The sequence below is a fragment of the Folsomia candida genome, unplaced genomic scaffold, assembly GCF_002217175.1.
Source record: "Folsomia candida strain VU population unplaced genomic scaffold, ASM221717v1 Fcan01_Sc032, whole genome shotgun sequence".
NCBI classification, from domain to species: Eukaryota; Metazoa; Arthropoda; class Collembola; order Entomobryomorpha; family Isotomidae; genus Folsomia; species Folsomia candida.
The window spans coordinates 1,108,873-1,178,664 of record NW_019091224.1 but is presented as its reverse complement, the minus strand read 5'-3'; the positions used below and the strand labels follow the sequence as shown (position 1 = coordinate 1,178,664).

Here is a 69,792-nt window from a genome sequence, read left to right as displayed (position 1 = left end):
TCAGACCATGGCAAATCTCATTGCAGAAATCAAAAATGAGGAACTGTCATTTAAGGCCAACGGTGAAGGCGGGGAGGAGCAGCAGCAGTTCAACATCGCCTTCAACGCCCAAAATGGTAACAAAAAATTCAAAAAGGAAAATCCAACCAGCAGCAACAACAGCAGCAACCCCAGAAGAAGAAACGAGAAGGGCGTGCCGGAACTGCGGTATAGAGGGACATTGGGCGAGGGAATGCCGTAAACCCAAAAGGGAAGAGGGTGATGAGGCTAAGTGCAACAACAACAACAATAACAACAACTCCAACCGCAAGCAGAACCGTAAAAAAACAAAAAGCAGAATGAGGGTCCTGGGGATTGCCAAGCGTTCCTGGGGGGCATGAGATGGAAGAGGGGAGCACCCGATGGATTAGTGACAGCGGGGCCTCGTTCCATATCACTGGAAGAAGAGATTGGCTGACGGACTACAAAGAGTTCAAGAATCCCATTCCTGTCAGCATCACGGACAACTCCTCCATCCGGGCACTGGGAAGGGGACCGTACAAGTGGAAGCTTGGGTGCAGGGGAGTGGTATCCCATATCTATCCACAACGCCCACTATATTCCTGGTGCCGTGAACCTCTTTAGCGAGGGGATCATGGACCAGAAGGGGTTCAAAATCGTGAAAGAAAACGGGAAGACCACTTACTATTTCAAGGGGCAACAAGGACCTCAAGCTTGGTGGCTAAATGGAATTATGTAATGGGTTTCCGCGTCCCGAAAACTCTGCATACTCAGCCACCATCAACAAGACGAAATTGTGGCATGAGCGATTGGCCCATGTCAATATGGGCTACATCAAAAATGCAGTGAAAGTTGGGGCAGTTGAGGGGATCAAGATGGAAGATCTTGCGTCGGACTTTCACTGCTCGGATTGTCATCTGGGAAAGAGACACGACAGCCTTTTCCAGAGAGGGAGAAGAATAAGAACCTGCAGCGGGGGATGTTATCCACGCCGATCTGTCGGGCAAGGACTCCACCACGTCTCTACAGGGGTCAAATTACTTTCTTCTCCTCAAGGATGAGAAGACCGGTTTCCGGCAGATGTGTTTCTTGAAAAAGAAGAGTGATGCTGCTGCCAACATCATCAACTTTTTGAAAATGTTCAAAAACCAGACCAGCAAGAACATTAGAGATTTCAAATCCGACATGGGGGAGAATTTATGTGCAGAGAATTGCAAATTATTTCCGTGACCAAGGAATCCTGCATCAAACATCCGCACCTCGCTGTCCCGAGACCAATGGCTAATTGAACGGGACATGAGGACCGTGAAGGAACAAGCAAAACGATGATCATAAAGGCAGGACAGTCTCCGGGCATGTGGGAGGAAGCCGTGGGTTCGCCGTGTACATACTCAACCGTCTCCCAAACCGGAACTCACCCAACTGCACACCCTTTGAGCAAGTTTTTGGGTGGCCTCCAGACCTGAGCCATGTCCGTACATTTGATGCACAGCTTACGCCCAAATTCCGGAGGAGGACAGAGACCCGTCGGATCCGAAGGCAAGAATAGGCAAGCTAGTGGGGTATGGGACCTTCGGACGCAAATTTAAAGTCTACATTCCGGAGAAAAGGAAGTTGTTCCAGCCAGGAATGTATCCTTCGTTGAGGACGGAGGAGTCCGAACCAGTTCGAGGAAGAGGATGATGATGCGAAACATGAAAATGAGCAGCAGCAGCAGCAGGAACAGCAGGAGGAGCAGCAAGAGAAGATTCATGATGCATCATCTCAGTCCACTTCATCTCATACCACAAAACCAGATGAGGAAGAGGTTTTCATGGATGCAGATGATGAGGGGGAGACGACAATTCTGGTCGAAACTCCAGAGGGGAACTATGAGTACGACCCAGACAAGAAGAAGATTGAGATCCCCTCCAGGAAACTGAGGTCAAAGGACATGATCAAACCTCCTAAAAAGTACCAATCGTTCGTGGCTTCATCTCCTACAATTCCAAGGAATTATGAAGATGCTATTTCTCAGCCTGAGGGAGAAAAATGGATGGAAGCGATGAAACGGAGATGCGCAGCCTGGAGGGGAATCGTACTTGGAAATACGTACCGAGACCTCGTCACGCCAAAGTTCTGGAACCAAAGTGGGTCTTCAGTATCAAGAAAATAATGAATGGCGAGATTGAACGATTCAAGGCTCGTCTCGTCGTGCGCGGATACCGACAGCAGTTTGGGGTTGACTACCAGGAAACTTTCTCAACGGTGGCTCGTTTTGAATCCATCCGTTTCATTCTGGCTTTCACAGCAGCAGATGGGTGGAAATACAAACAATTCGACGTGAAGACAGCGTACTTAAATGGCGTCCTTGATGAGAAGATTTTCATGTCGCAGCCAGAGGGATTCGAAATAGACGGGGATGATCTGGTGTGTCTACTTCTCAAGAGCCTGTATGGATTGAAGCAAAGCTCACGATGCTGGAATAGGACCTTCTCAGATTTCCTGAAAAGCATTGGTTGTTTCCTACACACAGCGACCCTTGCGTGTTCATCGGTGTCATTTTTGGATTCATAGTTATCGTCGTTCTGTACGTGGACGATGGAATTGTGACATCAAAGAGCGAGCTAGCAATTGCGTTTGTTGTGGACGCCATGAAAAAGGCGTTCGAGATCACACGAAAGATTTGGAGGTGTTCGTCGGAATTGAAATCACCATTGAGGGTGGGACGATGACACTAGCCCAACACCAGTACACTGAGGCTCTACTGGAAAAGTACGACCTTGCGGCTTCAACGCTGCCCCAGGCCCTTTTAAACGCGTGAAACTTCGACTCGGGAAGAGACGATACAGCCTTGATGACCAATGCTTGTGCAGTCACCGGATTCCCCATCTCTTTAAGAGCTCTCGCCAGCTCCTCCAGTTCACCGCAGGCTTCCACCGCAGACCGATCTTCAGAAATCTTAAAATTGTAGAACCTGGTGAGCGTCCGCTGCACGTTCAGAATGCTTGCATCGGAATTTACTTCCGCAATCTTTTCCCAGGTAGTTTTTGCTGAGTCGCATGCATAGATATGCGCCATCTGACCTTGCTCAAGTAGCTGAACAATGAGCGAGCGAGCTCCCACGTCGTTCTCGTCCCACTTGTCCACGTCTGTTTGGTTGCTCCCATCGGTCTTGAGGGTTGGCTTCTTCTTCGTACCATCTATGTACCCCCAAACGCCCCCAGCCTGCAACGCCAAGGTGACCTGTAGCTTCCAAGGCTGGTAGTTATCCCCGTTCAACTTGGGAATATGAGACGTCTCAACTTTCTTCATGATGATGACTCTCTTCCACGCTATCACTCGAATCTTGATTACGTATCTAGTTACACACCACTGCTGCAACTTCACACTGTGTAAACTACTGTGTACTGTGTAAACTGTGTAGGTATGGAGCTGTGTAATTTGACGATTATTATTTCACTACTCGAAGTAAGAATAAACGCGACGTTTTCGCGAAACTTGACGACTTTATCCTTAAACGCGAGTCTGGACAAACCAGTTTTGACGACAACGAGAAGGAGTCTCAGAAGAGTCTCAACTTTCCCGAAAAGTGAGAAGGATTAGCTAAAAGCTTTTACCTGGCTAATGCCCTCTGTTAGAGCATACCCAACCTCTCACTCTGTCTCAAAACGTAAAACTTGAGATAACTCGAAAATCTCAACTTGCCTCTTGTGCGATCGAAAACCACGATTAAGATACCATGTGGTAAATAATGAACAACGATACAACACGACGGTTGCCAATCGACTGATAATTTATTGTCAACATGCAACATGATTATATAGACATCATGAGTAATAGAATATGTATTAATAAATGTATGAAACTGTTCCTCACGACACTTTCCAAAGTGTCTGACCTAAATAGAAAGGAAGTGCTAAATCCTTCTCCCAAGAATGGGAATGCTAAGAATGAGCTGACACTGTACAAAGGTCCAATAAAGTCGGTGCCATAAACATCCGTTATGAAAGGCTACTTGAAATAGCTAACCTAAATACCTAATATTAGATCATTTTATCCAACATATAGTAACTACGATTATGGAACAATTGGCTGGCTGAGTTCATTCCGGTATGAAGGATTTCACGCGTTATACTGTAATTTCAATGAGTGGTCTGAAAATTCTGATTTGGCTGTGTGGGTGTCACCTTTTGCTCCAGAGGTGTGGCTGTTCTGCACGATAATTCTGGGAGTTTTAGTGGTAGGACAAATTTTAAACGATTTGTTCCCGGTTAAGCTAAGTACAAGTGGGGCCAGTGTGGCAAAAGGTGTGGGTCATGTAGTTTTCACAATTTCTGCAATGTTTGTTCGACAAGCGGCAAGCAGTAAGTATCTCTCGATGTGGACCTTCGTGTCTTTGCTGTTCGCAAGTACTATGCTCCTGTCACAGTACGAATTATACTAATCTGGTAGTGCCGCTAATCTGGTAGTGCCGCCGCGATATGAAAAATTTCACACATTGAGCGAGTTTTTTTCCAACGATTACACACTTGTTTTTAAGTCCGACAAAGGGCACAATTTGCGTTCTGGTATGTCAAGATTGGAGGACGAATTTCGTATGAAGTCCCTTGGCGAGTTCCCGCGTGATAAAACCATCGTTACCAGATATGCGTGGTTCACTGGTTCAATTTTATTTAGCAATACTGACAAAGAAACATTTTTTCAAGCTACACCGTGATTGTCTAGCGAGCTTCTATATTAAAAACTCAAGGGAAAAAATACAAATTACATGACACCTACGTTTCCTGATGTTGCTTAAATAAACAAGGTCCCAAAAAAGGGAAATTTTAGTGAGGCGTAGTGCAGCTACAAGTACTAAATAAATTTTCCGAACAGCATTTGCATCACCACTCTCAACACTATCTATTCACACATTTGGAGATTCAGTTTAATAAAATTAATTAAGAGAATAATTAGAAGGAAGTTACGAATAAGCAGTTGTAGGAACTATATTCTGGTTGATTCCAATGATAATTTTAGTTGCATAATTTGTAAAATAGCCAGTTGATGTTAATATAACTGCTTTTGCGATTATTTTAACCTTAAGTATAATTGCAATAATTTTTAAATAATTAATTCCTCGAGGATAATAATGTGCGAATAGAGTGTTGAGAGTGGTGATGCAAATGCTTTTCCGAAAATTTATTTAGTACTTGTAGCTGCACTAGGCCTCACTAAGATTTCCCTTTTTTGGGACCTTGTTTATTTAATACTTGTTATTTACAGTTATTTACATAACACAACACATTCCTTAACACTACCGTTAACAATTGCATTTTGGACAATTGCTAGGACAATTTAGGACAATCTAGGACAATTTAGGACAATTGCAATTTAGGACAATTGCACCCGTTCCTTAGTGTAAACGATATGAATACTTTGCGTCCCTGAAAAAATTTCAAGGTTTCTAAATTGAGTAATTTGACAATATCGTAACCGATTTTGGCCAGTAGTATCTTTATATTTAAAGATAAAATCACTTTAAAATGTTCGAGATACGAGAGATTGACAACATGTACGAGATGCATGACGAGATGTACACTACAAAATGCGTACCATTTTTGTTGCTAGGTACAATAAAAATCCCTAATTTTTGGATTTCAAATTTGAATAACTTTGTCAGTTCTCAGTTCTCAAAAATTTTAGCTGATTTTGTCAATAACTTTCGCAAAAAAACAAAATTTAAAAAGGCGACTAGCACATCGTCTTCAACTTGTCTAACAATGATCGGTGCAAAATTTCAGCCCAATCGGTTGAGAAATGACTGAGATATCGCCTATGGTCAATTTTTTTGTTAGGGTCAAATGCATACTTAGTAATTTTTCGTTGCGTGGTATTTGCTTCACTAAGAAATAAGTCTCCATTGTTAGTTTACGTATTTCAGTAGTAAGTAATTCAAAAATACGTAAAAAGAAATATTTAATTCCGTATTATTTTAATTACAAGGCCCACCTGGGACAACGAGACTGCCTACATTAGAAAACATAGCCCAAGAAATGTCGCACTGAATGGTCACCGAAGTCGTATACGCTACCTGCTTATTAGATTACAGTATGCAATCTTGTAGGGACACTACGAGTGTTTTGTGATTAATGATATTGCCTTAAACGAAGGAGTATTTGATGCTGCTTACACCATTCTGAGAGCGGAAATTGCCAAGAGTATCCGAGATCTGTATCTGGGAGGATTTTCAAATCTGTGGAAGCGGGAATTAGAAAATTTATACAAGTTAAAAGCGATGCAGTTGTCACCGATGAGACTGGCGTCACCATATATTTCTCCAAATACGCTTTCTCCCTTTTTCTATACTATAGGAATAATACTTGTCCTTCTTGGAGTAATTATTTTGGCAGAAATTTTATCTGACGAAACCATTAGGGGGACATTGTGGGACAAGGGGAGATGTTTCAAACATTTAAAAACACTTTTCGTTTTTTTTTTTAATCTAACAATTTGTAGGTAAGGGTGATTAAGACGGCGTATAATGGTCATGAACATGTTAAGTAATGAATTCGACCAATTGCTGGAAATTATTATATTAATGGTCAACTTAATACTACATAAATAGATAAATTGTAAATTTGTAAACTGAATAAAATTTTGCATTATAAGAGGCTTAAGAATTAAATCTGACCCAATGTTTTTGCTGACAAGAAGCATGTCTCAACCAGACTTAACTATGCAGCATGGGAATAATCGGCATTTCTACACTGGAGTTTAAACTCTCCCAGTGGGGTATGGAACTTACCCTTTACTCGTTTAAGATAGTCTTATGGAATTGACAAAACTGGCAACATGTCAGTCTGTCCGTCTTCTAGCACGATAATTCTTGTTAAACTCAGGCTATCGACTCGAAATTTTGCTCACAATTTATCTTTTAAAAATTCAACCATAGGCTTCTGACGACATCTTTTCAGCTTTGCTAATCCACTGCTGAGGTTGGAGTTTCATCCCCGCAAGAAATGGCAAATAACCGAACGACGCGTCGCGACGCGAGGACAGTACTCCTCACATTGAAATTGATGAGAATTTAGCCTACTCCTGGATGACGGTATTAGGCACAGAAGTAGATCCACGATTTCAAATTTCTTAAGATAATCTTGCCACATCTGAGTTCTCTTTTACAATAATTGTTTTTATTCAATTAACTAACCTCTATATAATACATATACGGGGCAGACTTCCACGCTTCAGTTTAGTTGGACTTTGAATATCTCACTGAGGACTGTTGTGTAGAATCAGTTCCAGATCTGGAAGTTTGCCTCTTTCGGAGAACCACGCCCACAAACCCGTCGCATTTTGACTGTCGCCGAGCTTTTATATTGAATAACTTTGTTGTTTACCAATCGATTTGCATGAAATTTTTACTGCAGTTGTAAAATCGGATGGGCTACAACTTTCGGTGGGGCGATTGACCCTAAATCCTCTAGGAAAAAACCACACCCAAAGTGGGCATGGCTTGACGATTAAAAAAAACATATTTATAACCCCTTCGAGCTCGGAATATACTGAAATACCAAGAAACAAATTCTTGAGGAATTTTAAACGCTAATTTAGGCATATTTCGCACTGTGCGAGGGGCTGAACCTGCAAAAGTTATTCCGCATGGATGCGAAGTCAGTGTGAATGTGTCAATACAATAAAAACCTAAGGCGAAATTTATGTAAAAAAAAAGTATTTATTAGAGATGCGTGAAATAAATTATTAAATTTGCTGAAATTCTGATCATATTTTCTAATTTGAACGCTATCGATGGATGGATTAATTAATTTCAAAATTTTTTGCAAAGTTTACTACAAAATCATTTCTCATCTTATACCTTCGTGAATATGAGGCATTCCTTGTGGTCCAGACATAGGGAATTAAATTCATGCCTTGCCGACCGTACCAAGCCGTTTTTATCTTTTCTACACTCTTAGCAATCCAGTAACGATTATTACCAGAAAGTACAAGTATATGCCTCTACTGACGTGGTTAAAAATTTGTCACCGACTGGTTATGAATTTAGCACCGACTGGCAAAAAATTATAACCAGTCGGTGACAAATTTATAACCACATCGGTAGAGGCATATACTTGTACTTTCTGGTTATAATCGTTACTGAATTGCTAAGAGTGTAGGCTTTAAATTTCATTTCGCTTGAAATTTTTTTGTTACACTAATCTCACGGATCTCATTTGTTATCTTGTATTGTTGTATAATTTTTTGCATGGCTTAATGTTAAGCAGAGCTCAAAGTCTCTGATCGCACGCCGCCGCGCCGCCTGTAGGATTTTACGGGCCACCGCTGCCGACAAATCGTATTTCCTATTCATACAACATTAGGGCGCCGGGCCGCGCCGCCGAAAAAAAATTGGCGCCGCCGAAAAACAATTGGCGCCGCCGAAAAAAAATTGGCGCCGCCGCTAAATTTGTCGGCGTTTACCGCTAATACTAAACTATCATAAAAAAGATATATAAAACAAAGAAGTCAATTGTAAGAATGGGAGGGCCAATTCCAGAGGTCGACGCCGACAAATTTCCGGCGGCGGCGGCGCAAACTTTTGGTATTTTTTCGACGGCCTCCCAATGTTGAATGTATAGGGAATCAAACTTACCGTCGCCGGCGGCGCGTAAAATGCCATCGGCGTGAAATCGGCAGCGTGAAATCGGCGGCGTCGACCTCAGGCCCATTCCATCTACATATACATATAGTGCATTGAACACAATATTCCCAACAGGCCGCATGTAGCACCACATACATATGTAGGTACATCTACGATAAGAAGTTATCATGTCAAAACAAATATTTGTTTCCTTTTGACTCGATTCCCGGTAAACTTATGCATATTATCCTTGTATTACATAAAATGATCGACAGTTTTTGTATGTTTGCTGATTTATGTGTGTTAGCCTGACCCAATTCTAAAATTTCTCAATTCATCCATCTTCCCAAAAGACTGATATTTTATTCATGCAAATATGGCTATGAGTGTGGACTTTATGCGTATATTTATCCATAAATATTACAAATTGAAATATGTTTGAACATTTGGATACGTTGGACGTCCACCCAGTCATACACCCTGCACATCTGGAACTTCCTTCAATCTCTCATGGGACTTCGTGTTGCCCAACAGACACTTTCAATAAAATAATGATAAGTTATCGTTTTGATGTGACAGCATAATACCTCCGACCCAGATTCATATTTAATCCTTCCTCTCTCCAGTCCTTTAAAAGGCTAGACCAAACCATCAAATTCACCACAGATTCTTGATCCACGTTCATTTACGTAACGATCAAACTTAATAAGGGTACGAGATGGCAAATTCACTGGCATTTCAATCAGTCACTCTATTCCTATCAATGGTCTTGCAAAACGCGTTTGGGGCTCCGTCTGACAAGCTAATTTTTAAATAAATCTAAAGTTCGAGCAAGATTACAAATTTTAGAAATCCAAGAACTTAATGTGCATGGTTAAGGTGGCTCTTGATTTTGAAAAAATTTATTATGGTAATAGTTTTAAAAGATGGAAATTAAAAGTTTTTGTAATTTGATTCAACCAGTAATCATTGAAAATGCTCAAAATGTGTCCTTCTGTCAGATAATTGAAGCCCACGTAGTTCAAGTATCTTACAAGTTTACAAAAAATCCTAGAATTAAATAAGCTTTAAATTCCTCCTGTAAAGTTTAGTGTGCTATTCGTTTTAAAAGATAGTATTCATGCTTGACAAGTCGAGTTCATTTTGCTGATCATGCATGTAAATTGTAACAACGTATTTCTCCAATTCAATTAGTTCAGTCTCAGTCTTACCCATTATTGTTATAATATTGTATATTACGGGATTCTTGTTTAAAAAATCAATATCAGGCGGACAGAATACAGAATCTGTGTACTAAATAAGTATGTCCGCAAACTAATTGACACTATCTAACGTCGAGTATGTAACTGGACACTTCTTTAATTTAGTTATTATCACCGAACCAATTGGGTCAAGCTATGGCGTCGCGAAAATGTTCGCTAACATGGCAAACTCGGACAATTGTCAGGGTCGGATTGATGCCGGTGTAAAGGATTGCGGCTGTTGGAAAGGGTACTGCTGGGCCTACTGCAACTTTGGGAGGCAATGGTGTTACACAACTGGGTCATACAGCCAAAGCTATAACTACGTGACCTGCTTCAAGCCCTCAGAATGTCGGGCTAATTGGAAATGTGCGGGTCCATGTTCGGCATAAGTATGTACATATCCATCCACACTCTTAGAAACTGGATGACGATTATCGCCTAAAAGTAAACATGCATGACTCTACCGTCATAGTGATAAATCTACCACCGACTAGTTACAAAATTATTACAGACTGGTTATATAATAAATACCAACTGGTTATAATTATAACCAGCCTGTAGCATATTTATCACCATTGAGGTAGAGTCATATACGTCTACAAATTTTAGCAAAACTTCTGTGAGTGCACATGGTACTTTATAGTAATTACTTTTTCTGAAGTGCAATTTTGTTTTAAATAATTTCAATAAGATGAATTTAACATATTTTTTATTTAATGTAATTGGCAAAGGAATAAAAATTCGTTTTCCAGGTCCGCTAAGTAATAAGGATAAATCCGCAAAATGTTTCATTTGCCAATGCTTTTAACCTAAATTTTTTTTAGCTGAGCCGAGTTTTTGTCAATTTAAGTTAATTTTATATAGTAGATGTGTCGAATTACAGGTTTCGTAAAAAAATCTGGAAGTAGCAAACCTATCGATCATATTGTTAGTAAGTTTGCAAATTATTTTATATAATAAAATCTGATACAAATCAAATTTTTAAATTTACAAATTTTTACAAATTTTCTTAATTAGCGGTCACGCCTAATGTCCAAGTTCGTATTTCAAACCCTGGTAAACTCGGGTGTGCATATATAGCTAATAAATTCATACAACCCAAAAATGAGTACAAATGTCCTAATTGTTACGGGTTGACGTCACATGAGACTATGGTTGAATTTTGTCAAGAAGACGCTAATTTTTGAAAACTTCTTAAACATTATACTTCCTGAGTTAACTCGGAGGGCTCCGATGAGCGTAATATTACGATCAATTTTTCACCTTGCAGGTAGGGTTGATCGGTCTATTAATCGTGAATTTTATGTCACATCATCGCCCCCCGAGGTCACTGCGGAAAGATAATGGTTGACAAGTTTTCAAAAATTAGGTTCTTGCTATAAAAGTTCAACCATTATCACCGAGCCGTACGTTAAGCGCTGTTTTTTTACTAATATTATGTAACTTCGATATCTATGGGCTGGCATAAATAATGTGCATGTCCATAAATAGTTTTCCATATATCTTTAACCGCTTCATCGTCATTCACATTGCCTAACCAACACCAGACGCAGTCAGTCGTTAGTGCTGCGTGCCAGTCATATCTAGTCCGGCCGGTCCCGTAAATCATAGGAATGAAATAAAACTTGTTTTCGGTCAAAATGTCAAAAGTTGTTGACAATTTAGGTGGGCCATATGTGCAATCGGCATACCCTTCTGGTCTTGGGTAACTATATTCAGGGCCTGCGTTTTCTCGGGGAATCTCGTCGTGTGATTTAAAATATGCATCAGTTGCTATTGCAATTATTTTTACGGCTTTGATTGTGTGAGGAGTTGATCTCAGTGTCCATTTTATTTTAGGTTCCGTTGCTGTGTAGAGGAGGGCAGTTAGGCTTGATTCGTCTTTATCATGTCCTCCGAACGTGCTGTCAATGGATTTTATCGCATTCAGGAAATCGTCAACATTCGATGTTGTCATGACGTATTTGTAGCAGAAGGTATCATTGAAGTTGCCATTTTGTTCGGTAGGATAATCGCCGAATGTTGTTAGGTGGAACTTGGAGTCTTGGTTTTCCTTCGACAGCTCTCGAATAAGGGGTTCCACATCACCCACTAAACGGGTTAGGTAGGACCCGTTAATTGGCCGATCCTTAGATTTGAAGCGATCTGTCAATTAAATTAAGGGAGTATGTATGTAAGGGAAATCGTCAAACGACAAAATCTAGTCTACAAAATGCATAGTAGATATGGTGAAAATACTATTTGAAAAGACGAAATATAAAAGGCTTATAGATAATTGAGTTTTGTACATAAGTGTTTTAAACATATTTGAAACGCACGCATTTGTGTTGTATATTTGTATTTTTACAACGATAAATTTATTAAATTTTATATTTTGCAAACCTTTCAAATACAAACTACGATTAGCCCTCAAAATGCTCATTTTCTCCCGAAAAAGGCACTTGAGTGTCAACACTGAGCTCAGGTTTGGCGAAGGTATTTGCTTCCATGGAGGGTAAAAACAACTAAATGTGTTACACATTTAGTCGTTTTACCCTCCAACAAACAAATTTAGACAACGCTCCGTCCATACAAATTGAAAGATGAAAATTGAGTGAAATGTATTAAAATGTGGTGATATCTAAACGGTTACAAATTTAGGTCAGGGGATTCAAATTATTAGATGTTAAGGTCGTTTTAGTCTCGCGGAAAAATTAGTACTGAGCACTATCTAGACTCAAGAAGAAAATTTGGAATAATCAAACTTACCAACAAACGTCATAGTTGTGTCGACCACGAGGGCATACTCATAGACAATTTTGCATGTGCAAAGGTATTGGCGCAAAACGGGAAACAAGATGCTCGGAATACTCTTGGCGGCTTCTCTGTCTGTCCCACTGATCCGCAGCATCTTGTAATTATCTCTGTTTTGTAGCAGATTGTTAAAAAAATTGTTGGCAGCGTCAGAACCACTCGGGGTTAATAATCCAATGATTTTATAATTCTTCGTTAAGTCGAAAAACAGTTCTTTTGAGACGGGTTTGTAATCACAAAATTTATTACGTTTGTCCCCCATCATTGCCTTCTTTATGTTTGGGAGCTTATACTCCTGGCCTTTGTGGTTATTCGAGTCGCCTTCCCATTTCCATCTTTTATTCGATACAAAGATGATAATCTTTTGGGGGCTTTTCCAATTAATATGTCCATCCATTGCGCTGTACAAAACGGCATTCAGTAAGGAATCCCAGCCTTCCGTTCCGTTCTGCGGGAAAACATTGTCCGGAAAAATGGCATCATATAGAGGCTTATCCGGGTTTAATTTTCGATGTTTGAGTTTGTAGCAGTACAACTGGTCTTCATTGCTTGTCTTCCAGTCAGAGTAAGACGTTACACCAATTGAGATATGTTCGAATAGGGCGAAAATAGTTTCTATCGATCCAGATAATTCGTCATAGAACTCATACGGATCCTCATCTGAATCTGTGAACAGTAGGGCAGCTTAAGCAATGTAACATTTTGAAATTTAAATGCACTTCTACATAAGCAGTGGCCGCGGAAGATGACGTCATCGTGGGGACATTATCGTTGTAGGATATAAGTGGGCGGGACTTATTAGCATTGAGGGGATAGCAAATGTCCCCCCGATGACTCATCTTCCGACGCCGCTGTACACATGTAGCTTGTGGTAAACCATGCTAAACCCTGAGTAAACTGAACTCCTTATTAAGTTAACGTTACTCCGGATTTAGTATGAATTTACCTAATGGGAGGTGCATTAAATTTCAAAAGGGTAGCATTATTTCTAATTCTCTACTGAAATGGGTAGCGAACAGATTTATTTATTTAGGATGCCTTCTCTTTATATGAGCGGAATTTTAACTTGGTAAACCAATCAAAAATTTAAGGTGAAGTGTACATCTTCACCCTGTTCCTTACATAAAAGGTCACAAGGCTGTCGTGAACCATAAAATGACCTGAATATTTATCAATAGAGAGCAGCAATTAAAATCTGCCTGATTCGCAGATTACCCAAAAATAATTATTTGGCCCAAGTTTTAAAAATAAAAATTGGGAAAACTTCTTGGTCTCGATAATTAAGCCTAGTACTCAGGGCCGATTTTTCACGCGTAACTTCGTAAGCTTCGTTACTTCTTACTAAATTACTCCTTGATTGCAATTTCACTACAAATTGTACGAAATTGGAGTACTTATCCAAATCAATTGTGAAACGTGAGTTAAGATTCTTTATCCGCTTATGATAAATTTTTCATGTGAAAAAACCCACCCGAGTACTAGGTTTAAATTGACATGTAAATATTAGGTTCCAACTTTAATTTGTCCTGATCCGTGAAAAGCTTGGATTCATTCTAAGGTAGAGTAACAATAATTTAGACCGGAATCTGCGAAGCAAAAAAAATATATTGGATAAGGTCCTAAGGATTTGTAGAGCGGATTCTTCTGAGTCAGACAGCACAAGTCATCCGTCTCAACTCAGCCCCCCTCGCGCATTGTGAGGAGCTCAAAGTTGAAAAAATCAATCCATATGCGTCTCCACTTCCATTTTTTGAAATTCTCAATGGGCTCAATTCTGCTGGGCTTGGACGGGTAACCGCTCTGGTTCGGGGAGTGCTAGCGAATCCTACTCGGCTCGGTGTTAGTACGGGGTAGGTGCTCCTCTCAATGGTTGGGTGAGCACGGCCAGACGGTCTGGCAATGCTAAAGAGGGGAGCCCTCACAGAGTTCGTTCTCTGTGTAGAAGATCCGACTCATCACTAGAGATATATGGTGAGCAGGACGGTCATTGATTAAAAACCAGACTATATTGTCTGATATCAGTTGACGTTAAAGGATTATTTTCATTTTCATTTCATTTCATTTCCATTTCAAAAAGAAATTCCCTCTGTGAGACTAAAGGTAGCGACTAAACGTATCGACTGTGGTGCTGTAAGGTTTCAACGATATTCAATAATCTGATATTCAGGGTGGTATATTTTTTACGTTTGCTTTCATGAAAACAACCTTGTTATTTCTGAACCTCTAACTGCCAATGTATCTGCTCTGCCTGCAAAATTTCGACACATGCTAGGATGCGACCCACATGGAATAAGATATATATGGAAGATGGAATTAATATGAGAGAGTGGGTATAATTATACTACTCACATGACGTGAGCAACAGCGCCTGTATCGTTGGAATTTCTTTTTCTCAACCACTGCGAGAGGGACTTCACACATGTGGCAGTAGCATGCGAACGAAACTCGCCTGTACTTTCCTCCGTGGGACCGGTGCTACCGCACTGGTGAGCGGGCTGTCAGCTGGTGGTTGAGACAAAAATACTTCCAACGATACAAGCGCTGTTGCTAACTCACATGTGATTTATTTTGTATTTTATATGAGCAGGATGCCATTATGCGACGACAAACAGTGTTCATCCGGAAATGCCACGCTTCCACAGAGCTGTAGGTTCGAAGACGGGCATTTTCAGGCAAGATGTATGTAACTGGATGGAGAAAGATGAGGAGGCGATGAACGAGTATTAGATTATTAGATTGAGTATTAGATTAACTATATGGAACAATACTCAAGGCAAAATTAATCAGTATTTTAACTAATAATCCGCTCTAATTACTTTATGATAATGTAATTGTAATAAGCAATTAATAACTTCCCTTCAATTGATACGTAAAGCAATTAATTAGCATTATTTAATTACCTGATGTTAAAATTAGAATGCGTATTACATACAATCTTGATTTGTCAGATACTTTAATTAAAAATATTAAGAAATGCAACAAATTACACTAATTAATTATGCTAAACAGTTGTCAGTTGTGACAACATTTGAATCTACGCATTTCAAGGGAGAATAATTTCGCAAGTCACCACCAGACTACGGAATTATAGTAAATACAGATTATCCGATATCCGATAGGATATCCGAAGTATCCGTCGGATTGATCCGATCGGATAAAAAGTCTTATCCGATCCGATCCGAAAGCTTTCGGATATTTTTATTTACGATCCGATCCGATGATTATCCGATCCGATCCGACGGATCGGATATTCTCGGATCGGATAGACCACCCCTAGTCGGAGCGATTTATTCATCTAGCACAGTAAAGACCGAAGAGGGCCACCATTGGACTCAGAAAATCCGTTATACAGATCCTGAGAATCTTATTCAATCTAAAAAAATTTCTGTCCTAGCAGATTCCGCTTTATACTATTTTTACCCGGTAATAATTTATGTCGGGCGTCTTTAATTATCACCCTTCATCTTTTTTGAAACCAACTTAAATTCACAAATTTCCCCGTCTTACTAATACATGAATATCCGTGCCAGGTAGCAGGCTACCCGGCACGGATTTTATGCCGACTACCAGTAACTGGTGTGTTCTTAAAGATTACCTTCATCATCTTCTTTTCTTAAATAGAATGGGTATTTTCCATCAAGCACAAACACAATTGTTGTGCAGGATTGTTCGTCCCCTAAAAAATCGAGAACATATTAATAGACACCTTTAGCTATAGTCATTTTTACTCTGATTCTGATACTGCTACACTTACACTCATATTCACAGATTGTAGAATGCTTAGGTTTCGCGAGTGTCGGTTGTATTATCAATCAGAAAAAGGCGCGGATTTTGAAAATACAACCTGAACGTGTATTTCTACATTCAACTGCAAGAACGAGACGAGGCTGAAAAATGTGGGTTCAGATTCAAGAAATTTAAATGTGGATCGAGTTTCCGCCTTGATTTTCAGTCTACATTCAGAATCAGAGTAAAAATGACTATTGCGAAACTGTCTAAGGACGTTTTTTGGAACTTTTTAAATAGAGGAAAAGTGTTTGCACCAATTTGTGGCTAAAAGTATGTATATCGGAGTATTTGATTACTCAACCCGAACATGTGTAAAACTCCTCTCATACGAGGGCTCCTCAATAAGTTACACTCCGAATCATGTAAAACCAGCAGGGTCCCGTTCTTGAGTTTTATAGAATTTTGTTCGTCGTAAGTCCACGCAAGTTATACCATTTTTTAAGTTTTTCTAGCATTATAATGTAGGTTTTTCTATCATATAAATTATCTGATATACGAGGGGTCCATTTTAAGTTTCCGTTCTGACCATGATGCCGCAATATATTTGAAATATTTACCTTATCATTTTTCGATATAATACCCTACGAGGTTAACACACTTGGTCCGCTTCAATTTCCTATACTCTTCGCGTCTACATAAATTTTTTGCTCTTGCTGATCAAAAAGCGACTTTTATCTGATAAATCGTCTAAAATCTCCTCCCCCTAAGGACCTTTTTTAAATGTCGAAATATGTAGTAGTTACTATTAGTCAGGTCCGGACTGTAAGGGACATGAAATAATTTTGACATCTTTTGGCTTAAAATGCCACCCTTCGAAACTTGGATGTTTTTTGCCGTAAAAAAGAAGTAAGCGACGCGAATTTCCTCCTGGACTTTTCTGTATAACGGCTTGGCGTAAATTTTCGAAATTGTGGCATGCCAAGCCCCAATTATCGTCGTTCTCAGTGCCATAAAGTCCAAGAGCAGGATTCCGTCTGAGTCCCAAAAAATGGTTGACACCATCTTAATTTCTGATTTTGCACTTTCAGTTTCTTCTGCGGCGGATAATCAGTATGCTTTCACTGCATGATTTTTTGCTTACTTTCATAATATTGTACCCAGGTTTTATCCCCAGTGAATAAACGCAAAAAGAAGTACATATTTCCGTTTTGAAGGTTATTTTTTTGGGGGAAGGGTGGAGTTTGATTTTGCTGAATGCTCAAATTCAATATCGGCCATATTGCACTGACCTAGTTCATGGCAAGACGTTCGTGTAGGATTTTTGGGACACTTGTTTTAGAAATCCACAAGTCCTGAGCTATCTCCCAATTTTTTATTCGACGATCGATCATGGTCAGGTCCTGCAATTTTTGGTTGTTTATTTCGAAAATCATGGAACTTGGTCGTCCTTGTCCATATTTGTTTTCGGCTAATTTTTTGCCAAGACGAAATTGGCTGGCCCATTCTTCAACTCTTTGAAGAGGAAGAGTAAGGGATTAAATCGAGGGGTCGTTGACGAATTTCTGTCGGGGGGATCCCTTGGACCATTAAAAAGTTTATCATGGAATGATACTCAAGTTGAGTGGTTTGGTTTGTTTCACTGTTTTCGGTTGTTGCTCCGCCGACTCGGCCATGACCATAATTTTTTGAAATTACTGTATGTCTATCCATATGAGTTTATCTTCCGAGCAAGCAAGAAAAGTGGGGCAAAATGACTCCCCTTCATGGTCAGAACGGAAACTTCAAATTGACCCCTCGTAATGTAATGTAAATGATCTATATTATAAGAGAGAATGTCTGTTGGTAACGGAAGTGAAAGTAAAATCTTCCGAAACGGAAGTTTGTCCGTACGGAAGTGAAAGCAGGGAAAATGAAGTTTCTAATTGCGCTAAAATTCAAAATAAATTAAGTTCAAAGCATGTTTCAAAAGTTGGAGGAGGAGTGTGTCGTATGGTTTTTAAAGGGTGGTTGTCTGTTGGTGATTATCTAATGGTGGTTATCTGACGGTAGTTGTCTTATGGCAATTGTCAGTGGGTGGTTATCTTGGGGGTTATCTGTGGGTGGTTATCCTGGGGGTTTTCTGTGAGTGGTTATCTTGGGGGTTATCTGTGGGTGGTTATCTTGAGGGTTATCTGTGGGTGGTTATCTTGGGGGTTTTCTGTGAGTGGTTATCTTGGGGGTTATCTGTGGGTGGTTATCTTGAGGGTTATCTGTGGGTGGTTATCTTGGGGGTTATCTCAATGTGTTGTACGAAAGTGGTTATCTGTGGGTGTGCCTTTCGATATATTAAAAATATTGGAATAACACGACTTGCAAGTCATCTTGCAATACGACCGGCAATTCAACATGACAGTAACACGACAAGTCGAAGTGCAAAAATTGAAGTGCAAGATGAGGTGAAATGCAATAGTAATTCGTCTTGCACTTCGACTTGCAATTCAACTTGCAAGTCACTATGCGATTGCTTAACAAGTCGAAATGCAAAAATCCAAATGCAAGATGACTTGAAATGCAATAGTAATTCGTCTTGCACTTCGAGTTGCACTTCGACTTGCAAGTCACTATGCGATGGCTTGACAAGTCGAGGTGCAAGAATCGAGGTGCAAGAATCGAAGTGCAAGATGACTTGAAATGCAATAGCAAGATCTTGGAATAATTCCTAATTCTAGCAACTATGCTTGACAGGCAATTTATGTTGAATCGCCAGTCGTATTGTGTAGATGTCTTGCAATTCAGGATGACTGATAATACGATTCTTGCAATTAGACTTGAGAAGCGATTTATACTCAAATGCAAGTCGAGTCTTGCTCAGTTGGGTGTTCTGAGCAGTTGCTGAAGACTTAAATTGAACTGCCATTCGTCTTCCCATTCGTACTGCTATTGCATTGCAAGACGACTTCCACGATTTCGGCAATACTACTTGACAAGGGTGGGTTTACTAAAAAAACAGTTACTTGCGAGACTGGCCACTTAAACCGGCAACTCGAAATTTATTAAACACTAATCCTAACAACCACCCCGTCCGGCCTGGTAATTTTACTCGTTTGGTGCGTTTCCTGGTTTGGTACATATATGAGTGATCTGGTATATATACATTACTACCCTTTAGATAATCTCACCCATGTTGATCCACCACCACCAGTTTTTCCTCCAATCATGCCTCGCGGTGGTGGCGGTGGTGGTGAACCAAGTGCTTGCATAAAGGAAATTCTAGATATTTTATTTACATCATTACCGACTGAACAAATAATGCTTAGCCAAAACTCTTATATTGTTAAATATATGGGAGAGCTTGACTTATACATACTTTTATTTCCTAAAACTATGTTTGGGAACTTATTTTAGTAGAATGGAACAATAAATATATCTAGAACCTAGATGGTTGGGAAAATCAGACGTCTCTCATCCATGTCCAAAATTAGACTCTCGGGACACACGGTTCAATGAACAGTGTTCATCTCCTCGAAAAGTAAATAAATAATTGAACAGCGTACACTCTTAATAATCTGGTAAAGTCACGCTGGTAATGATTTCTCGGTAATAAATTGGGTAATAATATTTTACCAGGTAGTAAAAATTCGTTATCATGATGGTAAAACTTTATTACCATGATGGTAAAAATTTATTACCACACGGGACAACTCATCATTACCACGCTGGTAGAGTCATATACTTGTGCTTTTCGGTAATGTTTATTACCATATTATTTACAGTGTAGCAAAATATGACCAGCATAACAAATTTATGACAAATGTATGTACGGGTAAGGGATTCGTTGGAGTATAATTACGTATTGAACGAGAAATGTCTCACTTACGTGGCTAGCACTTGAAACTCTGTGGGGACATTTCTCCTATCGACGAGTTCTAACCAACTTGAACCTGCAGGCACCGTGTGGATCAATAATAGCAGAATAAGGGAGCAATTTGTTTGCATCTTAGGTTAGACAAGACACGGCTGCGATGAAGTAATTCCTCCAACAAAGTCCAACCAACTAATGACAATGCGCTTTATTGTTTGTTTAGTTTATTTATCAACGAGAATGTTGAACAATTGTGTAAATGTCACGAGACATTGTCTCGGAGACAGTAATGATTGTTTGTACATTGCTAGAAGCTATATTTATTAGGTGGCTACCGGGTGTAGTTCTGAGATTCGATTAAATTACACTTTGCATAAAATGAACACTGGTTCACCTTTCATAAGGTACAGCTGATACAAGTAAGGTTCTCTAAAAATATATTTTCATTTGTGAAAATTTATGACTTAAGAAGGACAAAGTACAAAATGCAAGATTCTGGGCCATCATTCTGTATTATTTAATTTCGTCTTATTTTCGCGCTGCAACGATTTTGATGCATGATACATTCTTTAAAAAAATTAGCGAATTTTCATCAACTTTGTGTTGGGTTAACACAACTTCGGGGTAAAAAAGTTGACGACACAACTCTCGGTTAACATTTACTCCTCCAGGCTGAGAAAACTTTTTACTCAACTTTTAGTCAAAGCGTGCTCAGCAAGTTGTTGAATTTTTGATACTATAAGAGCTTTAGAGTTACTCCGCCTGACAGTGGAATTTAATACACTAGATGATTACAATTTACTCGTTTTTTGGTCAAATTTTAATCATTTTACGATGAACGCTCACTCAATATACCGAATAAAGTATGCTCATTTCTTTATTAATAAAGTCACTTTGGTTTATTATTATTCATTATTTTGTTTACTAATAACCTATCAGTACAGCTTTGCTTAGCCCGAACCAGGATTTATTAGTACACCCATACATGTCCGTAGGTTTATATAAATTTATATGCTACTATTTGTCACTAATTTCTGCATTAACTACCGGTCAATTCTTCGTATTACTTGCCCCCCAAATTCTAAGCATATTTATTGTTCTTTCACCTGACTACTTCCTATTATGATCAGTGGAGGTCGCCCATATAAAAATTTAGAAATTTATCCCACCTAAATGCTAACCATAGTTATTTTCGGCTTCATACCAAATTTCAACTGAATATCAGAAATCGGTATGGGTTATCCCCTAGTGACTCTCAGGTAACTTTTTGTTCATATTTAACTTCATGTTATTGTATGAAAAAGCACTAGGGATCTCTGTTTCAAATTTTAGCTTTCTAAGTTAATTTCCGAAAATCGGTGGGGGTCTTCCGCTAGGGTCACGTCAGTCAAAAAAATTTCAAATTTAACTTCATAATCTTCCGTATTGAGCTATTAGGAACCTCTGTAACAATTTTCAGCTCGATTGAATGATTTCGAAAAATCGGCATGGGTCAGCCCATAGGGTTCCTTCGGTTGAAAAAAATTCAATTTCACTTTAGATTATTTCATTAGCAGCCATTAGCATCCTCCGTACCAAATTTCAACTTAATTGGATGATTTTGAAAAATCAGTATGGGTCACCCCGTTGGGTCCATCCAGACCAAAATTTTACCACTTTCACTTCACATTCTTCCATTAGGACCCCCTACCTAGCTATGTGCCAAATTTCAGCTTTCTACTACAATTTTGAAATTTTGGTGCATAATACCCCACCCACTTATTTGACCCCCACCGGTCAACCACTTGGCCGATCAAACCCAAAAATTATACAGCACGTCACACTCCATAGATGCACATTTCTTTCAAATTTCATCCAAATCGGCCAAAGCGTTCTTGAGTTATCGCAACACAGACAGACAGACAGACAGACGGACAGAACGGGTACACAAGCCCTGGTTCCGGCTAAAAACGAATTAATTAAAAACAAATTAATTACCTTTAATTGACCACATGCTCTATACTGCGACATGTCTACAACACCGAAAAACATGTTTTGCCCAAATTACATGCCAATCGCCCAAAAATGCCGAAATTAGGGCGTGGCGACGTTTTTCGACATGATGTCGACAAAGTGGCCACACCCCCTTAATAGGGTGTTACGCCATAGCCGTGAAGAGCATGTGTTGAAAATTTCAAGTCGCTGCGACAAACCGTTCTCGAGTTTTAGTGTTGACGGACAGAGGGACGGACGGACAGACTAACTAACCGATCGCATAAAGTAGCTTGCGAAGTACTGACAGAATAATAATAAAATTTTAACGAATCACAATTTTTATATGCATTATTAAAATTAAAATTCATTTTCCACTACCTCCAAATTGATTTGTGATGAAAGCAAAACAACCGAAAATGATGCGGACTTGATTTCATTAGTTTGAAACACGTAATAATTAAAAAATACCCCAAACACTTTTACACTCTTCTGGGGATTGAAGTTGTAGGACGTAGAAGACTTTTATACAAAGATCCGATGTTTTTACCAATGAATCCGCTGCAATGAGGGGCCTTTCCACCATGATGAATGATTGTCTGATGTCCAATAACTTCAAATTTCCTAAACAAACAACAAAAGGCTGCTTGATAACGGATTCGGTCATACGAAATATTTCAAGATCTTCATTTGTCTACAACGCAACCCAAAATCATTAATACAAAATATATAATTTATTTTTTAAAACGTAGAGATTTTAAAGACAACAATGAAACTCACCTCAACCAAAATGAAAAAATTGTAAGATTAGTCGTCAACATCGTTTTCTAAATATGAAATAAAATAATCTTCTATATTATAATTTCGAAAAGTCCGTCCGGTGAAATTTTCCGTGACATTCCTGCGTTCTGATTGGCTGCTGGGTTTCTGTATCCGCCAATCAGACCACCAGTCGATTTTCGATTATGGTTATGGTTATGATTATGGTTATGATTATGGTTATGATTATGTTTATGGTTATGGTTATGATTATGGTTATGGTTATGGTTATGATTATGGTTATGATTATGGTTATGGTTATGGTTATGGTTATGGTTATGATTATGATTATGGTTGTGATTATGGTTATGATTATGGTTATGATTATGGTTATGGTTATGGTTATGATTATGGTTATGGTTATGGTTATGATTATGGTTATGGTTATGATTATGGTTATGGTTATGATTATGGTTATGGTTATGGTTATGGTTATGGTTATGATTATGATTATGGTTGTGATTATGGTTATGATTATGGTTATGATTATGGTTATGGTTATGGTTATGGTTATGGTTATGATTATGGTTATGGTTATGGTTATGATTATGGTTATGATTATGCTTATGGTTGTGATTATGGTTATGATTATGGTTATGATTATGGTTATGGTTATGATTATGATTATGGTTATGGTTATGATTATGGTTAAGATTTTGGTTATGATTATGGTCTTGAGCAACGTTAAAAAAGTTCCTCAGCAACTTTTAAAAAATTCCTTAGAAACGTTAAAAAAATTCCTTAGCAACGTTAAAAAAATTCCTTAGCAACATTATAAAAATTCCTTAGCAACGTTAAAAAAAATCCTTAGAAACGTTAAAAAAATTCCTTAGCAACGTTAAAAAAATTCCTTAGCAACGTTAAAAAATTTCTTAGCACCGTTAAAAAATTCCTCAGCAACGTTAAAAAAATTAGTTAGCAACATATGATTATAGAGCAAAGTTAGGATAGATATACTGAGCTATTATATACTGCAATAATTTCATAATTTTCAGATGGTGGTTGGCAATTTTAAAATCGGCCCGTCTTTAAGACGGGCTTCTGGGCTAGTAAAAAAATAATTCTATAACAAATAAGTAAATCTAAGAAAAAAAATACTCAAGATCGTACCGGTGAATTTATCTGTATATTATGCCAGGCTAGCATCGTGAAGTATCTGCTCCATATTACGACCTTGGAAAAATTGAAGGAAAGAGACATATTTTCCGTTGTTTCTTCTTTTGCTCGCGAACAACAACTGACGCATTTATACCACGCGGACAATGTAGACGCCAAGTGGGAAGAGTTAACTTCATGCAACTCAAGTGTAAATATTACTCTAAAAAGTTGATCTACTTTAACTCAACCAGAAGTGTAACGTTTGCACTATTTTTCGGTAATGTCCCATCAACTTTGGGATAATGTGCAACCAAAGTTGATGAAATTCGATTTTCTCCAACTTCATGTCAAATTTTATCCAATATTAAGTAACATGAGAATTAATCAACTTGGTTGTATTAAATTTGTACTTAGGATATTGCATTTTTAATCAAAGTTGTGGGAAACTTCCACGACATGTTTTTACTCAACCAGTTGAGCTCAACTTTGTTTAAAGTGTAGCTTAAATTTGCATAAGTTTGTGTACACTAAAAATCTGCAATAATATTGTGGTCGGGGGGGGGGGCACCAGCATTTTTCGAGATAAAAGGCAAAGTGTGCGAATTTTTTGACAATTTTGGTATATTTAAGTCTTGGTTAAAAATTGCTCAAATTTGGTCAGATATGAAAATTTCACGGACTTTTCGAAATTTTAATATAGATTGCATGAAGTATGGACCTAGGAGAAATGGTTAGGTCATAAACATCATAATTAGATTGCTTCTGTAGCCCATGATTTCACACCTCTCATGCCGAAATGCGAACATGACATTTATTTATTTGTGCGAATAAATATCACGATTAGGTAAGAATATGGTGACCTTCTATACACATATTTTCTTTAGGTAACATTTTGTTTGGTGCATATTTTTTTTACATATTTTGTGGCTTGCGAGTAAAAAATTAAAAGGTGTTCTCATCAAATGACCAAATTTGTATTTAATTAATCAAACACGAAAATATGTTTAACGTAATATGTTGATTATATTGATGTAACAATGTTCCTAGATTTATTATCATTTTACATATATAATTTTTTAAAAAGAGGTAAACGACCAGCGCCTCACAAAATTGTCCCTATCGGAAATTAAGACTTAACCTGAATATATATAGTTGGCTATGTATCTGTTTTAATAATTAAATGGAGCACAATAATTACAAAAATATGTACATTTGGTATTGTAATTAATGTTTTAGTGAAAATATGTGTCTTAAATTGAAATCAATCGTTGTCTTGCTGCATGTGATACGCAGGGTCAAAACAACATGGCATACTGTGTAGACAAAGGCAATTATCAAGTCAGCTTCCATTTCTCAACTACCTGAGCGACGTCGGTGATACTTTGAACTCGCTCAGCCATATCTCTTTTCGTTAAGCCTATAATTAGCTCACGGACGTCTTCAATTTCGGTATGCAATTTAATCAAGCCGACTTTTTGATCGTTAACAAGCCTATCAAAGAACTTCCTCCTCTTATTGAATTTAATGAGCTGAGCAACTTCCCAAATGACAAGGCCCAGCGAGAAAAGGTCGGATTGATCATAATATGTCTTTGTGCCCAGTGTTTCAGGAGCCATGTATTCTCGTGTGCCAAAGTCACTTGCTGTTGTAGTTACCTCAAAAGAATTAGTAATTCTAGATAGACCGAAATCGCCAATTTTTACCGGGAGGTTGTATTCTTCATTAGTAAATAAAACATTTTCAGGCTTCAAGTCACAATGGCGTATTCTGCGGTCGTGCAAGTACTTAAGCCCAGACACCATATTCCTGATAATTACCAATTGTTGATGACGTATTTGAGGGGCATCTTGGGTCTCGTTAAGCCATTGCCTTAAATTCTCGCCACAGATTTCCATCGTGATGCAAATTGCCGGAATTTTTTCAACTCGATCTACCCGATCCAAGTGGATCGCTCGAAGTCTGCGTGTTTCCTCACTGGTCATAAAATTGGATGGAAATATTGTATTATACTCTTCCACAGATATGCGCCTCATGACTACTCCAAAGCTCCTGACAAGGTTAGGATGTGGTTCAAGTTCTATCGCGATTTTGCACTCTCGCATAATCGACTTCCAATCTGGCCCGTTCGAAACAAATATTTCCGGTGGAAATATAAATTTCATGGCGCAAGAATAATCATCGGATCTGTCGATAGCGTGCACAACAAGGCCAAAACTTCCTCCTCCTAGGCAGCCTTTATAATCTAGGTCGTAAATGTTGGGAAACTTGCGGCCTTCTAAGCTTGGCCAACCTTCCGCCTCCGTATCATTTGATGTACTGTTCCGGGTTGATGCAATCACACTGAAAGGTAGCTTCAGTTTTATTCTATCTACCACCGTACCTGGACCGTCTATAACCATTGCGTGAATGCAATCAGAAATATTTAAATTGTCAAACTTATTTTGTTTGCCAGATACTTTCCATCTCCTAACACGTTTAAGCAACTGTGACTTGAACCCATACCACTCTGATTGACATGCTTGAAATGACGTGATCTTTCCCCTCAATGATGAGACCGGGCGAGTCATTATTATTGTCAATAATGGTCAATTGTCCTTTCCCAGTTACGGTGATGTTGTCACCTTTCACGATAAATGCACCAACGTATTCTCCCTCATCTAAGGTTATAATTGATCCTGAACCAGCGTCTTCCAGGCATGTGTTCAGCTCGATAACATTACTTGCTGTCATGTATTTGTGTAAGATTGAGTCGTATTTGAATTCCCAATTCGCAAGAAATTTTCTGACTTGTTCCATATTTTGAAGCTTGTCCTTAACTGTTTTCCCTATTAAAGCTGTGATCAAATGCCGGAGCACTTTAATATTTGGATGCAGTGTAATTAAGCCTTCATTGCCATTATTTACAAGTTGATTGAAAAACTTCCTGCTGTCGCTGAATTTAAGGAGCTGAGCCACTTCCCAGATTACCAATCCCAACGAGAACGCATATTTTCGCAATTTAATTTTGCTCCATTCCATCCAATTATTGTGGTCGATATTGTTAAACCCTCTGATTTTCACGGGAAGTGCGAATTCAAAGCTGGAAAATATTACATGTTCCGATCTGAAGTATTTATGCATAATTTTGTTCCTATGTAAGTGCTCCAATCCTGCTATGATGTTTTGAATAATAACGATTTGTTGGCGTAGAAGGTTATCGTCAGGGTCGTTTATTTGTTTCGTTATCCACTGTCGCAAATCTTTACCGCAGAGTTCCATTTCGAAACAAACTACCTCAACTATAGGAGATTCCGACAACTGACCGAAATATTTGGATCTTAGCTCGTGTCGCTTTTCACTATTTAACAAATCTGAACAGAGAAGCATTTTGATTTCGTCGAAGCTAAATTGATTCCTAGTCACAGCCAGTGTTTTCACGACATTTTCATGTGGATCGAGATCTTTTGAAGTGTCAAGTTTGTATGTAAAGTATCGCTCTCCTTTTTCTGACCATAAGGTTGGGAGCATGAACTTCACAGCGACAGGAGACTTACTTTTTATATCCCTTGCTTTGAATACGGGCCCAAATGTACCGTCGCCAATGCACGATTCCAAAGTTAGGCGGGATGTGGACACGTCTAGGGGAGGCGACGAAGATAGTTCCGATCCAGTGCCAGCGACTGGGGAAGGTATCGAGAATTCGTGACCCATTTCGTCGTAGGTCTCAATATATGTACGTAACACCTAAAAATAGTTACATATGTAGATATTCGTATATTTTTGTCACCCTAGTAAATACGTAAGACATGATGTACTGTTCACATACAGAAATGTTACTGACAATGGAGGTCTCCCAACGTAGGCACACCGATTTGGACGAAACTGGGGGCAATCGATCACAAATTTAATTAGTATGAAATTTGCAAATGCAACTATCTACAAATACGTAGGTTTGCCCGAGATATTTGCATAAAAAGAAGCGAAAACGGGCCCAAAAGGCGACCAATTTTACACTTTTCGAATTTTGCATTACAAATTTGCGTTTTCGCCTCTTTTTATGCAAATATCTCCGCCAAACCTACGTATTTGCAGATAGTTACATTTGCAAATTTCATACTAATTAAATTTGTGATCGAGTGACACCAGTTTTGTCCAAATTTGTGAGCTTACGTTGGGAGACCTCCATTGTGAATTTAGCCACGGTCGAGTCGGCTGTTTTTATGCGCCCAGGACCTGGATTTTTAGACGATATGTGATTTGACCACGCATCCTACTTACTTATTTACATAAAACCTATCCACACCTAAAATTAGTATTATTCCTACAAGCCCACGAGTACGTGGTTCGTTCCTGTCATCCACACACGAAACCTTGTCGAAATCTAGTGGCAGTTTCATGCCCAGGTTCTTCTAAACAAGATTAAGGGACGATTATAAGTATTATAAATGTCAGATCTAAAGAAATCGGGTTCACATTTAAAACTGGGCCACGGGCGACCCTCCTGCAGGATACTTGTGAGATTTTTTATGAGACTAAATAAGGGCCGTAAACTGGAGGGAATAAATGTGGATTCGGTTGCGAAATAAAGAATGGAATATGGGCCAGTGCATACGGCACTACCTGCATATTCACACGGTAATGGGGGTGGGCGAAGTCCAAAAAATTTAAGCGGCGAGAAGTGTGATTTCTTTATATCTGACATTTAAAATATTTACCTCCAATTATTGGCTCAATCATTAAGATTTTAGCGTATGATTATTTGATTACTGCATTCTCATAAAGTTTACCAAAGGAATTTTTACTCACTTTCACTCGCTGTAATATAAATTTTCTGAAACGAATATTTATTACTTTTTAAGGTGTGGCTTCTGATGGTGCCGAGTTGGTTGTGCAGAAATGTCGGCCGTCGGTCGAGGTACTGATAAGCCGGGTTGATCACGCTCTTCCCAGTTGCGGATGCAGAGGTTATTTGTAATCAGTTGGTACATTTACAATAAAGCATAGCGAGGATGTTGATTATAAATACGTATACGGGACATTGCAGAATATTATCCGTCACGAACGCTGATTTTAACGCGTAACTCATTTATGGTTCTGTTCATCTGTTCATTCGTAAAGGATTCTCACCACAATGAGGGATGAGTAGCTTAATACAGAGCTGGATTGTTCGTCATATACGCAACACATATAAAACTATGACGCCGGCATTTGTTGATTTATATAATGTGCACATTATTTTGATTGACATGAGGTAATCGCCTAATCGGGATGTATGATCATAATGTTTCCATTGAACGAATGGATTGGTGGCTGTTCTGTACTATGCATACTTATCACCTTAGCAGGCCAATATCAAGCGTTGTTTTGGGTATCATTTAAGATTAGTACAGGTTAAAGTTAGGTTAGTTTCAATGGCAATATTTATTACCACCTGTACTAATCAGAGTAAAATATTTATGCGCATTCCGGGTATCACTGCTACCCGGAACATGTACTCACGAATATGAGAAACATTGTTCTAATTTTATTACTGGTTATGTTACCGTCAAGCGTAACAAGATTTTGTATTTAAATCAAGCTTGATGAGAATAAATAAATAAATGAAGCAGAGACACTGATGCAAATTCATACATAACAGATCAAAACTATGATTATTTGTCTCAAACATCAATATTACGCAGGATTTTGGGACAAAAGTCTTACTTTTGTCCAAAATTTTCATTATCTCACAACCATCCATATACATAACCCCACACTTAATATAAAAATAACCCAACACATTGAAATTCGACTCTGCACATGCGCAGGTGCATATATTTTGAACAGGACCTGCTGAGGAGGTCGTCTCCATGATTAAAAAATTCTCACGAATGGATAAAGACATAACAAGTTCATACGCGTATCCCGTCCTCGGTACCATACATATCATCAAACTTCTGCTTTTCGGTTTACTGCGTTTTATAACTTATTTTCCGACTATTTTCCGACTAAGCTAAAATTACAAGTTTTGTTGATATCCCATTAAAATAATGATTAAAAACGAACACGTAATCCGTATCGGCATTGGAATATGGGGAGGCATGTAGGGACATAACCATAATACGATAGGGGCAGAGGTAGATTATCCCGCCACACAAATGTAGGCACTTATTGCCAATCCCGTGATGGCCAAGCCCGTGTTTGCGATAAGAAGGTTTACGTAAATATGCAGACATTCCTAGAATCAGGAATACATATGTAAATAAAGTACGGCAAAGCACGATACATAAGTAGCGAAATGATGCTGAGAATGCTGAGAATTAATTTGCGCTATAAATCTCATTTGCCCCGATCACACGGCGACCACACCCCCTGGCGCCGAGGGGGTGTGGTCCAAAAGTTTACGGGATCCTCCCCCAGAGTTCATATGTATGATGCCGCCAACCGATTTCGATTATCTTGGTGCGTTCTCGAGTTATAGTGTTGACGGACAGACAGACAGACGGACGGACGGACAGACTAACTAACCGATCGCATAAAGTAGCTTGCGCTACTTAATAAATGAGTTATCCATTCATAGTTATTCATTACGAGGCCACCTTAATACATTTCCTTTCTTGGAAGAGCTTAACATATTCTAGGAAATGTGTACCTACACGTGGCGAGTTTGGACATGTCCATATATTACGTCGTTAAAAAAGGTGAGTGGGTGGTGCTAGGTCACAAATCTTATTTGTGTTACATAAGCTTAAAACAAGTAAAATAGGGATGGGGCGAATGGTGGTAACGAAATTTGTGTCGTTTTGACGACGTAATATACCCACGTTCCCATTTTTGTTACATAACTTGTTTTCTATATTCCATTTCTACCAAGAATTCAGAATTCCTGTTGTCCAAAGCTACATAATCGTACCCAGCGCTTCTATGACAATAGTCCTGCTTATTCGTTGCAAAAACGCTGGTACTGATTTGGCAATAAATTCATGAAGAATTGGTCGCGTTTTGTTTTCTGAGTGATACATTTTTCACTACTATAGTATAACTACACCGAAATGCTCGTTATTGCCGATTAATAAAAATCTTTCAACTCTGATAGAGATTGCAATGTTAAAGCTCGAAATCTCAATTTTTCTTCTATTTTTCTTCATACTTTTAATTTCCTCGTTAAAATTACCCACGCTCATAACCCAGCCTCGAGTGGGATGCACCTGGAAATATTCGATTCTGGAGGGAAACGAGAATACCCCCAATCGAATAAACCTGGATGAATTATTTTCTCACAGTGAAACACCCAAATTATTGGAGACTTTTATGGACACGGGGTTAATTCAACTTCACATGTCCTCCTCCATTTCTAGACGATGGAATCAATGCAAAGTTCACGTTGTGATTCTGAAGGATTATTCTTCCTCGCCTTATTTCCCCTTGGTTTCCGGAGGGGACAATGCTAAAACGCTGGTGTACATTTTACCCGATGGTTGGCCAATCCCTGGTCGAGTTATTAATAAGGACTGGCTCTGGCTGATTGACAGTATTCGTGACATTTTTGTTGTAAATGTGAACTATGATATAAATCATATAGCAATGTTGAGAGCGTTTCAACATCGACCCGCAGAAATAGTGGAATATGACTCATCACAAGGTATGAATGTCATGCTTTAGTTACATTATGTAACTTACATATTAGTTAGTCTAAGGTTTTCGCTCAAAAACAGGTACCCAAGAAAATCTAGCCAAATTCTTAACAATTTTACAGGAGTTCCTCTCCCTTCCGGAAATTTTAACCTTGCCAACATCTGGGTTCTTGAACCGACTGAAGCCACTAAGCCGAATATATACCCGTCAAGTATACTCTATCCAGCAGAACTACCCAACCTCACCGAACTCCCGACTTTAATCGCTCCACGATTTATTGTTCTCCACCAACTCCAAAAATATCTCAACTTTACCCCAATATTCGTTCAAGACATCCAGCTCGCTATCGAAGACCATGCGGAGCGAGGTGGTGTCAAGCTTTCCACCATTTTCACCCCGAAAATACTCGCATTCGGGTTCGGACCTAGGACAAAACACAACACTTTAAATCCTTTAATTACCACTTTCTTAAAAATCCGAGAAGAAGCCTTGCACATTTTATACTGCCAAAATGATCCCAGTCCTTACACGCCATCCGCCTTTTCGGAAATGTTGTTCCGCGCGTTTGACTCCTCGACATGGATTTGTCTCCTCGTTACGTACTTTGTTTGCGCCCTCACCGCAAAATTAATTTCTCCCCGGGATGCATACCCATTTTTTGGAATGACGTGCTTATTCTTTCGCCAAGAGTTGAACCACTTTAAACCCCTCCATTTAATCCTTAGCCTCGTCTTTATCCCGGTCTTGTTCCCGTACGAGGCGGACATCACGGCGCGTGTTATTTCGCCGGATGAGCCAAAGATTTACAACAATTTTCAGCAGCTAATTAACAATTCTTTCCATATTTTCGTAAATCAGGTACAGATTTGGAGTGACACCGTCCTTGAGTATGAGAGTGTCACGTATAAAATTGCCAAGGCAAACTTGGCTCAAAGAAATATGATGAATTTCATAGTTGCACTTCGTAAATTGCGTAAATTAGTTGAAGCTATAAATAAAAGGATAAAAGAACGTGGAGAAAAATTCGGACCATCCGAAAAAGACCCGGAGGGAAGTAAACACTTAACGGAGGATGGTAAAGACAAGTGTTCTCAAAATGGAGGTCTGCCCATGTATGCTCACAGATTTTTGAAATTAGGCTCAATTCATCAAAAATTTAATTAGTTAAAAGTTGCACAAGCAATTATGCCAAATGGGCACATTTTTCATATTTGAAGATTTCCATTCAAACACGCTTTGAATTTGACACATTTTCCACTTTTGATATTTTCTGCACATTTTTTATCCAAGTATTTATGTCAAATGTGCCAATTTTGAGATAGTTATTTCGCAAATTTCATATTAGTATTCAACATGTGAGAGCATACTTTGTGAGGCGTCCCTTGATCCTATGTACATCTAAATATTACAGATAATTAGCTAACCGATTTAATTTGGTGTTCAATTTCCAGACGGCTTTCAAATCGTTGATGTCGCCCTCGTTAAGACGAAGCAGAATTGTCTGAAATATGGCATCAGTCGGACATTTTATTATCGGAGGGCAGGACTAGAAAAGAAATGTCACCTTGTGAAGGAGTCAATTGTAACAAACGAACCTAGCATATGGACTTTCAAGCGGGACCGTGGCGGCGGGTTTATGCGCGGGAAGACGAATCAAATGTTTGAACATGGATTGACCGCTTTGTGGTACGAATCCCACGAAAGGGAAACATTGACGAGGCCAAATCTGATAAATTTGGCCTACTTGGATCTTCCCATTGAAGTTTTGAAGATACGAAAAGTAGCGTTTGTATTCGTAACGGCGGGTGCCTTCCTTCTGGTTAGTTTCGTTGTGTGGCTCGTTGAGAAGATTCGGCAGTGCTGGATCACCAGAAAGTTATGCTTGGCTCGGAACTACTACCGGCGTTGCTGTGGAGAAACCCAAGTTTTTGAATTCTTGCCTTAATTATGCTAAATCTAAGCTAATTAATTTAACCGAAATACTGTTATTTTGAAGTTTTATATTAATATTTTCGTGTGGGAGGATGTATGAAAATTTATGGGTTATGTTTATATGACCATAATTTAATACTACGTTCCACCATAATAATTGTATTTTAAAGATATACTTCTTTTATTCATAATAAAGTACTTCATTATTCATACTAATTACTTCATTTTGCCATGCGTAATAATGTACTTTAAAATAACTATAAAATTTTAAAGCTTGAAAAGCTTTATAAATTTTTCGATTTTTAGTCGACTACAAGTGCTTTGGAAACATATGCTGGAAAATGTATTATGTTGTTTTTATTGGTATAGGTTTATTGTTTTACTGTTTTTATATGTTGCTAAACCCTGTTTTCAAAAATGTTTACCCATCTTTTAGATAAAAATCGCAGAAACACTGAGAATTTTATCCTAATCAAAATTTTGTGTGTGAATTGATTCCGGTTTTCAGTATTAGATACGCAATCAAAACAGGGCACTAAAACACCTCGGGTGACGATTTAATGAAATCGTCCAAATCCAAATTATTTAGACTGTACGTGTGCATCCATATGCAAATACATTAACTCGTTATAAAAAAATCTTTTTCGTATCTGCTTTATTAATTTAATCAAGAATATTTAAACATGCCCGTATCGCAATTCGTAGGGGCTACACAAATTTTGACAACTAGAAGAAAAACTAAATATTTAAATTAAACCATGCTCGCCATAATACCTGTTACGATTGCCACAAAGACAAAAAGTGGTCCCGCTTTAACCGCAAAAGCTGCATTACAATCGTCTCCCGTACAGGTGCACAGATCCATCGTGGAATCAGCTGGTGGGTTTTGTGGCAGGAATGTGGGACTGAAAAGGAGGGGTTCAACGGCTTTAATCATTTGCCAAATGACCCCTTGAAGTGATCCTTCAGGTTTCGAACACCCACTGCTTCCCGCCACGCTGAGGAGGACGCATTCTCGCACAATCAGGGAAATGGAGTCGTTCACCTTCATTTCCATCGACACGCAGGCATCCTCTGCTGAGTCACACGGGGCTCGGAATGAGTCGCTCAGACTGCCGGTTTCACAGCCGGCGCCAAAATTAAACCCTGGCGGGAGTCGGTCGGGTGTGACACCTCTCAAATTAAAGCATTGGTAACACGAAAGCCCTGAAAGGGTTTAAGATTTAAAAAATTGGGATAAGTTTTTTTACTTAAGGCGCATTTGTGTCAAGGGTTTTGGATTTGATTTTTTTGTGTCTCAACTTTCCTGTATTCGAATAACCATCTTGAAACCTGGCGGTTTTTTCAAAATTAAAATTTTATTGGTTCAAAACACCGTAATTTTTTAAGGTAGGAAGCTAATATTTGAATGTATTTTATTTTATTCATATCTGTATTTTTTCATGAAGAAACAAATCAAAATACCAACCTATTAAGTTTGTAAAAGCAAAAAGTAACGATTTTTAGACGACATAAAACCGAAGTAGATAAAAATCTGACGGAGATGAGAGGTTTCAAAATCGTCACATGAACGAATACATGGAACAAAGGAAAGTTGAGGCATCAAAACTCAAATTCGAAAACCACATAAAATAAATACCACCTTAAGCTGGAAATTTGCTCTTTTTTACCTTCCCCACTGGAAATGAAGGCCGCCGCAAGTACGACGAATAGTAAGACGCCCCCTCTCATTGTATTTTGTAATTGGTATATGAATCGAGGTGAAGGGGCAATTTGTTAATAAATGCCAAACACGGTACTCAACTCCCTTTTATGTAAGCATAGTTTTTATCAAGAGATTGACGCATCTCAGAGATATGTGTGTATCACGTCAAATTACTTACTTAATTTGAGCGATTACAACAACACATTACTTTAAGCATTATTATGTGAACATTGATCCTTCTCTGAGAGATGTGCTCTACCTGTGTATAATCCCTGATAATGGAAAATCCCTGATAATGAGTCACGCATATGACTCAATCACTTCATTTATCAAAATCTGACGAACTTTTATAAACGATTTCACCTAAAAGTTCCGATTTCTCAGACCCTCCGTCCACCTTGTCATCTCCTTTTTACAAGTGGGGCTGTGGCGCGACAATGTTTACCCTCACACCTCCCTCAGCCGTGACATGATTTATGGACATCCCCTAAACACGCAGCAACAGTGTGGTTGAGATAATAACTATTTAAAAATAACGTCGATCTAGAGTTGAGTAAGTGGAGACCCAAGTTTTGAACAATGGAATTCTTCGTCCATCACGATTAGAAATCTAACCACCCCTCACTTACAAAAGGTTGTTGAATCATGCTTATCGAAACTTGGCTCCTCAGTGCACTCTAAACAAAATTTTAATGAATCATTACTGCGCGGAGTGCATATATGACTCTACCGCGGTAGTAATGATTTGGTATTAAAACAGTACTATATGGTAAAAAAATTAACACAAATTAGTGTCAAAATTATTACCAAAAAGTGATATTTTGTTACTAAATCAATACCAACATGGTGTAAAATTTTAATTCCGTCACGGTAGAGTTACATATATACTCCGCATGTTTTTTTTATTACCAAGTTGCTAAGAGTGTGGTTATCATTCATTCATACATCTGCCTTTGATCGGTACAGACAGTTTATCCTCTCCAGATTTAGTGGTACAATGCAATGTAAATTAATACAATTAAATATTTGTATTATTATTTAAACGTAAGCGTGTATATTTTTTTCACATTATGTAAATCATGCAAAATTCGCACGTTTAATAACGCCGGACGCATTTGTAGATTACCAAATTCAAACTTTAAATGGCAAGGTTTAAAAGCTTGTGGAAAATGTTTCCACTCGTTTCTGTCTTAAAAATTTTCCTTTGTCCGGATCGTAGCTGGCTGACGTCTTATTAACTTCTTTGTTTTTGTGAAACATGTCCCATCTTTACGGCAAAAATTAGCAGCATTGAAGCAATTTCTATTCTTGTTAAAGTTTTGTAAAAAAATGATTAATCTATATATGCTTAGGCTTGCATAATTTTTTTTCGTAGTGATGACGGTGTTATGCAATCTTTACAATAATCTTATCTCCATTATCCTCTTGGCAGGGGTGTACCGCAACTTGTAACTCACTACCACTGTATGGTACCCTAAATCCTAAAATTCCAAACGCATGACCTAGGATCGACCCCTTTGTTAAATTGAAGGTATTATGTAATGGGTAGATCATTTCTACATAAAACATTCCCCACTTTCACACTCGAAATTTTTCAGGAAAAATCAAAATATGCGCAAAAAAAAACATTTTCCAACTTGGAGAAACATCAGTATTAGTATTAGAATTTACAAGTTACCAATATTGTCAATATTTCAAAAGTTATGGAAGGTATCAGTGACTCCGAAATACAAATTGGTCACAGAAGGAAATTACGAAAAGTGAGAAATCCATCTTCTGAAAATCGAATCGTCTGATAGTCTCGCCGAGATTGATTACTTAGCTAGAAAATTTTCTCACATTAAATTCTATAAGAGTAAAGATACTGGCCCCATTTGGATGGAGTTTTGAAGGTCAAGGGGAGTCGCGTATGCCTAGATATTTTCAGTCCCTAGTAGAAGCTGGAATTCAGGGATGGCTCGATTATGAGAGACGGATGAGAAAGATTGACAAACATAATTCCAATTTAGAAGCAAATTTAAAAATTAAAGAAATCCAGCTAAGATTGGGCGGTGCGCTTATAGCATGATTTGTGTTGACTGGTTGTACAATTTCAATAGCAATGTTTGCCAATTGTGGAAAGTGTGGAAGATGCTATTTTTCAGGAATCATATTTGTAACTTGGTTCATCGCGTTAGTACAGGTAGGTTAGGTAAATAACGTCACAATGTAATAAATATTGCGATAGATTTGATTATGATTATGCTTTGCATTTTAATTGTCCAAAAAAGCCAAAATTTGCGTTATGAAGTTTATGAACGTCCCCTGATGGAAAATGTGATCTATAATTTGCACTTTTCTCCTTTGCGAGAAATATTTTACGGTGAAAATGCGAATTCTTGCTAAACATTTTCATCATAATTTGGTTTAAACTGAGCATTATGGAAAATCCTGAAACGCGTGTTTAATTATTTGTCTAAGGCTATACAATTGTCGTGGTTTCGTCAAAATAAGAGCGAGACTGCTGCTGGCGTCATCGCATTATCAGTGATTAAAATTACCTGCTAGCCGAGTAGATTTGCATTGCCGAGATGAATAGCTATTGATTTGAAGGGTTGAAGTGGATAGAAAACAAAGCCTACCTACTTCACTCTAACGGTGAATTTATATCCAGGAAAACACAGCAAAGAAAAGGTTCTTGCTACATATTCGTTTGTTAATGAATATGTATTAATTTATGAATATATATTATGTAAACATAATAAGGCTAAAAATACATATATGGAAATGAAAACCAACCTTTTTCATACCTCCTTCGCTAACGGCACAACTAAGGAGGACAACCCTTCACCGAAAGAATCACCGATTTCGATGCCCTTTGCATATCTTGTAGTATTTGGTGAGTCTAGCAAAAGTGAAGAAGGGTTTTATTCCATAGCCCCATTTGCGCCCACCTTCGGATTTCCGCAAATGCGGAAATCCGATTAAAATTGGATTTTTGGTGAATTTTTTAATGAACCAAAACAGGGCATTTATCGTGTTTTTGGCGCCTTTGAGTGGGTGCGGTGGGCACAAATGGGGCCATGGAATAAATCCCTTCTTCACTTTTGCTAGACTCACCTAGAACTCCAGCATATCCAAAGGGCGTAGAGATCGGTGATTCTGTCGGTGAAGGGTTGTCCTTCTAAATAAGTATAAATAAACACCATGTCACAAAGGTTTCTCAAATAAAATTACCCCAAAGCTTTTCACAAACTGAAATGCACAAACTGAAATAATCAAATTGTAGCATTCTTAAATTAAATATGTGCATGTGTTTGCACTTTATGTATGTATGTATAAGAATCCTGATTTTAGCACTGGTATCACAAGTGCAGCCTTAGAAGTAAAGAAACTTTTGTCACGCAGTGTACGCATCTCAAAAGTGGACTGCACAGACAAAGAGATACCCTAATGGTCACCATTCTTGACATATTTCGTCGAAATAAATGTCTAATATTATATTTATGAAAAGTGGACTAAAACTTTTACTCCTGTCCTTTACATTTAAGTAACTGCAACGGAAACGAGACCAACCCAATCTGTTATTCACCTTTTCCACACTCAAGTGAACTCGTTTTTAATTTTCTACATGGGATTTTAAAACGAATAAATAAACTAATAAAGCAAAATAAAATATTACTAAAATTAATATATAATATATCGTCGGCTCAGTGAGTAATCCAGTCAAGTCCAAACCGCAACAAAAAGAAATGCAGCCAAGTCCAAGTCGCGTCAAAAATAAATTCAGTCAAGTCCCGTACAAAATTGGTGACTTGACTGGGTTTATTTTTGACGCGATTTGGACTTGGCTGCATTTCTCTTTGTTGGGTTATGGACTTGACTGGATTACTCACTAAGCGACGCTATAGAATTAATAAATAATAAAATAAATAATTTGCCGTAAAAATTTTTACAGCGCAAATATCACTTAATACAAAATGGAGCCAGATGAGGGTCCCACAGAGGACGATGGGCCCCACATTATGAACTACTATTACGGATTTCTCGCATCCACCGTTGTCCTTACGAGTGATTGTCCATACGGAATATTGAATATGATCTGGGGGGTGGATCCATTCTGCCAATTCTTCCAATTTTTGGCAATGGAGATCAGCTTTTTTTTCTTCCTGGCGATCTACGTATTTCGGGTGTTGGCACATTACATGTACAAAGGAGGTAAGACAGTTTATACTTATTAAGTAGCGCAAGCTGCTTTTTGCGGTTGGTTAGTTAGTCTGTCCGTCCGTCTGGCTGTCCGTCAACACTATAACTCGAGACGGTTTGTCGCAGCGACCTGAAATTTTTAACACGTGTTCTTCACGGGCATAGGGTGACACCCTATTAAGGGGGTGTGGCCACTTTGTCGACATCATGTCGAAAAACCTCGCCATGGCCTAATTTCGGCACCTTTTTGGGCGATTGGCATTAAATTTAGGGAAAACATGTTTTTTGGTGTTTTTGACATGTCGCAATATGGCGACTGTGGTCAATTAAAGATAATTATTTTATCATTATTAATTGATGCTTGGGCATTATTAAAATAATGACTCGGTGAATTATTTGTTTCATTTTGTGATGCATTTTTGCGCTAGTAAGGTATCGTGCTTTGCCACACTTTATTTAACAAGGAACACTATTGACATGGGTGGAGCGTCCAGGGTACCCACTATGTTTTTTAGAATCTACTAGGACTTTAGATGAAGGATCCATTCATATTTCCGTGTAAAACTCATATTTGGCGCCGTGGCGTGGCGCCAAACTTAAAAATTAACGTTTTCGACCAATTTCAAACCTCCATTACTTCTGCAAATTCCGTGGGATTTTCAAAATTTTGGGCTTAAAATGATCACAAAAGTCGAAATTTTAAGAAAAAATTAAAACATTAAAAATTTTTATTTTTCGAGATATTTAGAAGATTTTGTCGACGAATCCCATGCCTCAAAATTTTCGAAAAAAATGAAACAATTATTTTTTTGAAAAATTTCATAGCATTCGAAAGTTCGACTCATTGTCATGATCTTGGCAAAAAATTTTGAAAATCCCTCCAGGATTTCAAAAGTAATGGCGGTTTAAAAATTAAAAACATTCAAATTTGGCGAATATTGCGCCACGCCACGGCGCCAAATATGAGTTTTACACGGAAATACGAATGGATCCTTCATCTAGGGTCCTAGTAGATTCTTAAAAACATAGTGGGTACCCTGGACGCTCCACCCATGTCAATAGTGTCCCTTGTAAGATGGAACTTGCACCATGTCCAAAAGTTTTTTCCCTGCCCAATTTCTGAGAAATGTAGATATTTCCTACACTCTTAAGAAAATCAGTAAGCGCGGTATTGATATATGACTTTACCACCTTTGTAATGATTTGGTAATAAATTTTAAAAAATAATACCATATGGTACAAAATTTAATACTACCACGTAGTATTATTCATTCCCGAATCTATACCAGGGTGGTACAACCGTTTAATACCGAGGCGATAGAGTTACATATCCATACTGCTAATTTTTTTAATACACAGTTTCTAAGAGTGTACGTTACGGACAATAACTGAAGTCTTATTTTACACATACATATTCCAATACCTTCCCGTCATTTTCCCAATTGTCTCACATTACCCCACGTTTCATTTCGCCTCGTTTCGAGATAACTCCCGCGTACTTTGAACTTATACGACTGTACCTTTCGATAGACACCCCACATGACAATTCAATTTGTCAACATGTGGCGTCGTCTACACGGTCACACACTCATGGCATGTCGAAATGATGTTGATTTTTGAAATCCCCGTCTCAAAATCCGTCTAATACGGTCGAAACAAAAAATTCGACACCAATTCGACACGCCGTCATGACCGTGGCGCCGTGACCTTACGACGTACAAAGCCCATCTTCGAACTCATCCGTACTTTAAAAATTAGAAGTACGGTGGCGAAAACCCCATCTTGAAATTCGCATCCGTTCTAAAGTTATCGTGGATACGGACAGATGGACGGACAGACAAGGCATTCCCATAAAGGGGTTTTCACCCCTTAATAATCCTACGTTATTAGCTATACTTTTTTGCTGCGAAATATTTGTGCATATATTTAATTTTTTATGCAAATAAAAATATATGAACATATTTTTAATTTTCCCATGCAAAATAAATATATTTGAGCAGATTTTTAATTTTCCCATGCAAAATAAATATATTTGAGCAGATTTTTAATTTTCCCATGCAAAATAAATATATTTGAGCAGATTTTTAATTTTCCCATGCAAAATAAATATATTTGAACATATTTTTACGCTTTCATGGAAGTTTCATGGAATTTTGTATCATCGTGGTGCATGAAACATGGAACCATTACGAATTCATGACGCGTGGAGGAAAAGTTGAAGAGAGAGAAACACAGACCGATTTCTCGGTCAAACTATTACACGAGCCCAGTAGTAGGGTACTACGAATTTGTAGAACCTCGAGCTCAGTTGCATACTGCTCCACTACTTTGCCCGAATCGTCACTTTAAATGCAAGCTGTCTATACTATGCACTGTAAAGCTGAAATAGTAGAGGTATGCCTAGACAAATTATTTCACATTTTGTGTTTTCTCAGCTTCTGATTCCTCGTGCTTTTGAACCGAGTGAAGGTGGCCGCCGCCTGAATCTCGAGTCGAGATGGAACAACGATGTTGGTCGAGCTTTCACGGTGTTTGCATTTGCATGAAAAAGTAAATTTCTATTTCATTCGTCTTTCTTTGAATAATAGGAAATAAATATAATTCACCTGTAAATAGTAAATCGTATAATATATTGTACGAATTGTCCCGTTTTTATGGATTTTGTAAATAATTCCGTCTTTTCTCGAAATATTAATAAAGTTATTCTGAGAGTTTTCATGCTCGAGATGCATGCAACTTGTTTAAAATATTGTTTTCTATTTCACCTGGAAAATCGTATGCATCCCATGAAACATGTCTACACACATGCGCAAATAATAGAACTAACAAAATGAAACGAAACTTGACACTTTATTAAGGGGTGAAAACCCCTTTATGGGAATGTCTTGTCTGTCTGTCTGTCTGTCCGTCTGTCTGTCCGTATCCACGATAACTTTAGAACGGATGCGAATATCGAGATGCGGTTTGCGCCAAAGTATTTCTAATTTTTAAAGTATGGATGAGTTCGAAGATGGGCATTGTAGGTATTAAGGTCACGACGCCTTGTCGAATAGGTGTCGAATTTTTTGTTTCGACGGTTTTAGACGTATTTTGGGACGGGGATTTCGAAAATCGACATCATTTTGACGTACGATGACCGTGTGACCGTGTAGACGACGCCACTTGAATTATGCCATGTGGGGTGTCTATCGAAAGGTATAGTCGTGTACGTTCAAACTACGCGGGAGTTATGTCGAAACGGGGCGAAATGAGACGTGGGGGGGGGTAATGTGAGATAATTGGGGGAAATGACGGGAAAGTATTGGAAGACGATGTGGGTGTGCCACAAGGACATTTACGTGTGTTTTCACCCCTTTGCTACATTTCGTTTGCAACGGTTTATTCATTTTAATGCAGACTTGACAACGGAAATTGTATTTGTTTCTTATAACCAATTCATGATATGCATATGCATGAAGAAGTCAGTCTTTGCGTCTAAAAGTCGTGAAGCAAGAAATAAATTTGACTTTTTTCCATGTAATTAATTTATGGTCGCATAAAACTTGTCTTGTGTTTTACAAAAATCTGGAAACGAATGTGCACATTAGGGCATGCAATACCGGGACAATTTTTCAAAACCGGTATTCGGTATTTTCGGTATTGGGACCTTCGGTAATACCGGTATTACCGATATAATTCACGAAATATTTTCTCATTGAAATTAATGCAAAAGGCATTGGTTTTCTAATATGCAAAGCATTATATAAATTTATAACTATATTCTTAGCGTTCCCCGTTACACATTCATTAGGTTTTAGCCTTCTGTATTCATAAATCAAGTTTTTGGGAATGGAATCTTAAAAAGCGGAAGTCACCCAAAGTGTTATCCCTCATATGATATGAGTCATATCGTCTCAGACTCAACAATAGTCGGAACATACCCAATTAGAAACTTCTTATGCAATCACTGTCCAGTATCTACCCACATATTTGAGAAATCCAGCGGTTTTAAAAATGTTTGACAGCCTTTGTCCAAACATTTAGCTGTTTTCAAACTTTCGAAGAGAATTTTCAAACTCTCTTTTACTTATTTTATACAGAAATTGCAAATCCAATCTTTCGAAGTTTGGAAATATTTTGATTCAATTTTTGAACAGTTGTTGAACTGTTATTAAAATCTTTAGGTTTTGAACTACTTAAGAGGAGACCATCTACATGTCCGCTTAAATTTGAATGCCATTTGCATATGTGGGTCCGTTAGGCGAGTGATGCATAACCCTAAAAGTGGGTTTGTTCCATGAGCACATTTGCGACCGCTACAGCCTTTCAATTGCGTGAAAACAGGAAACAGTCCTGTTTTCATGTGCTTCAACGTTCACCAAAAATCTTATTTGCTCTGGTTTTGATAAAGTTTTTGATAAAGTTTGTAATAAAACTTTTATGATCCCAGATACTATTTATAATCATATCCAGTAGCAATCTAAACTTTTAAAAAAATCTTTTCAAATAATTCATGAATAGAGTGTCCTGAAATTTCGAAAATTGCAAAAAAGTTGATAACACAAGCATCGTGGATCACGAAAATATCAGTTTTATCAAAATCCTAGCAAAATTGTATTTTTGGAGAAGTTTGAAGTTAGTAATTTTAGTGGTTCTCATCACCTTGAGGGGGTGTGGCGGGCGGAAACGCGGCCATGGAGTAAAACAACTTTAGGGCTATGCATCACTCGCAAGTGGAATGCAGATTTAAGAACAGCGTATAGAGGATCTCTTTCAACCTCATTTACTACTTCCATGTTTATTTCTTACATATGTATGGAAAATTAACTTATAATAAACCGTTGCAAACGAAATGTAGCAATAGGGTGAAACCAAGTCGTGGGCCCGTCAACACGGTCACAGGGTCATCGCACGTCAAAATCATGTCGATTTTCGAAATCCCCGTCCCAAAATACGTCTAGAACGATCGTAACGACAAATTTCGACAACATTCGAATTTTGTCGACGTCTCCACGGTCACACGGTCATCGCACGTCAAAATGATGTCGATTTTCGAAATCCCCGTCCCAAGATACGTCTAAAACCGTCGAAACAAAAAAATCGACACCTATTCGACACGGCGTCGTCGCCATTGCGCCGTGACCTTACGACCTACAACGCCCATCTTCGAACTTGTCCGTACTTTTAAAATTAGAAACACTATGCCGCAAACCGCATGTCGAAATTCGAATCCGTTCTAAAGTTAGAGAGGGAACAGACAGACAGACGGACAAGACACATCCATTATAGGGTTTCACCCTATAATAAACACAAATAAATCTATGGATCGAGGGTATACAGTAATTATCCAAGAGAACGGATGTCGAGTTCGGGATACGAATTTAAGTCAAAATTCATGAAGTTTTTGCAGGGCGTTAAATGTATGAATTTTTATTTGAATACCGGTATTGAACTTTCCAATACCGGTGTTCGGTATTCGGTAATACCGGTAAATACCGCGGTACTAAAACCGGTATTGCATGCCCTAGTTACCGCTTGGCATTAACGTATACTGGTCCCTCAAACTTTGCTACCGATGTGGTAGGCATTTAATACCCAGCTATTACTACCACTTTCGTTGAATCACATATGTACACATGAATACGGGGCGGTAGTATATTAGTACTGGACTTCTAAGTGTGTGTCTAATTTGTACTAATCAAATTGTCTTTCTATCCGGTCTTATATAAATACAAAGAATCGAAGTCTTATTAAATTTAGTCGAGGGAAATTACTTAACTATAGCATAGATAAACAAAATGCATCGTGCACAGGCGCCTGAAAAAAACGCGAACAAATTGATATCACATTAGACATTATCCAACAGATTAGTTCCGAGATGAAAAAACTGTTCCAAGCAATAAACGCATGGCATGTAAATATTTTTTACGAAATAATACTAAGGAATAATAATGATCTTTAACTGATTAAGGAAACAATAGTTGATACAAAACTATTTACAAGAAAATATTTCGCTCCCAAGTTAAATTTAATAAATATGATTATTTTCCTACACATCAATTTTTTCACGAGATACTAATATGTAAGCAAGTAATATCTTGCACGTATATCATTCTGCAATGAATGTAAACCGAAATTATCAGTAAACAAGTACTTATGTGGTACAGAAACACTTACATATGTACTTATTACATATGTATACGTACATACGTATGTAATGCATCAGGAACACTATAGCGTTCTCCAGAGTGAGTGACATCACCCTTTTCCCATAGTGAATGTACAAGTGGAAGGTTTGAATCGACTGCATACCCACTGTGAATATTACATTATGTATGAATTATGATGATCGACGTGACCTTTCTGTTGTTAAGTCTGTTAATTAATTCAGGTTTCAGTCTCGCACATATGAATCTCTGCTGTAAAAAATCCGGAAGAGACACATATCATATGTATGCATATACATTCTGCAATAGGTCCAAATGGTGACCTGTGCGGCTGGATGTCTGCCCCTATGGGCAGGAATCCTCCTCACATAATACATGTATATACATACTCCGCATCAATTATTATTGATCTGACAATAATATCCCACCGGATTGGTAGTAGTTTGTTTCTTCTAGTATGTATGTAAGTGGTAAATTTTCCATTGCCACATTATTGAAGCATATGTAATACTCGGTGGTACCCTTATGGTAGAGTTATGCACACTGCCCAGATAATAGTAATGACTTAATACCAGTTGCCAAACAGTGTATAATAACGACACTTATCTCTTATTATCGTAACAATTGTGAAAAACGTTTTTGCAATATTTGAATTATTATTTGGAGTTTAACGTTATGTCATTTATGCGGGAATGCTTATTTCGTGCTTATTTATTCACATATTAAATTATTTATTTTTCACAAAAAATATCATGATTATTAATACAAAAAACAAAAATTTCACAGATTTTGAAGTGTCGTAAATTTCCCGTCGTATTGTCCACCAGGTCAGAAAATCTCGGACGGCTCCAGCACTACTGGCTCGTTCACTCGACCACTTAATGGAAATACAGGGACGAGACGGACCCTTAAATTTGGTCGTTTTTCTTCCTCACTTTCATCACCCTCTTCGCTACTGATATCTCTGTCCCTATTTCTTCCCCTAGTTCCACGCGGACGTTTCGTGACGGGAACTAAATTCCAGGCCGGAACAGGTCTTGAGGGGACAATTTGGTGGTAAAATATTGACCGGAATTGGTCTGGATATTCGTAATCCAGGCTGTTTATCCCTTTTCCACATCGCAACGTGGACGTGACACGTCTCGTCACAGTTTTCGTCCTCGTCGAGGTGATCGTTTTAGTCGAAGTTGTCGTTGATTGGGAGCCCACCTCTAAAATTAGAGTGGTCACGGTAACAAGTAACAGGATTAAGACCAGGGATGAGTTTCCCATTTTGAACGATAAAATTTATTCTAGCAGGACGAGAAGTATGACGTGCTTGTGATGCGGAAAGCCAAGGTGGAGTGGTCATTATGTAGTCCAGTAATATTTATTATCAAGGTGGAATTAAATAATATAGGGTGCAATTAAATGGCTGCATAAATGTGTATGTACATACTTCAAAAGAGTAATAGGGGTACACAGGAGTCGCAACCATATTCTTGGGAATCCAGTATTAGATAGGTAACGTAATACCAAGCATTATTCATATATGACTCTACCAAGTGGCATGAGCAAGTTATATCGTGTAGTAACAGCTCGTTACTAAAGTTTTACCGTATCGGTAGCAAATTTTTCAAGAGCGGTATAATTTTAATACCAATAATAATTTTATCTACCTGACTAAACCATATTTCTAACCGTGCATTTTTATGTAATAAAAAATGTGCATAATCCTTTTTACGACACAAATAATTTTTATGGACGTTATTCAACACAAGTTTTCGTGAATACCCCCAATCATACATTCACCATTCCATCCGTAATTATCTTTACATTCCCACGGTGTGATTTTAATAATTAAGCATTTTACAGGATTCGTGAAAATTAAGTAAATGCGTCACTATAAAAATCATAGTATATACATCTTCATGTAATCACTACGTACGTAATATTTGCAAATGCTGTATCGCATACTAGTTTTGCCAGAGTTTTGCATGCGTCACCTACATATGAAACATTTATTATTTTTTCTCACACCTACAGGGTTTTGCTCGTGAGTATTTATCTATGTAGCTATTCATGCAAATGTGCAGCTTTAAATGAATGGGAGTGTATGCAAAGATACATACATATATGTACATATGTAGGAAGTGGTGTATAATTTGAGGTGTAACTCCATAATTATGTGCCTGCTGAATGATTTAATGTGTTATGAAAAAGCTATACATATTTGTGTGAGTACAATATGATACTTACCTACTTGCAATAATATTTATCACATGTTTAATCACAAAATGGCAATAATATAGTAAAGTATCGACTCAATTGATCCCAATACACACCTAAAATTAGCGATTTGCAAAGTCTAGTTCTTAATACCTTATTTTATGTCGGTCTTTATTCAACAAAGTTTATTGCTGAGAAGTTTTCAATGGGAACTAATTACATACTAAATTATAATGCTTCCATTAGTAAAATTTACAACCAATTGAAATTCTTAAATAATTAGAAATAGATCCTAATACAGCATATTTATGAAACAATTTTAAGGCAATTTTAAGTTAGTAAGCCGATCGTCGTAAGTTTACTTGGTTACGGACCTACGAAGGTTAACGTGAATTGCCTCAACATAAATATACGAAGTTTCCCCCCTGAAAAATTTTCCATTGTAGCGAGACATTTTAGCCACCCTGCATATGACATGGCAAAAAAAAACAATTTGGGACAAAATGATATGTAAAGTGTGTGTTTTTAACCACCCTAGGATACAACAAGACAAGACAATTTATCCGCTATCTTGGCAGATTTCAACCCCGACGAAAGTATGAATTTTCCCTCCATCACGAATCTCTCCTTGCGCACGAACAAAATCACAAGCTCTGCAATGTATCTCGCAATCCTGGCTAAAATCGGGGGCCTATTCCCTGCCGTGACCCACCTCCAGTTTTCATGCCTACGGCGGGAAGAATTTGAATTCTTGCTTCGTACAAAGGCCCCACCATTTCCGAAGTTGACAGCCCTATCCTTCATAGATCGATATCAGCAAATCGAAGATCTGCCGCAATCACTTTCATCCTCCATCCTGCGACAAGTCAGCCGCTTAGAGTTTAGAATGGCCACCTGGACGCCAACCTTCGGGACCAGCTTGTTAAAAATTTTCGCACCTTTTTTGCAACACTTGGACATCGAGATTGAAAATTGGAGGACGGCACCGGATGGACAAGAATTTTTCGACATTCCAATAATGCCAAGATTGCAAGTTTTCAAAATCAACCGGTCTGCATTTTCTGGCAACGGTGGATGGATCAAAGTCATAAAATTCGAAACTGAGGATCTCGCCAATAATGTTATGATTAATTATGCGAAACAATTCCCAGTCTTGGCCGCACTCTCGGTTAATCACACTAATCGTGGAGAAAGTGAGAAACAACAGGGAATGTATTTCGAACGTACGGTACAATTTTTATGTAATTCTTTCACCCCATGGGGAAATAGGGCGAGGTGCGAAACTCTGCGTGAATTGGATATCCCGCTCCCACCCGTGGAAATGTTTTGGTTGAGAGGGTTGAATTATAATTATAAGGTTGAGGGTGAGGACAAGACCTGTAGACGGTATGGTGGCAATGTTCTACCAAGTTTTTGCGCCGGATTGTTGCAACGTATCCAAATTTGAGGGGTCACGTGTTAGATCAACTTAGGAATAATTTGGTGTGTTGAGGGAACACTGGAGTAACGGAGAAATTCATACATAGGCGGCTATATTGTGTAGAGCCTGGAATCTTAGAAATTATTTACATTTAAAATAAGTATGAATTTTGAAATTGTTTACTGACTAGTTTTTTTTAAATTTATCTTAAATGCTGATTTTTACCCATTTTATAATGAACCAGGAAGATAAAAAGAAGGCATCTTACAATGGAGAAATTTTACAATTTTACCATACATACTTTCCCAACATATTGTCACAGATTTGGACGAAATTGGTGTCAATCGACAACAATTTTAATTAGTATGAAATTGGCAAATGCAACTATCTGCTAATACGCAGGTTTGGCGGAGAGATTTGCCTCCTTTTGCCTCTTTTTATGCAAACATCTCCGCCAAACCTGCGTATTAGCAGATAGTTGCATTTGCAAATTTCATACTAATTAAATTTGTGATGGATTGACACCAGGTTCGTCCAAATCTGTGAGCATACGTTGGGAGACCTCCATTGTTAGTTTCACTCATGTAATTTTTCGTAGTTAACACACCCTCATAGATATTTTAAACTATCAAGTTCAAGTCTCTTATATTCAAGTGTAAATACTAGATATGTATTCTTACCTCATTACAAGTTTCGCATATTATAAATCGCAACTAGCCTATAAAAATAATAAAATCTATGAGATAAATTAAATAATTTAAATAAATATAACTACATATAATTTGTGGTAAATGCAATACGCTGTGAACGAAAACTAACACTCATAAACTACAAATCTAGCGATATTTGCCATTTTTTATTGATTTATTTTACAATTAGTAATTATGCAGTCTTTAAGGGTTACTAACAATGAGGAGGTGTGAGGTGGTTATCGCCGATAACCACCGGACTAATTTTAAATTGTTGACGCTCAAAAATAAGTGGACCCGTATTTTTTCGTTTTCCTGAATGGGCATGTTTACGCCCGTGGCGGAATTTTCAAAAAAAATTTCAGCCAAAATCCTGATTTTTAAAAACGCTGTAACTTTTCGAATTTTAGCCCGATTTCAAAAATTGAATACAATTTGGGTTCAGAATTACTTCCCTGAAAATATAAAATTTCATTTTCAAAAATTTTTTAATTTTAAAAAAATTATCGTTTTTTTCATTTCTAAAAGCTCAGAAATGGCATGAAAATATTAAATTAAAAAAATTTTTGAAAATGAAATTTTATATTTTCAGGGAAGTAATTCTGAACACAAATTGTATTCAATTTTTGAAATCGGGCTAAAATTCGAAAAGTTACAGCGTTTTTAAAAATCAGGATTTTGGCTGAAATTTTTTTTGAAAATTCCGCCACGGGCGTAAATATGCCCATTCAAGAAAACGAAAAAATACGGGTGGGCTTATGTCTGGGCCTGAACAATTTAAAATTAGTCCGGTCCACATTGGCGATAACCACCTGACACCTCTCCATTGTAAATAAAGTGACATACATACTGTGGAAATATTATAGCCGGTCACCTCATTTGCATATTTTGACGCATTCTCGAGAGACATAGAGTTTATTCAACATGGAAAGCCCGTATCGCCGAAAATGGGCATAGTGAGATTTATGCAAATGAGGTGACACGCCTAAGTAAAAGGATAGTACGTGTCAGTTTTTACTCTGCTGATTCGTTGACAATATATTATTTGTAGTAGGGTTGCCCCGGATAGCGGGTTGTGTAATCGTTACCCATATCAACACGTACAAATCAGAAAAGCTAAATTTTTCAATTAATATACACTTCGCCATGCGGTGTGAAATTCATCAAATAAAATATTCCATAAGTGTTATTTTCATCTAAACATTCATATCGAATAGAAGCAAGATACATAATTTCATAAATGTACGTACACTTTTACTAAATATAAAGTTATACTTAAAAGTAAATTAACTTTCAATTCCAAATTATCTGTAAGTGAACTATGAGAAATTCTCTAAACACTCGAAATATTTAACTAGTGCCCAAAAGCAACACTCTAAAGCTGTCAAAACGATCGATCGACAAAAACATGTACATATTTATTTATACAAATATAATAAATAAATTTATCACTTACATATACATACATTTCCCCTTTGCGGAGTAAAACACGTACCTAAATGCATGCATATCTAATATTCATTTAAACATGTCCTTGTCCTTGTCAGTATGTACACAAAGCGAAACGAAGAGAACAAGAACATTTAGTCTTAATATAACCATTTTATTTGCTAACAATAAATAATTTAAAAACGCCCAACTTAAGGATATGAAATCAAAATCAATTCTAGTTGTAACTAGTAAAATAAATTTATTAAAATTACCTACGTGGTTATCGGTAATACATAGTACCGAAGTTAATTTTTAAATACAAACGAATATAATTATTGTCAAATTCTGCTCTGTAAATATACCAGTTTACCAATTTTTACCAATGATCATTAAAAAATTGAGTAATCTCCACCCTTAAATCTTCCTTATCTTGGTCCGACCAATTCCACCCATGCCCACCTTGGTACACCTTAAACTTATTGGTGACCCCGAACAAGTCCAGTTTGTTCCTTAAGAGTGGCATCTGCGTTGAGGGGACTTGAAGGTCAAAATCTCCATAGAATCCAATAGTTTTTGGGGACCTCTCGTCCACGTAGATTATCGGGCTCGTGGCGTTATAAAGGTCGGGACATTCCGCGTACAAACATGGACCAACGAGATTATAGAATAACCCGTTATACAGAGGGTTACCCACGTAAGATGGGTCCGTTAGGTCGGGGGGTCCGACGTGAGAAACGATAATCTTAACGTCGTTATTCTCATTAACGTTCCTTGAGTAAGAATACAACATTGAAAGATGGGCTCCCGCACTGGTCCCGAACAAGGCAAAGGTCACGTTGTTCGTGAACGTGCCACGGAGATAGGTCAAGGCGAGGTCAAAGTCGTCGACCTGTTTGGGAAATCCGGGACTTTCGTGAGTTCCTATAATTAGGGTTGAAATTTATTAGGGTTCCGATTATCAGTATGAACGTGTTCACCTTGCATAAATTTAGATTTTTGTCTATTTTGCATATATTTTTTAAATTAATTAGTCCATTTCATTTTCGACTTGTGGGTTAGAGACGCTCTTAAAAATCTATTTATTGATTTCTCGGTGTTATAGTTGCTACCGTCTGGTATTAATATTATACCGGTCCGTACAAATTTGCTATCGGTCTGGTAAAAATTTAATGACGAGCTATTTATTACTACACGGTATTACTTATGAATACCATTTGGTAGCGTCATACATGAATACCGCTTGGTATTATTTTAATACTGGATTTCTAAGAGTGTGCCACCCCTTAAATTAATACCCCACAAACCTAATCTGTAATTCATATTGGCGATGCAGTAGTCAGGAAAATCTCTTTTAAGGAACGGAATAAATTCCAGCATGTCTGCTTTTTCTCCAGAAAACCAAGCCCCACCGTGTACCAACACGACCACTTTGGACACCACGCTACTTTCTGACGCAGGCAGGTAAATGTCCATGATCTGTTCGTGATCTGTTCCATAGGGGACGTCTGGGACTAAAATGTGTTGGCCTATAAATAAATAACTACCAACAAATTAATATATTGTTAAGAGTGGAATATTTAATTCCCTGGGCTAATATTTGGTGGTATTCACGTCAACTTTTTAAAAGTCTTCAACGTCTCTTCAACATGTCTTGTCACAACTTTGCGATATTTTCGAAAAATTGGGATGAGACAACCGATCAGAATCTTTATTTTTTTTGCGAAACATGTGACACAAAAAGACATCTATCAGTAAGCCGTGCGCCACACCGATGTCGTAAACTAAACACCGCAAAGTTGTGGAAATGTTTTGCAAAGCGACGTTTGCATGGCGTCGTTTGACTTGAATACAAATAATAATTTACATTTCCTTAGTTAAATAATTAATGAAAAACAACAAATAATTTGTTACCATGAGCGTAGAGAAAGAACCCAACCAAAAAATAAAACTCGGTTCGAAGAATGGTGATCATTTTTTAAAAGTAGAAGTATTTATTTAAAATTTATCCCGTCACAGAAGTTCAAGTAAATTTTAACATGAGGTGCCTGGAGAATCAATTAGTAAATTGAGGTAGAAAAGCTGGCATAGGCTGGATATAATAGGTGCCATTTGCGTCATAACTTACATACTTATCTTATCATTCTTTATCCATACAACTTCAATTAGCTTATTGTCCGAATTTTTGGTTAATTTTTGGTTAATTAATAAGAGTCACACAGTCAAATGCTTATTTATTTATTTATTTATTTATTTGTATTCAAATTTGTTAGACCAAAAAACATTTATTTATGGGATCTACATATTATTCATCAAGGTACACGTGGATATGAACTGTAATAACTATGAATACAATCTGTAATAATAATTGCGTACATATGTAAATATGTATCTCAACTTTTTGCATCGATTTGTCCAACTTTATTTTTTAGCCATTGCAAGAAGTCAAATCAAACACCAATTCCATTTATGCATTATCTTAGGCTTTCTTGAATGTGACCCAGTTCGTCTCCTGAACAAAGGTGAATCCCAATTTTTTCAGTAACTGTCTAGACGTGTCGTTCGTCACGGTGCATTCCGCCATCGGCGTGCAGCCCATCGCTGCCACGGAATGTGACAAAGTTTGCAGGACTTTCACAGCCAGTCCTCTCCGCCGAAAGGGCTCCTCCGTCCAAACATTGTTCATCAGACCGGCTGGTGAAAGCATGGCGAAAGCGGCCAAATCGTCGTTAACGAAGACACCTGCAGTGGCCAGATTACTGATTGATAGTTCCATCTGTAACATAATTATGTTGCATTATGCACAATGTAAATATGAAAGTTACCCTTTCAGTAAGTAATATAAAAGAAGTTAGTATCATTTCAATATTTAAACAATTAATTGCATTAATTTAAATTCTTAAGCGACAAAAAGATTACTTGTTGCTTCATTTTGGTATGCATCCAAACTCTCGTTAACTCCGTGGCCATGACCTGATTGACATCTTTCAAAGTTAAACCTGCAACCCGAACGTGATCCCCGTTTTCTTTATAATCGTATTCTGCAAGTAAGTTGGTCACTTTCAATTCCCACCGTTTACTTATGCAACCCTTATCGCCAAAAATCTCACAATTTTGAGAAACCTTTAATTAAAATTTTAGAATTGTGGTGGATACTTATCCAAATGACAAGAATCACTATAGTGACAATAAGTTTTGTCATCTTACTCAATTATTAATTGATTTATCTCTCACCGCATTGTCCACTCATCGCCTTATCCACTTCGAGAGCATAAGCTTCGCATGGATGCTCTTTTGGAGGCATTCCACCCCTTTTAAGGCAAATTGATCTTAAAAACTTGTCGGTAAATGGTCCTGGTGCGGCGGGGAAGAGTGGATTTCTATCCCAGTCAACGAAACCCTCAAAAGCTGTAATCATCTCATGCGTTGGTGAAACAGGAGCGTGAATAATTACCGAATAAAGACCGTGCATCTAGAATTATGAAACAATTACAAAAATGTAACACTTATTAATTTCACCTGAGTTTAATAATAAATACGATGAATCCACATACGTTTGGTTCTTGCACACAAAGGACGAAAAGATCTTGAAGGCTTCCCTCTAAGGGTACTTTGTCCTCCGAATAAATGTAAAATTGCACGGAATTTGCCACAGTAAACTTCCGTTGTCGCTTTAATCGCCAAACGTTTAGTAGCTGAAACAGTATACAAAATTAGAATCGTTTCATAAACCTTAATTTTACTGAGGTCATTCCTGTCGTCCTGTTTTAAAATCTGCACGTAAGTTGTGTAAAATAATTTGACAAACTTTTGCACGTAAAAAACGCCGTTGACCTGAGTATATTGAATAAAAATTGTGAGCTAATTTTGTTTAAAGATATGTGTAAAATTATGTAAAAATATACAAGGTTAGGAAACTACTTGCATTACAGGATTTGCGGCTTTTACAATGTTACCAACGACTACGTTAACTGCTTCAGTATTTATGCAATATAAACTTTATGAAACACAGCTCACCTGTCCAGTTAAAGGTAACTTTTTCTTTAAGACAACTTCAAACGAGTTTTCATGCTCAGCAGTGATTTCCTCAAACTGACCCATGGTAAATAACAGCTAAAATTATTGTAGTGAAATTTCCGTGAAATTATGTTGCACGAATAAATTTGTGTTACACTTAAGAAACTGCTGTAGCAAATGTGTACGTATTTTCTCATACAATAGTTATTTATACATCCATGAATGCAAAGTCAGAATCTGAAACGTATACGTAAACGTTGTTGTTTCCATACATACATCAAGATTAAGGTTAAATTAAGCATCCAGCTTTAATGGATGATTAGTAGTACAAGAATTAAATATCTAATCCGTCCAATTGATCCCTGCATAAAACCTATGAGACCGTGCAGAAAAAATATGCTAGATTTGTAAGATTATGTACTACAATAATTACAGATTTATGTAGTATTCCATTTCCAAATTAACTAAAGATAAGATGCATTAAAATAGATCTCCTCGCTTTAAAGTCAAGCGCATGCCCTATGTACGACCCCCATCTGTAAGTAGAATTACAAGATACATATAAAAATTGATTAATGTGAAAGCCACTTATGTATTTAATTGAGTGATCGTCACTCTAAACGAATTGCGAACGACGAATATCATTCACTTCAAATCACATACATAGTCGGTTAAGATATGAAAACGTATTTTACATTAACTTAATGGACTTATGTCAAATTGGGACAAACAACGAACGTATGTACTTATCAAACCCTGAGATACACGTACATGAGTAACTTAAATGTAACAAGACATCTGCAACTCTTTGACAAACAAATGATTCCACAAGTTCAGGGTTAATGGTTTTTAGCACATGCAAAATTATTCTTGGTCAATTAATGATGTTTGCATGGTTATGTATACTTGAATTCTGGATACATTTTTCCAGTTAAAATATATATGTATTTAAGTACGCATCATATTTCTATGTTAATTAACGCAAATGATCGGTTGATCGGTGGTAAATAGTTTGATCCGAATACTTACGAAAATATATTTTTAAGAGACTCTGCTTTATAAAACATCTGTATTTAAAAAATTACATGAAGTTATTCTACTAACTGCCGAAGATCTACAACATATAAAAAATTGGGGAAAATCTAACCGACAAACATTTCATCATACTTTGTGCGTCATGGATAAAACTGGAGAATTCCAGAAATTTGATAAATATTGCTAAGTATGTTTAATTATATGGTTTCTCAACATATTCATAGGATGTATTATTATTATGTCAAGGCCGAGTATAATTTAAGACGGTATGAATTTCCCAATTTTATAGGTCCCTAATAGGGACTCCCAAGTTTGAATAAAAAATCGCTTTTTTTGATTTTTTCGCTTTTTTCTCATGTATAAGCTATAGGAAAAAAGCAAAAAAAATAAAAAAAAAAACGATTTTTTATTCAAACTTGGGAGTCCCTAATTTATACAAATATATTAGAGAGAGAAGCACATGCATGCTTGATTTTATCTACGTATGTATACATCTGGGCGTTTTGTATACCTAAACAATTTTTACCTTGACATTTCAATAATTCGGTATTTCAGTATATTGAACATTTATATGTATCAACCAGAAAATACGCAATAAATTGAGTCATTTATGTATAACTGTAACATAACCTTGGTGCAAAAAAAATTATTTGCGTAGTAGCAAGTACTATAAGCGTTTTAACCGAAGGCTACATATAAGACTGAAAGCAGTTGTCCCTTTCCACTTGTATGACGAAATTCTAAATCCGCCAGAAATTTGAAGAAATTAATCTGACTGAAATCACTGAAAAACTAAATTCATCCGACATGCCATCCCCTGAACTTGTCAAAGCGCTTGACATTTATTCAAAATATTTCCAGAAGCATCTCGAAACAGCCCCAATTATGTGGGACACTACTACCAGACGATTCTATTACGTATCGTCGCTAGACAAATTATTCGACTGGATTTGGAACATGTCCGTTATTACGACGTTTATCGGACTAGGAAGCATAGTTTTCGTTCTTGGCAGAGATATCATCGTGGACAGGAAAACACTCCCACTTTTCAATATTATTGGCCTTGCATTAATGGGAATAATGGGCGTGGCCGTGGTCGGTATTGCAATTGCGTTAGTGTTTTATGGCAAGGATTTTGCATACGGATGGAACGAGTTGCATCAGATGGAGGATCAGTTGTCTGATATGAGAGGTATGTATGTAACTAAATAATAAAAACATTGCTACGTGACCAGAACTGATTCGCTAATTAGCTTCCAATTTGCATCAGCTTTTGTCATTATTTCAGAGAACAAGTATTTATTTATCACACCCAAGTTTGTTATGTATATGCCAATTGGCTAAACTGAAATTTTGAATCCCAGTTTAGTTCGTAATAGCCAACATTTGCGGTGGGAAGTGCTTGTTCATCTTCACCATCACATGTTTCCCTAGTTCGATAATTAAACAGTAAATGATCTCGTGTCAAGTTATACCGATTCATGTCTTATTGTTAGTCGTGCTGCTCGGGTACCTAAAGAAAACTTTGCAAAAATTAATATTTATGAAACACTTGACTCTCCTAGCTCAACAATCTCATCGAAACATACCCCAGGAACAGGACTATTTCGGCAAAGGACTAACAATCATGATGAAAATTCTCCCATTTTATATGTTCGTTTTCCCGGTGGTCGGCTTAATCACAAAATTGGACCCCTTCTACATAATTTTCTCCTTGGCCGGATCATACATCAAGGATCCCTTCGCATTACAGTTTTTCACCTTTGGAACAACAATTATCCGAGCACTCCTCATATTTACTAGCGTCGTTGAGGCACTTCGTCACACGTCTCTTGTCCTGGTCATGTTTGCCGCTGCGTTGTACACCGGTGGGAAAAATTGCACGCACCTGTTAGCAATTAGCGTTTCCAGAAATGCCGTAGAAATGAGTAAATTAATTAGCATTGTTTACCAATTGGATTTGCATATTCGGCTCATGTCGAAATTTCAGGAGTCGTGCACAACAGCATTATTCGGATTTGGACTGTTTGCCGGTGTTCTAATCAACGTAGGAAGTATTCAATTAATGGACGTTTTACCATTCTGGTTTTACGTTTACTTTCCGTCCGCCTCAGTCATGGTGGTTTTGACGATTTCAGTCTTGCTGCCGCAAGCTCAGATTGTGAACGATAGATCGAAGGGTGTCATTGAAAAGTGGAAAATAGCTGTGATGGGGGAATGGGATACGAGGAAGAAAGCATATTTGAGAAAAAAGTTGAAAACCTTGAAGCCAGCAGGTCTTCAGGTGGGGATTCATGAGGTTAGATTCTTCACAATAGAGAGATCGACAAAGGCGGCATTTTACGTGAAAATTTTGGATAATACGATCAATTTATCGTTAGCTATTCCGCCAGGGGCGCTGAATACAAGGTTTGGTGGGTTAGCATAAAATATGTATATTTATTTATTAAATTACATAAATTCTCTATTCTAATCGTATATGTATGATTATTTATGGATGCACACATACCAATATTCGCTCAAGAATCATTTTGCCAAAGAAATTTAGAAAGATTTAATTATGAAATACAAAATCTATGGGCTAAATATGTGAATAATTTATTAGTCATACTTGCACATATACATATATAATACTAAATAAATCGCCAAATTATTATTTATACATTTCGTCGATATGTAACGTCAGGTGAGCCTTACGTATTTTTAGTTTGCCTCATCAATAGCTCTGTTTATATGATAACACCACATGTGTTAAAAATTAATAAATCCTCTGTCGCGTACGGACGAAAATAATACATTCACATTTATTCAGGATTTCAGTACTTTAATTTGTTAAAATAAATAATCCTTCCGAAATTGAAAATTCTGAAAATTCAAAAATTTCAAAATATGTCGACATTCCTACTGAAATTTATGAAAATTCGGAACAAATCAACAATGGGCTCCAACCTTAAGTATCACAGATTTCAAGTTTTATAAACACAATATAATTTCGGAATCGATACAAATTCCAATCATATTTGTGTATGATTGGAATTGAATTTATAATAATTCCAAATTATTTTTGTTAAATTATTACCTGAAACCTAATAAAACCCATTAAAACCCATTAAAACCCATTAAAACCCAATTAACATGGTAAAACCAATTAAAACCCATGGGTTTTAATAGTTTTGATTAAAACCCTGGGTTTTTGCAAACCCTGCAGAGAATTTTTTTATTCGTGTATACCAGACAAAAGGTCAACCTAACGTTATTTCTAAAAAAATATTTTTATAATATACTGGGCGCTTAAGATGTAAATATTATATAATTTATTTACCGCGACATTTCAGTAATTTGATATTTTAGTATTTTGAACGCATAGCCAAACACGAAAATGAGTATTTAATAAATTTAATACATACACTCATAAAGCTCCGGTAACTACGCATTACCCACTGGAGTATCTGTATGAATGACTCTAGTGCAAAGTTAAGAAATTTGTTTTTGGCTGGTAGTAAATTTACTACCACACTGGTAATAAATCACACCGCGAAAATAATACCACTTTGGTAACAATTTTTTTTATTACTGTCACTGTTGCGGTAGAGTCACACATATACTCAGGCCGGTAATACGTAGTTACCAGAGTTTTAAGAGTATGTGTATTGAATTTATTACATATTTTCGTGTTAATATAAGCGTTCAAAATACTAAAATATCCAATTACTGTAGTTATAGGAGTTTTAAGAGTGTAATCTAACTTTAGCACACTCAAATTTTTCAGGTATTATAACAATGCATATTTTTAACCGATAGTTACAAGGAAAACTTTTTCGATGTCACTCGAGCGTCAGCCTACTTCTTGCTAAAGAAGTAGGCTGTCTGAAATTTTGGAAAACACAAACTTTCAACATGCCGTCTCCCGAACTTGTCAAAGCGCTTGGAATTTACACAACCTATTTCCAAAAGCAGGTCGAGACAGCCCCAATTATGTGGGACACTACTACCAAACGATTCTATTACGTATCCTCACTGGACAAGGTATACACCTGGATTTGGAACATGTTAGGCATTATGCCCTTTTTCGGGCTTGGAAGCATTGTTTTCGTCCTTGGTAGAGAATTCGTCGTGGAGACGAAAACAATCCCACTTTTCAATATTCTTGGCCTTATCCTGATGGGAATAGTGTGCGGCCGTGGTTGGCATTGCGGTAATGATGTACGACAAGGAATTCGCATACAGATGGAACGAATTGCATAAGGTGGAAGATGAGTTGAAGATAATTTGAAGCAATTAATTAGCACAACTTGATACATAAATATTTATTTATGGTTACAATACTTGTAGTAGTAGTCTTGTACATACGTATATTTATGTGTGTACAAAGCAGGGAACGAGGCACTTGCCTGTAAATAGCTACACTATTACACACATAATGTGTGACACATTATGTGCTCCCTTATGTAATACATACATACACAATATAATACACTCTGAAATACATACGGCGTAAATAATGTATGCATTCCATTCCGTTCGGTGTTTGTAGCTTTTCGCATAAATACTTGCGAAAGAGAGTGTTCGTTTGTCAAGGGCCATACCACGTTGAATGCACCAGTTCTCGTCCGATCACTGAAGTTAAGCAACGTCGGGCCCGGTTAGTACTTGGATGGGTGACCGCTTGGGAATCCCGGGTGCCCTTGGCGTCTACTTTTTTTGCTGATTGTTTTTGAATTAGCGACACGTTTTGTTTGGTCATTTGGAATTTTTCCAGTTTGTTTCATTATGCTAATTTTTTGTAAAATTAATATATAAATAATGCAACAAACTTTCTAGGTACCAAAACTTTCCAATAAAATGAAATTAATTTCACCACTTCGAGACATACTCAAATTGTGATTCTGGAGTGATAACTATGTTTGCAGAAATATTTTCAAAAGTTCAACCCGATCAGATTTTTGTGTCTTTCATACATATCACGTCTAGGCCCGAAAATTTGCCTGATTATACGATAATATGTAAAATGCAACATTGGCAAAACACAACTCACCACAGAACCACGGGTATGATTACCTTGAAAGAACAGAGCCGTCACAAGAGATTGTACGGCCTGGAGTCCTTTGATCGGGTACGGCCTAAGGATTTCAGAAATCCATAGCATTTTTTCTAACAAGGGGGGGGGGGCGGTAGGGCGTGGTTCAATAACATATATCGAACACACGTTGTATTAATGTAATGGATGGCTTCCTTCTTCGTTTATAACATGCTGCCATACAACTATAAAACAAATCTTTGTGCGAAACAACGTTTTAAAAATCGTTAACATTCACCTAATTAACATTAATATTAAACATTAATAAAAAATTATAAATATAAAACTCTTCAATTAAAAAGAATTTTACAGGATATTGAAATCTAAATGTTCACAATTAGTTCGGCTATCCATACAAATATAAAACCACATTGAAAAAAATTACAAGTGATAGCTTAGCAATTAGCTAAGTAAAAAATTGTGACCTACAACGCGATCCTGGTCCGTTAACCGCGACAACCGATAACCGCGGCTTCTTCAACCGCAATTCGATTTGCAATTTTTTAAAATTAAATTAGATGATACTTGATAATATTTGGGACGCAAACCAATTTTAGGCCAGATTATTCTTTGAGCATTTAAATTTGAGAGACCAACTCGTTAGGAACAACATTTTGTGCGGCGTTTGAGCAGATGCTCAAAATTCTGAAAGTTATTGGCGCCGTAAGCTTGCAAAATCTGTGCCCAGTTCGGGTTCGTCCTTTTGTGATGCTGTAATTATCTCACAACGTAAGACAACTTATTTTCAATTTTCGTTCAATAAAGTTCTGCATTAAAGTATGCTGTGCAAAATCAATTTTCCCAAAATATTTTTTAAGGTCATTTTATTTTTGTTTTCATGAAAAAGTAGCAAATTTCATTCGTTGAGGATTTTTCGAAATTGCTTTCAATAAGAAAAATTTGTGTTTTTTTAAATTTAAATTTTCCTCAGATTATAAAAATTACAGATTTTAGCAGTTTGTAAAATAATGGCAAATTTTCGCGTGCCTTTTTTGCATATAAGATTGAACAGTTGATTTGTCGATTAAAATATTATAAGGAAAATTCCATAACGTATCTCTAAGAGAAATATAAAGCTAGAGAAAAGTCTAAGCTGTTCTCGTATGGCAAAAATTTCGATTGCAGTGCAGCGTTTTCGCAAATTTGCTCATAATGGCACTCATGAGATCTTATGTGTGCACTAAATGTTGTTTCTAAAGAGTTGGTCTGTCCAACTTAGATAGTCAAAACATGATGTAGATTGAACATGGTTTGCGTCCCCATTGTAAGTAGTATCACACCTGCAGTTCATTTATCCTCTCGGGCAGTGATGGGTGGCCTCGAAGAGGCCTGGGCCGACCTCGTTGATTACTTAGATTCTTAATCTCATGCCGAGACCGACGTTGGGAGCAGGGTTTTGATTGGGAAATGGGGAAAATGAAAGAAATGGAAAAAACTGTGCTTTTGGGGTAATTTGTAATAACTTCTTTAAAACTTTATATTTTCAAAATCTGACTTTAAATTCGTATTCTCCATTATATTCTGAGAAAAGAAGTGGGTAGTCCGGTTAAAATTGAGCAATGTTTGAAATTTTCATGTATTCATACGTATGGAAAAATATGGACAAGGATCAAATGTGTTCAAACGTCCCCGCATTATATATCAAAAGTTTCAGAATTTCATGGAGATTAGAATATGAAGTCGAATTCCGAAAATATTGATTATTAAATAAGTTAGCTTTCTCCATAACTAAATACATGGGCCGTCATATTTTCCCGTTTTCCACGGTAAATACCATTTACTCCGATTTTTCTCACTTTTTCCCACCAGCCGTGCTAAAAAATAGTTTTGGACGGGAAAAACGAAACCTTGATTGTGAGGCCGAGGCCTTGAACTAGCTCAGCGAGGCCTAGGCAATGTGAGCTCATAGGCTGCATTGTTTTACTAAGAGAGGCCGGCGACCTCTTGTGGGCCTATTAGGCCGAAACCAGTGAGGTCTTAGGCCTATATTTTTCAAATTTGAGAGGCCGGGGCCGACCTCGCTGAAGCCCAGGATACCCAATGTGATGCCGAGTCTAAATTGTGAGGCCGAAACCTTGAACTTCATTAGCGAGGCCGAGGCCATGTCAGGTTGCCCATCACTGCTCTTGAGTGATAAAAATACTTGTTAACGTGACAGTACTTGTGCACAATTATTTGACACAAATCAGACTGCACTTTAGCGAGGCAAAAACTTACTCATCTAAACTAGACTACTTTTTTTGTTTGAAACTAGCAAGACTTACAATTTTAAAATTCTTAAAAATTCTGAAGATTTACTGAAACTTATAATTTTTAAATTTAAAATTTAAGAATTTACATTTGTAATTTAATTTTTTAGTTTAAATTAAAATTTAAAAAACCTGCATTTTATCTAGTGCAAAGTCCATCCGCCAGGTACGGCCTATCGGTCGGTAAGGCCTGGAGTGGACTATCCACTCGTCTCCATCGTCGGTACGGCTCTGTGAAAGAAAATTGCATATTTTTATTAAACCAAATTGATAAAATCTCAATGAATTAACATGTGAAATGTTACAAATTTTTACATAACTTTGCGTGTGGCCTATCACTTATCGCGTACTTAAATAAGTAAATACAGCATAGAGTGTGATAATGGCAATTACGATATCGTCCTGGCAGATTTTTTTCGACGATTTCGCAGTAAACAGCACACACAAGTGGGCGAGGAGGATAAAGCCAAGAAGAAGAAAATTGCGTCGTTTGGTATTGATGTACATAGATATTGCATTTCATTTCGCTAAATTACTTATGCCAAGTAATTTCCCATCGGATATGCATATCTACATAAATATGTACACGTGTCTCTGAATAATTTATCCCCTTTTTACATAATGCATATTCATTAATTTCCTTCGTAACTTACTTCTCGCTTTGCATCCGCTTAGTTCACCAGCGATTTATTCATTTAAATTTTATCCATCTCCAAAAAATATCTATTTCTTGCCTTGTACAAAATACATAAATACATACAATTGGGTGGAGACGAACCTCACCCACCATGTGTCACCTTTCTTTACGGATTGCACAATTTCTTGGTTACTTTCCTCACTCACTGGATCAGGATAATTTATTCTCGCCAAAAAGTAAATGGAGACGATTCCTCCACTTTCTTCCCACCTTTCTCCACTGTCTCATTATTTTCGGAAATATCCTCGGGTACTTCATTTACACAAATATTCTGCACCCTCAAACCAATTTGATGACCGTGGCTGGCCGACAATCCGAGTCTAACAGGCTTTATTCCACTGTTATAATGACGTTGAAAGCATCCTGTCATATTTTTGTCACGTCGTACATAAAAATAGCAATATTTTTTAAATGGGAGGATCTCATGCGATTTTGGGCAGATTTTCAGCAAATAATTAACCTCGCGGATCAGTTGGGTTTGCAAAAATCTGGGCGAAATGAGCCCAAAGTTGGGAAGGATTTTATTGCTTGGATGTTTTTATGCGTCCTGCTCATCGCGGATATGTGGGAGGGTTACTTGCTAAATCCGAACAGAGGGGATGGAGCTGCCAGTAAGTGCAAAAAGAATTGCGAAAGAATATTAATTGGCGTACTCACAAATTCTGAGTCACAATGTTTCTTTCGCATAATATTTACCTCAGACACAGAATTTTCTAATTTCATGATACATATTTGCTACAAGCCTGATTGAATTGGCAGATATGATTTCGCAAATTCCGCAAAACTATATATATAATAATGATCCTGATAATGATCTTGATTTATTTAATATGGATTGCCACAATTTCTGTCCCCTATGATGGAGAGGACGGGTTTAACATACCCAGGTATGGGTCAATTTGCGAAAAAAATTCCTATAATTTTCTAGAAAAAAAGTTTTGCAAAGGTTAAAAAATTTTACAAGGCTTTGCAATTGCAAGTTATATTGTTATTTCTTCAAGATTCGAAATATGCGAAGGGTCGTACCTTACGACCCTTCACGAGTTGCGACTCGTAACTCGTGAGTACGCCCAATGAACTACAATTTTAATCTGAATGTTTTAAACTCGCAGTTTTTACTCGGTGCAAATTATTTTAGAATCTGTCACATGCGTTTTTGTGATTGTCGTCCCATCAACAGTGGGCTACCTCCACGCCATCTTCCCGTTCATGATAACCCATTTTGTATCCTGTTACTTAGAAATTTTGGGCCGTTTAAAGCACACCGTGACAGCCTCGATTGACCTAAAAGCGCAGATTTATACTCAACTGAGGAACCACGTGGCAACCTGCATGCATATTTTCGGGGGTTGCATCGTCCTCGATATGACGCACAGTATTGTGCGAATAATACTGTGTTCCTACTTCTTGGTGGGATTTAGTAATCGTAATTCTCCAGTCGTGCGCGGGGCCATTAATGATGCGGTGACCGTCTTGGCATATTCTTTCCTAATTTGGATGCTTTGCAAGACGGGGTCCCAACTGGAGAATGAGAGTGAAGAAGTAATCGAAAAATTGGATGGGGATAATGACAACTTGCAAATTTTGGATGGGAGAAATATCGAGCTTTGGAATGTAACTGGTCGGAAGTTAAAGCAGATTTTTCTGAAGACCGATTACTTCAAGGTTAATCTGGGTCTGATTGCTCCGGTAATTAATTTGTGGAATTATGTATTATGTAAAGTGCGAATTTTAGCCTGGATTACGTTTTGTTTACAGATTGTGGGAACAGTAACGACCAATTTAATTGTGATGATTCAATTTAAGAAATAAATTTAAGCAAGATTTATACCTAGGTATATGTGATGGAGTTACGATAAAATTTGGGTTGGATCAGCATTATGATAATATGTCACCTACTAAGTACGAAAATTTGGCAAAGTTTTCGAATCTACTGGGTCCGGCAAGATTATAAAATATTGTTTGACAGATCAGTATTCATTACCCCTTTAACAAAACCGCGAAATTTAAATAGTCCCATGCTCCCAACCCTGTCTGAAACAAGTAAATATTTTTTGAAATTTTGAAATTCTCAAAATGGGTCCAAAAATTGATCTCAAAGTGTACCATAGTGTGCAAGCAGTTTGCTAGGCTGGAATCACTCATAAAAAGATAAGAAATCAACTTAAGGGGGAAAGGAATATAATTTCTCAAAGTGCTGTGTCCAAAATAAAGAATTAAAGAATTTTAATTTAATAAAGATTTAAAAACGAATCAGGTCAGACATTTGGCCATGCCACAGCCGCCTAACGTGTACCCCCGAAAAGTTAGAAAACCGACGCTACTCAGAAAAATCAATACTGAAACAAAAATAGAAAATCCTCCCATCCAAAATCGACTGGCAAATAAGTATCACACTTCTCGGCGTTGAATAGGCTGAATTATCCATCAAGATCTGGACAAGAAGACCTTTAGAAAGACCAGGGTTCACGTCCTGACGCCACCTCACAAGGAAACACGGAAGTCCACATCTCGGAAGCTATACCGGAATCACCTGACCGGCGTGCATCACCTGACCGGCGTGCACCTGAATTGTCGTCACATTGGACGAAACATTATTCTTCGTCTAGGATTGCAAACAGAACGAGAAATTTGCTATCTTAAGTCCCGAAATAAGATGGAGAATTATGTGTGTGAAAAATTGAGAAGTTTTCTGACAAGGTGATGATAGTCGGCGCAATGAGTGGTCATGGAACACTCCCTTTGATTCGAGTTCGAGTTCCACATAATGTAAAAATAAATGCGACTTATTATATTGACGAAGTTTTGAAACCACTTCTGGAAGAAGAAATTCCAGAACGATACCACGGCGAGAGCCACAAAGTATTCGTTCATCATGACGCAGCGTCCTCTCATACCGCTCGGATCACCACCCCATACGCAGCCGAATAAAAATAAAAATTTGGAATCACAATTATTCCTAATAAAGACATACCTGTCAAGTCCCCTGATGCATCTCCAATGGATTCTTTTAGCTTTGTAACATTAAAACATGCACTTGTCTGGAGACGAGTCACCACTTTTGATGGACTTTGCAAAGTTTTAGATGAAGAATGGCGCAAAGTGACCCCTGAAATGTGGCGTAAAGTTTCCGATTTTTCGAAACGACGGCTTCGTTCCTTATCAGAAAAGGATGGGGAACACGTGGTAAACACTAAAATAATTCACCGGCGAGTTCTTCAGCCACAAAATTAAGGTCAAACAGTATTCCATAATCTTGCCGTATCTTTAGTATTTATGTACAGAGCCAAACCAGCCCAAGTGTACCACAAATGCTGTTTCCATATTTCCAGGGAGTGAGTGAGAAAGTCGGATTCTGCTGGCCATCCACCACCATCGTGTGGCAGGGCCGGATGAGAATCGTCTCATTTTATTTCTCACTCTCTGCAAAAATTTCATCTCACCAACCAACATCTCGTTTAATTATATATGTAATGCATTCATATGCAACATATATAAATAATTAGATGTTGGTCGCATATTTTGGATTTGTTCACCGGGATTTTGAACTAACTCGTGTGAGATGTTCTGATCTCTCACACGAGGTAGTTCATTTTTCAAACTTCTCCAGTTTTTTAGTTAAAAATTAAAAGTTAAAAATTAAAAATTATATTTATGATTAAATAATTCTTGGACTAATAGCATAGTCGAAACCCAAAGTTGCTCTTCAGATAATCGAAATTAGCTTATCTGAAAAATTGATAAGTGCATTGATAAGCCTCGTAGCGTTAGTTTTCGAATGGATATCGTCATTATAAATTCAGACAAGCTTAAGTTTTGAATTTGGAGCGATTTGGATAAAAAAATTGCTTATCGGAAAATTGATAAGTACATTGATAAGCCTCGTTGTGTTAATTTTTGAATGGATATTGTCATTATAAATTAAGATAATCTTAAATTTTAAGTTTCGAAATTTTTAGCTATTACAATTGTATATTAATATTAAATATTATTTATTAGTACCTACGACTTGGTTCACTAATCTCGCCTAACCTTCTGTATTAGTGGCCATAAGTCTGTTACGGCTCTTGCAATATAAGATGGCCCCCATAGCAACTTTAACCCCAAAAAAGTCAGTGTCCCCACACTTTTACTCCAGACAACAAAAGCTGAAAATGTAGATCTTTTCAAGGAGAAAAATCTGGCATCAGGTTGTCAGAAGTAAAAGTGTTGGGACATTGACTTTTTTGACGATTTATGTGTCGATAAAAAAAGCGCGAATTTTCGAATTTTGAAACTTTTGATGCGTCAAAATGTTCGTATTCATGGGAGAATCCAAACTGCAAATGCAAGTTGGGGTCTAATTCTTTTTGTAATAAATGTACATTAGATTTCTCATTTTCCCCGATTTTCTTCCCCAATTTTTGAATGGGGTGTGGTTGCATTTAATTCTAAAATTTTTGTGAGACATTGATCCCTCCACCCAAAAGTGAATTAAGAATTTTTTAAATGAAATTTGGTGATATGGATGCGAACAGGATTGGTTCACATCTTCTGGTTTGGCTCTACAATCAACCTCTAATTAATTATCACGAATGTTTAGAACCTTATTTATGCTTTACTCGGAAATGTCGCGATTTTTCCCCTTGCCAGCATTTTGGTATAGTACGAGTAATGTTGTTCATATTTATCCGCCTTAATAGGAAAGCTTGTCGAGGTTGGGTTGACGAATGTGGGAATTGTATCCTTGCCGAATGATGATACCTTGCCTAAGTATCAAAAATTATATGTATATTTATTTATGAAAAATTTCTTAAATTCAACAAAGATTTATGTAGAGATCTGATAGGAATAACTGATGCTGGCGGAAAACAGTTGATACAACTGCGCATGCGCGATTTTTAATGTTTTTCTGTCGAATGTGTAGATAAGGTTTGGTTTTGCTCAAAAATATTTTTTCGGATTTTAATTATGGTTAGAAACGAACTAAATCGAAGCGAGAGTAAATAACTAGCAAAATCGAGTTTAGCAGGATTATAAAAATGTGGCCAAACAAGATTCTAAATTGACCTGGTAGCACTTGAAGAAGGAAAATTTTGGTGAACCCCCTATCTGCAGATCCATAAATAGGATCAGGGCTTCTGGAAAAAAAAGTTTTGAACAAAGTCCGATCGTACTCCAAAAATAACGACTAAAACCGCAACAGATCTGATGAGGAATTTTTTTAAAAGTGTCCTTCGATAACCTGTGGTCCTGCTGCTGAGATACTTCAGATAAAAATCAGCTGATTTACACTATTAAAGTGCATGAGTTAGGTATTGGATCCAAGATA

At 37.5% G+C, this 69,792-nt stretch overlaps 3 protein-coding genes and 1 non-coding gene across 11 annotated transcripts; 1 reads left to right on the top strand and 3 right to left on the bottom strand.

Annotated features, from left to right (window-relative positions):
- Window positions 1–25,052: 25,052 nt before the first annotated feature.
- LOC110860421 (serine/threonine-protein kinase dkf-1) lies at window positions 25,053–28,992 on the bottom strand. 7 transcript variants are annotated; one of them, XR_004837290.1, is made up of 4 exons: window positions 28,795–28,983; window positions 28,383–28,488; window positions 28,250–28,312; window positions 28,125–28,157 (listed from the first exon to the last, which is right to left on the bottom strand). XR_004837290.1 is itself a non-coding variant. In XM_035860349.1 (3 exons), the coding sequence occupies exon 3, from the start codon at window positions 27,788–27,790 to the stop codon at window positions 26,576–26,578; it is 1,215 nt and encodes a 404-aa protein (XP_035716242.1). In that variant the 5' UTR covers window positions 27,791–27,823; window positions 28,358–28,488; window positions 28,795–28,983; the 3' UTR covers window positions 25,053–26,575. The 7 variants fall into 7 exon arrangements, 5 of the variants coding, with proteins under 5 accessions (XP_035716242.1, XP_035716243.1, XP_035716241.1 ...); XM_035860349.1 differs by lacking the exons at window positions 28,125–28,157; window positions 28,250–28,312 and adding an exon at window positions 25,053–27,823 and having other exon boundaries at window positions 28,358–28,488; XM_035860350.1 differs by lacking the exons at window positions 28,125–28,157; window positions 28,250–28,312 and adding an exon at window positions 25,053–27,823.
- Window positions 28,993–34,279: 5,287 nt separating this feature from the next.
- LOC118439227 lies at window positions 34,280–35,393 on the bottom strand. Its single transcript, XM_035860353.1, has 2 exons — window positions 35,296–35,393; window positions 34,280–34,831 (listed from the first exon to the last, which is right to left on the bottom strand). Exons 1-2 carry the CDS (start codon window positions 35,354–35,356, stop codon window positions 34,377–34,379), a joined length of 516 nt encoding a protein of 171 aa, XP_035716246.1. The 5' UTR covers window positions 35,357–35,393; the 3' UTR covers window positions 34,280–34,376.
- A 16,167-nt stretch (window positions 35,394–51,560) lies between these two features.
- LOC110860419 lies at window positions 51,561–55,612 on the bottom strand. 2 transcript variants are annotated; one of them, XM_035860352.1, is made up of 7 exons: window positions 55,424–55,612; window positions 54,961–55,101; window positions 54,641–54,878; window positions 54,326–54,447; window positions 53,321–54,182; window positions 52,714–52,949; window positions 51,561–52,330 (listed from the first exon to the last, which is right to left on the bottom strand). In XM_035860352.1, the coding sequence occupies exons 1-5, from the start codon at window positions 55,505–55,507 to the stop codon at window positions 53,886–53,888; spliced, it is 882 nt and encodes a 293-aa protein (XP_035716245.1). In that variant the 5' UTR covers window positions 55,508–55,612; the 3' UTR covers window positions 51,561–52,330; window positions 52,714–52,949; window positions 53,321–53,885. The 2 variants fall into 2 exon arrangements, with proteins under 2 accessions (XP_035716245.1, XP_021965142.1); XM_022109450.2 differs by having other exon boundaries at window positions 52,714–52,935.
- Window positions 55,613–61,030: 5,418 nt separating this feature from the next.
- LOC118439273 lies at window positions 61,031–61,149 on the top strand. The gene has a single exon (XR_004837323.1). It is a non-coding gene; the product is annotated as a 5S ribosomal RNA (ribosomal RNA).
- The last annotated feature ends 8,643 nt before the right edge of the window (window positions 61,150–69,792 follow it).

Coding starts and splice junctions, on each gene's coding strand:
- LOC110860421 (XM_035860348.1), bottom strand. CDS start 26,667: ATGACTCGCCCGGTCTCATCATTGAGGGGAAAGATCACGTCATTTCAA.
- LOC118439227 (XM_035860353.1), bottom strand. CDS start 35,356: ATGAGAGGGGGCGTCTTACTATTCGTCGTACTTGCGGCGGCCTTCATT. Junction 34,832..35,295: donor CTTCATTTCCAGTGGGGAAG/GTAAAAAAGAGC, acceptor AAACCCTTTCAG/GGCTTTCGTGTTACCAATGC.
- LOC110860419 (XM_035860352.1), bottom strand. CDS start 55,507: ATGGGTCAGTTTGAGGAAATCACTGCTGAGCATGAAAACTCGTTTGAA. Junction 54,448..54,640: donor GGCGATGAGTGGACAATGCG/GTGAGAGATAAA, acceptor ACTTACTTGCAG/AATACGATTATAAAGAAAAC. Junction 54,183..54,325: donor ATACCAAAATGAAGCAACAA/GTAATCTTTTTG, acceptor ATTATGTTACAG/ATGGAACTATCAATCAGTAA.